At 37.2% G+C, this 71276-nt stretch overlaps 5 protein-coding genes across 8 annotated transcripts; 2 read left to right on the top strand and 3 right to left on the bottom strand.

The window, feature by feature from the left end:
* Positions 1-28067: 28067 nt before the first annotated feature.
* LOC121977669 (NDR1/HIN1-like protein 13) lies at positions 28068-29542 on the bottom strand. Its single transcript, XM_042530125.1, has one exon. The coding sequence runs from the start codon at positions 28942-28944 to the stop codon at positions 28222-28224; it is 723 nt and encodes a 240-aa protein (XP_042386059.1). The 5' UTR covers positions 28945-29542; the 3' UTR covers positions 28068-28221.
* A 5851-nt stretch (positions 29543-35393) lies between these two features.
* LOC121977668 (copper-transporting ATPase PAA1, chloroplastic-like) lies at positions 35394-36467 on the bottom strand. Its single transcript, XM_042530124.1, has 3 exons — positions 36033-36467; positions 35896-35949; positions 35394-35719 (listed from the first exon to the last, which is right to left on the bottom strand). Exons 1-3 carry the CDS (start codon positions 36444-36446, stop codon positions 35558-35560), a joined length of 630 nt encoding a protein of 209 aa, XP_042386058.1. The 5' UTR covers positions 36447-36467; the 3' UTR covers positions 35394-35557.
* A 442-nt stretch (positions 36468-36909) lies between these two features.
* On the bottom strand, positions 36910-40459 carry LOC121975376 (polyadenylate-binding protein 3-like). 2 transcript variants are annotated; one of them, XM_042526988.1, is made up of 6 exons: positions 40199-40459; positions 40028-40130; positions 39637-39707; positions 37471-37662; positions 37253-37380; positions 36910-37161 (listed from the first exon to the last, which is right to left on the bottom strand). In XM_042526988.1, exons 1-6 carry the CDS (start codon positions 40298-40300, stop codon positions 37116-37118), a joined length of 642 nt encoding a protein of 213 aa, XP_042382922.1. In that variant the 5' UTR covers positions 40301-40459; the 3' UTR covers positions 36910-37115. The 2 variants fall into 2 exon arrangements, with proteins under 2 accessions (XP_042382922.1, XP_042382924.1); XM_042526990.1 differs by lacking the exon at positions 40199-40459 and adding an exon at positions 38206-38730 and having other exon boundaries at positions 40028-40096.
* Positions 40460-40525: 66 nt separating this feature from the next.
* LOC121975375 (F-box protein At1g78280-like) lies at positions 40526-53925 on the top strand. Its single transcript, XM_042526987.1, has 16 exons — positions 40526-40811; positions 41237-41344; positions 41487-41539; positions 41639-41781; positions 42934-43131; positions 43211-43410; positions 45494-45593; positions 45673-46263; positions 46414-46536; positions 46755-46835; positions 46921-47225; positions 47319-47552; positions 48859-48943; positions 49038-49257; positions 50222-50402; positions 53589-53925. Exons 1-16 carry the CDS (start codon positions 40678-40680, stop codon positions 53725-53727), a joined length of 2895 nt encoding a protein of 964 aa, XP_042382921.1. The 5' UTR covers positions 40526-40677; the 3' UTR covers positions 53728-53925.
* Positions 53926-59354: 5429 nt separating this feature from the next.
* LOC121975374 (serine/threonine-protein kinase SAPK2-like) lies at positions 59355-62079 on the top strand. Of its 3 annotated transcripts, XM_042526984.1 has the most exons (10): positions 59357-59537; positions 59617-59741; positions 59955-60029; positions 60283-60384; positions 60477-60530; positions 60616-60708; positions 60792-60884; positions 60982-61086; positions 61397-61495; positions 61573-62079. In XM_042526984.1, the coding sequence occupies exons 2-10, from the start codon at positions 59622-59624 to the stop codon at positions 61861-61863; spliced, it is 1032 nt and encodes a 343-aa protein (XP_042382918.1). In that variant the 5' UTR covers positions 59357-59537; positions 59617-59621; the 3' UTR covers positions 61864-62079. The 3 variants fall into 3 exon arrangements, with proteins under 3 accessions (XP_042382919.1, XP_042382918.1, XP_042382920.1); XM_042526985.1 differs by lacking the exon at positions 59955-60029 and having other exon boundaries at positions 59355-59537; XM_042526986.1 differs by lacking the exons at positions 59357-59537; positions 59955-60029 and having other exon boundaries at positions 59544-59741.
* The last annotated feature ends 9197 nt before the right edge of the window (positions 62080-71276 follow it).

Below are 71276 nucleotides of genomic sequence, written 5' to 3'. Positions count from 1 at the left end.
TTCGTTCTGCTACACCATTCTGTTGGGGTATTCCAGGTGCAGACAATTGGGATTGAATCCCAGCCTCTAATAAGTAATTCCTAAACTCTCCTAAGAGGTATTCGCCACCACGATCATATCGTAGTGTCTTGATACTTTTACCTAATCGTTTCTCCACATCAGCCTTGTATTCTTTGAACTTATCAAAGCACTCGGACTTGTGGCGCATTAGGTAAATGTATCCGTATCTTGAATAATCGTCTATGAAAGAGACAAAATATTCAAAACCTCCTCTCGCTTGGACAGACATAGGACCACACAAATCAGAGTGAACCAATTCTAACACTTCTTTGGCTCTATACCCCTTGGCCTTGAACGGCCTTTTGGTCATTTTACCTTCTAAGCAGGATTCACAAGTTGGAAAATTTTCCAACTCTAATGAACTCAAAAGTCCATCGGCTATAAGCCTCTGAATCCTACTTAAGTTAATATGACCAAGCCTTAGATGCCAAAGATATGCTTGGTTCATTTCCGAAGGTTCTTTTCTCTTATTAGAATTAGAAGATGAGTTATAAATTTCCATATTTTGCTTTGTGGAAGAAATTGGATTTAAAGTATACAAATTGCCAACTAATGCACCAGAACAGATAATCACTTTATTTCTTTTAATAACTACATAGTGAAAGAAACTGAATATCCATCTAAAAACAGTTTAGAAACCGAAATTAAATTCTTTCTAAAACTGGGTACATAAAGACAATTTCTTAAAATCAAATTTTTATTTCTACTAAAAGATAAGTAGACGTCTCCCACTGCAACAGCTGCCACCTTAGTAGCATTGCCCATGTAGACGGTAATCTCCCCTTCAGATAGTCGTCGGGTTTCCTGGAACCCCTGCAAGGAATTGCAGACATGATCAGTGGCTCCCGTATCTACACACCAGGTGCTGGTAGATAACACCGCTAAACATGTTTCAACAACTAGAGCATGAGATGTACCTTTGTTTTGGTTCCTACGAGGACAGTCCGCCTTCCAATGTCCTGCCTGCTTGCAGCACTCCAGCTTTAAATCCCGTACTCTGAGATTTATTCACTTTCTTTGCTGAGCCAGCTTGTTTCTTCTTCTTCTTTCCTCTCGGTTTAGAAGTAGAACCATTTTCAGCAAAGTGAATTTGAGAATTATGGCGAAATAATCCTTCTGCTGCTTGAAGTTCTGTCAGTAGTTCCCTTAATGAATAAATCCTCTTATTCATATTATAGTTCAGGCGGAACTGCTCAAAACTTCTAGGTAGCGTTTGGAGGATCATATCGATCTGGGTTTCCCCATCAATTTCTCCTCCAAGGATCTGTATCTCGTTCAGATAAGCCATCATCTTTAGGATATGATCCCTTACAGGAGTACCCTCTTGCATGGTGGCTGTCATTATCTTTCTCATAGCTTCTTGTCTAGAAGCCCTATCCTGATGACCAAAGAGTTCCTTGAGATTGTTCATAATATCATAAGCTGTTGGTAAATCTTGAAGCTGATGTTGCAATACATTTGACATTGAAGCCAAAATGTAACACCGCGCCATCTCATATGCCTTTACCCATCTCTTATGATATTCAATCTCCTCTTGGGTAGATTCACCAGTGGGTGCATCAGGGCACTGCTCAGTCAGTACAAATTTATAGCTTTCAACAGTAAGAACAATGTCCAGGTTTCTTTTCCAATCTATGTAATTAGGTCCAGTAAGTCTATTCTGTTGAAGTATGATGGACAGTGGGTTGAAAGTCATCCTAAGAATCACAAATAATTTTTGGTCAGAACTCTAAATTTAGAATAATATTCATTCCTCAAACAATACTATTTTAAATTAACCAACACCTCATAACACCGTGAATTTTGTATGCCACGTTAGTGTGGACGTATACAAATTCAACATTTGTAAAAGGAGGGTTTTAACCCATTAATTTTATTATCTTGTCAACCTAACTTTTGACAAATAAAATTAATAGTTGGTATTATTTGGTCACACAAATAATAGCAGTGACTCCGTTGGGGAGGATACTATTGGATGTGTCTAAGTGTATATCATTACTTGACACTAAGTCCATTAATAAGATTATGCCCCTTCCGTTGGGGAAGATCACACGCTCTTAATTAACTTCCTATAGTCATCCATAAATGGAAGTCTGTTCTAGTGATCCGCAAACAAGCTCATCCGTTATAGAGGAAGGTACTCAGAGCCAACGCGCAAGCTTGTTTGCATCACTTACAAACCAGTAATGGAGATCATGGGATTTATTTAAAAATCCCTCTCCCACTTAGTTATTTATAAATGAGGAATTTTAACTATGCTAGCCTACTTTACTTGTAAACTAACATGCACACACAGCACAATATAAAAGCAATAAATAGAAAATCTAATTTCAACTATTATGGCTTTTATCTCTAGTTGTCCTCCGTGTGTTGTCATCCCAAGCTGCTGCCATATTTGGCCACCGCCACCGGGTCTAGCTGTCGCATCCATCTTGCTCCTAGTTCCGCTGCGCCTCTGGTCCTTAGAAGGTTCCACGCTTTGCAAGATTCGATCCGCGACATAAATAGAATTTTACATTTTTGATCCTATATTCCATAAAAGGAATGTACATGTATCTAGATCAAAAATAAAATCCTAATAAAACTAAATACAGCTCCTGCTGTATTTTAATACAATCATGCACACACATATAAATGCCCTTGACATGTCCAAGGGTCCAATCACACACATAATAACTAAAACCCATAATAGTTGGATCCTGCATCCACAAAGTTAGCACATTCTACTATTAACCTGCCTAAATTATGTATGACATGTGTATAATTAAACTAAATACCAAATACACAGAGGCAAAACCCTAGCTCTGATACCAATTGTTGGTTGTTACTCGGAAAACCTATAGGTTCCACTGTATAAAAATTTTGTACAAAGGTCTGAACCTTTTCCTAGCTACCATGTGTTCTTTTAAATTAAATTTTGGATCGCTTACGGAACTTAACACGTTTGATCCAAAACTTAATCTATTTGTTCTTTTAGGTTTTGACTTGGATCTCCTGCGGAACTTAACATGTTCGACCCAAGTCTCCTTAAGTTATTAATTCCATTAAATATTAATTTCCACAATTGGTTCCCAGTACTGACGTGGCGAGGCACATGACCTTCTTGGATATGGGAGCAACCACCACCGACTAGACAAAACCTTTTATAGAAAGCTAATATTTAATTTCCTAAAATAACTTTAGGTTAACCAAAGAGAACAATCAAATCACAAGGAAAAGGAAAAAAAACAAAAGAACACAACATCGGAAAACATATTCGAAATTCTAGAACGTAAGCCTCTTGTATTTGGTATTATTTCCATAAATAACTAGTATGATGCGGAAAAAAAAAATACTAGTTATACCTTGTAGAAAAACCTCTTGATCTTCTACCGTATTCCTCTTCTAACCTCGGACGTTGTGTGGGCAACGATCTTCCGAGATGAGAAACCACCAAGCACCTTCTTCTCCTCCTAGCTAGGTTCGGCCAAAACAAGAAAGCTTCACCAAGGAAGAAGAAAAACACCAACCAAGCTCTAAGAGATGCAAGCTTCCTCTCCTTCTTCTTCTTCTTCTCCAAGTAGTATCCGGCCTCCACAAGAGCTCCAAGCAATAGAGAGTTTTGGCCACCACAAAGAGGAAGAAGAAAAGAGATGATGGCCGGCCACAACACCAAGGAAAAGAGGGAGAGAAAATAATAGAGGTTGTGTCTCTTGAAGGCATCCTCACCCCTTCTTTTATATTCCTTGGCCTAGGCAAATTAGGAAATTTAATTACAATAAAATTTCCTTAATTTCCTTGACATGATTTAATTGAGAAAAATAAAATAAAATTTTCCAAATCAAAACCAATGGTCGGCCACAATCAAAAGAGCAATTTAGGAGAGTTTCAATCAACAAATTAAAACTTCCTAATTTGTTTCCGGAAATTTTAAAATAAAATTTCTCTTTAAAAAATCTCTTCATGGTTGATAAAAGGAAATTTCTATAATTTTAATTTTATAACATGTGAATAATTTTTAAAGAGAAAAATAAAATATCTCACCAATCTACAAATAAGGAAAGAGATTTAATATCTTTCTTTAATCTTTTGTAGATCTTTTATAAGAGAGATATTTTAATTTTAATTATCTTTAATAAATTATTTCTTCCACATAATAAAAATTAAAATTAAAATTCCTTTTTAATTTAATTTGGCCGACCCCCACTAGCTTGGGTTCAAGCTAGGGCCGGCCACCCAAATTCATACCTAGGCCGGCCCTAGCTTGTTCCCAAGCTAGCTTGGCCGGCCCCTATTGGGTGGGTATAGAAGGTGGGTATAGGTGGGTATAGAAATATACAAATAAGAGGCTACGATAGGGACCGAGAGGAGGAATTGGTTTTGGTCTCCCGATAAAATTAAGCATCCCGTGTTCGCCCCGAACACACAACTTAATTTTATCAATGATAATTCATTCCACTAGAGAACTATCATTGAACTACCGCACCAATCCCAAATTACATTTTGGGCTCCTTCTTATTATGAGTGTGTTAGTCTCCCTGTGTTTAAGATATCGAATGTCCACTAATTAAGTGAGTTACTGACAACTCATTTAATTAATATCTAAGTCCAAGAGTAGTACCACTCAACCTTATTATCATGTCGGACTAAGTCCACCTGCAGGGTTTAACATGACAATCTTTATGAGCTCCTCTTGAGGCCATTATCAACCTAGTATCTCTAGGACACGCTTCCTTCTATAATCAACAACACACACTATAAGTGATACCATTTCCCAACTTATCGGGTTTATTGATTCATCGAACTAAATCTCACCCATTGATAAATTAAAGAAATAAATATCAAACATATGTGCTTGTTATTATATTAGGATTAAGAGCACACACTTCCATAATAACTGAGGTCTTTGTTCCTTTATAAAGTCAGTATAAAAGAAACGACCTCTAATGGTCCTACTCAATACACTCTGAGTGTACTAGTGTAATTATATAGTCAAGATAAACTAATACCTAATTACACTACGGCCTTCTAATGGTTTGTTCCTTTCCATTTTAGTCGTGAGCTACTGTTTATAATTTATAAGGTACTGATAACATCATCTTCTGTATGTGACACCACATACTATGTTATCTATAATATAAATTAAATGAACAACTACAAACAAATGTAGACAATTTGACCAAATGTGATTCTTTATTCATAATGAATGTTTACAAAGCTTAGGCTTTCAGTATACACTCCAACATGGATGAGGCAGAACTACAACTGAAGGGTGATCCCGAGATCCTTCCAGGTCGACGACTTGGTGTGGAAGAGAACAAAGACAGTTGGAGACGTCGCCAAGCATGAGGCTCGCTGGGGAGGTCCCTTCAAGATAGTACAAAAGATCCACTCAGGATCATACTACCTGCAAGACGAAAATGGCAAACAGCTCAAGTGACTTTAGAGCGCGAACCACCTTTAACCTTATAGAGCCGGGTGAGGTGCGTGAAAGAATATAACTGCCTGTGTGTGTGCCTTGTGAATGCAGGAGAAATATGAATAAAAAAAATATAAGTATTCCAAACTCTTGTGTCAGTCGTCTAAGTCTTCATCAACGGTCGAGTGGCGGCCTTAAACTCTTGTTTTCATCAATGGTCGAGCGGTGACCTTAAACTCTAGTCTTCCTCAACGGTCGATCAGCGACCTTAAACTCTTGTCTTCATCAATGGTCGAACGGCAACCTTAAACTCTTGTCTTCAGCAACGGTCGAGCGACAACCTTAAATTCTAGTCTTCCTCAGTGATCGAGCGACGACCTTAAACTCTAGTCTTCCTCGATGCTCAAGTAGTGACCGTAAACTCTTTGTTGGTTGCTACTCGGAAAACCTATAGGTTCCACTGTACAAAAATTTTGTACAAAGGTCTGAACCTTTTCCTAGCTACCATGTGTTCTTTTAAATTAAATTTTGGATCGCCTGCGGAACTTAACACGTTTGATCCAAAACTTAATCTATTTGTTCTTTTAGATTTTGACTTGGATCTCCTGCGGAACTTAACACGTTCGACCCAAGTCACCTTAAGTTATTAATTCCATTAAATATTAATTTCCATAATTGGTTCCCAGTACTGACGTGGCGAGGCACATGGCTTTCTTGGATATGGGAGCAACCACCACCGACTAGACAAAACCTTTTATGGAAAGCTAATATTTAATTTCCTAAAATAACTTTAGGTTAACCGAAAAGAACAATCAAATTACAAGGAAAAGAAAAACAAAAAGAACACTATATCGAAAACAAATTCGAAACTCTAGAATCGTATGCCTCTTGTATTTAGTATTATTTCCAAAAATAACTAGTATAATGCGGAAAGAAAAAATACTAGTTATACCTTTTAGAAAAACCTCTTGATCTTCTACCGTATTCCTCTTCTAACCTCGGACGTTGTGTGGGCAACGATCTTCCGAGATGAGAACCACCTTTCCACCTTCCTTCTTTCTTCTAGATTTCGGCCACAATAAACTCCTCCAAGGATGAAGAATTTCGGCCACCACCAATGCTCCAAGGGATGCTAGAGACGAGGCTTGCTTTCTCTCCTTCTTCTCCTTCCTTGATCCGGCCACAAACAAAAGCTCCACCAAGAGATGAGTTTCGGCCAACAAGAGGAGAGGAGAGAAATAGGGCCGGCCACCAAAACCAAAGAGGAGAGGAAAGAAAAAGAATAGAAGTTCACCTCTTGAAGGCTCCTTTACCTCCTCTTTTATAATCCTTGGTTTTGGCAAATAAGGAAATTTTAATAAAAACTTCCTTAATTCTTTTGCCATGAAAAGGAAAAATTTATTTAATTAAAAATAAATTTTCTTCTCACAATTATAATGGCTGGCCACACCTATTCTCCAAGCAAATAAAAATTTTAAACACAAATTAAAACTTCCTTATTTGCTTCCGGAAATTTTATAAAAAATTTCTCCAATAATTTTAATCCCTTCATGATTGGTAAAAAGGAAATTTTATAAATTAAATCTTTCTTTAAACATGTGGATAATTTCCGGAAAGTTATCTCTAAAAATTAAAATCTCTTTTCAATCTACAAATAAGGAAAGATATCAAATCTTTTCTTAATCTTTTGTAGAAACTAATAAAAGAGAATTATTAATTTTTAAACTTTCTTTTAAATCATAAACATTGTTAAAAAGGAAAGTTTTTACCAAAATTAAAATCAACCTTTTAATCTACAAATAAGGAAAGAGATTTAGCTCTTCTCTTAATCTTTTGTAGAATCTTATAAAAGGAAAGATTTAAAATTTTAAACTCTCTTTTAAATCATGTTATCCACATAAGAAAATTTTAAAAAAATAAAAAACCTTTTATTTTAATTTGGGCCGGCCACACCAAGCTTGAACCCAAGCTAGGGCCGGCCACCTTGAAGCACCCATGAACCAAACTTTGGCCGACCCTAGCTTGGTCTCCAAGCTAGCTTGGCCGACCCCTATGGGATGGGTAAGAAGGTGGGTATAGGTGGGTATAATACTCTATAATTAAGAGGCTATGATAGGGACCGAGAGGAGAAATTGGTTTTGGTCTCCCGATGAAATTAAGTATCCCGTGTTCGCCCCGAACACACAACTTAATTTCATCAATAATAATTCATTCCACTAAAGAACTATTATTGAATTACCGCACCAATCCCAAATTACATTTTGGGCTCCTTATTATTATGAGTGTGTCAGTCTCCCTGTGTTTAAGATAACAAATGTCCACTAATTAAGTAAGTTACTGACAACTCACTTAATTAATATCTAGCTCCAAGAGTAGTACCACTCAACTTCATCGTCATGTCGGACTAAGTCCACCTGCAGGGTTTAACATGACAATCCTTCTGAGCTCCTCTTGGGGACATTCTCAACCTAGATTACTAGGACACAGTTTCCTTCTATAATCAACAACAACACTATAAGTGATATCATTTCCCAACTTATCGGGCTTATTGATTCATCGAACTAAATCTCACCCATTGATAAATTAAAGAAATAAATATCAAATATATGTGCTTGTTATTATATTAGGATTAAGGGCACACACTTCCATAACAACTGAGGTCTTTGTTCCTTTATAAAGTCAATATAAAAGAAACGACCTCTAATGGTCCTACTCAATACACTCTTAGTGTACTAGTGTAATTATATAGTTAAGATAAACTAACACCTAATTACACTACGACCTTCCAATGGTTTGTTCCTTTCCATCATGGCCGTGAGCTATTGTTTATAATTTATAAGGTACTGATTACATGATCCTCTGTGTGTGACACCACACACCATATTATCTACAATATAAATTAATTGAACAACTACATTTATCATAAATGTAGTCATTTGACCAATGTGATTCTTATTTCTAGATAAATGTTTATACCAAAAGCTAGGCTTTTAGTATACATCCTAACAATCTCCCACTTATACTAAAAGACTAAGCTGCTATATCTGCTGCCATACATCTGATTCCCAACCCTTCAACATGCCCATCAAAAGCTCTTGCTTTAAGGACCTCAGGTTATCATCTGATGCAATCTAGGCGGCAACAACTTCTCCTCGTTATACAATTTCTCGTATTGGGTAGTACTTGCGCTCTATTGTGTTTACTTGCCTTATAGACTCATGGTTTCTTCGAGTTTGTTACTGCACCATTATTATTACAATAAATTGTAATAATCTTTGGACAAACTAGAAATCATATCTAAGTCTATCTTGAGGTAATTAAGTCATTCATCTTTTATGGCTACCTCAGAGGCTTGCCATCTTCTATGGTGGAGTCCAGAAAAACACCTATGCTTATCACTCTTCCATAGTTATGACTTTTCCTCCTAAAGTAAACACAAAACCCTGAGGTCGACTTATTATTGTCCCTATTCGATTGGAAGTCAAAATCCGTGTAACCCATAGGGACCAAATTAACTGCCTTGTAAGCTAGCATATAATCTCTAGCGCCTCTAAGGTACTTTAATATATGCTTTACTGCAGTCCAATGTCCTTATCTAGGGTTACTTTGATATCTGCTAACTATGCCCTTGACAAAACAGATTTCTGATCTCGTGCATAGCATACATTAGGTTATCTAACTGCCGAAGCTTAAAGAACTGCTTACATGTCCTCAATCTCCTTTGATGTCATCGGAGACATCTCTTTAGATAAAGACACTCCATGCTTAAAAAGGTAAAAAACCTTTCGAGGAGTTTTGCATGCTTAAAACGAGCAAGGATTTTCCGACGTATCAAGCTTGGGATAAGTAAAATATATTTTTTCTTTCGATCCCTTATTACTTTGATCTCAAAAATATATACATTCTCCCAAGTCCTTTATATCGAATTATTTGGACAACCATACCCTTACTTCTGACAACATTTTGATATTGTTTCCAACTACCAAAAATGTTATCTACGTATAGTACAAGAAATACCACCACGTTTCCATCACACCTTTTGTATACACAAGACTTATTCGTTTACTCAATAAATCCATAGGTCTGGATTACTTTGATAAACCGGATGTTCCAAGACCTTGAAGCTTTGCCTCAGTCCATAGACTGATTGAGCTTGCACACAAGATGCTTTTAGCCCTTTCCAATGAACCCTTCTGGTTGCTTTATATGGATGCTTTCATCAAGACTTCCATTAAGGAATGATGTCTTGACATCCACTTGTCAAATAGATAAAAGAATCCGGATAGACTTAAGCATGGCTACAAGTGAAAAAGTTTCCTTTTTCATCAAGCCTTGCTTTGAAAGTTACTACCTTCCTTTCTATCCCTCTTTTCCTATTATAGACCTTTTTACACCCAAAGGCTTTTACACCATTTGGTGGTTCTACAAGCTTCCAGATTTTATTAGAATACATATATTCTAATTCTGTTATTCATTACTCTTTGCCAAGATATTGCATCTTTATCTTGGAGTGTTTCATCATATGTTCGAAGATCAGGTTCATGTCCTCCAGGGATCGAGTCCAAAAACTCTCCCAAAACATGAATCTTTTTAGGTTGCCTAACAACCCTCCCACTACGACAAGACACTTTCTGTAATTGTGTATCATTTGTGATACGTGTTGCAGTTTCCTTGTGGTATCTCATCTTATACAGTTGGTACTAGATTAGACATGCCTTTTATTATTTCCTTAAGAACAAATTTTATTATGGGCACATGGTTTATTACATAGTCCTTTTCTAAAAATCGGTCATTGATGCTAACAATGACCTTCTGATTTTTAAGACTATAAACCTACTTTTATTTTACTAGGATAACCCACAAACAAGTGAATTCCTGTCCAACTTATCATTGTCTCTCTTCTGCATATGTGCTGGACTACCCGAATCCGAATATGCTTCGAAATAGGCTTACGCCTATTCAGCAATTCTATATGAGTAGAGAGTTCTGACTTTAGAAAGTACTATATTCACTCCCGTTTCCAGAGTATATCCTTAAAATGATTTTGATAATATTCTTAATAACTCATCAATCTACTTATTTCCATAAGAGTCCTATACCTTCCTTTTCCTACACCATTCTGTTGGGGTGTACCAGGTGCAGTTAGTTGGGATTGAATCCCTACTACTGATAAATGACTCCTAAATTCTCCCAAGAGGTACTTGCCACCACGATCTTATCGTAGTGTCTTGATACTTTACTTTGTCGTTTCTCCACATCAGCCTCGTACTCTTTGAACTAATCAAAGCACTTAGACTTGCGGCACATCAAGTAAATATATCCGTATCTCAAATAGTTGTCTATAAAATAGATGAAATATTTGAAACAACCTCTTGCCTGGATGCTCATAGGATCACACAAATCAGAATGAACCAATTCCAATATATCTTTAACTCCATACCCCTTAGACTTAAAAGCTTCTTGGTTATTTTTCCTTCCAAGTAAGACTCGTAGGTTGGAAAGATTTCCACTACTAATGAACCCAAAAGTTCATCAGCTACCAATGAATCCTACTCAAGTTAATATAACCTAGCCTTAGAAGCCAAAGATATAATTGGTTCATTTTCGAAGGTTACTTTCTCTTAAAGTTAGAAGATGTGTTACTAATTTCCATTTGTTGCATCGTGAGAGTTATTGGATTTATAAATTGCCAACCAACGTACCAGAACAGATAACTTCCCTCTTTTTCTTAATAACAACTTTGTTATTAAAAGAGGCAGAATATCAAGTTCTTTGAATAGTTTAGAAACTGAAAACTAGTTCTTTCTAAACTTGGTACGTAAAGTCAATTACTCAAAAATCCATGTTTTATTCTTATCAAAAGATAAACATCTCCCACTGCAACAGCTACCATTTTTACAGTAGTGCCCATGTAGACAGTGTTTTAATTTTCATTTAGTTGCCGGGTTTCCTGGAACCCTGCAATGAATTGCGGACATGATTAATGGCATCTGTATCTACACTCCAGGTTCTGGTAGATAACACCACTAAACATGTTTCAACTAATGAATTAAATACACCTATATTGTTCTTAGTTCTAAGAAGACAGTTTACCTTAATGTCCAAGTCCTATTTCCAATCATTACTATTGGGATTACTAAGTCTTTCTTATAGTATGACTACTAGGGGATTGACAAACATTTTAAATCCAAAGAATCACAAAAATACTTGGTCAAGATCAACTCCTTAAAAATCCCCATGAATTTTGTATGCCACGATAGTGTGGATGTATACAAAATCGAAGAGGAGATTTTATTCATTAATTTTATTATCTCGTCAACTTTACTTTATGACGAATAAAATTAATAGTTGATCTGTCTTTGATCAAATATTTGGTCAAAAACTTTTGAATTTAAAAAATATTGATTCCTCAAACAATATTATTTAAATTCACCAACACCTCAAACACCGTGAATTTTGCATGCCACGTTAGTGTGGACGTATACAAATTCAACATTTATAAAAGGAGGGTTTTAACCCATTAATTTTATTATCTTGTCAACCTAACTTTTTGACAAATAAAATTACTAGTTGGTATCATTTGGTCACACAAATAATAGCAGTGACTCCGATGGGGAGGATACTATTAGATGTGTCTAAGTGTATACCATTACTTGACACTAAGTCCATTAATAAGATTATGCCCCTTCCGTTGGGGAAGAACACACACTCTTAATTAACTTCCTATAGTCATCCAAAAATGGAAGTCTGTTCTAGTGATCCACAAACAAGCTCATCCGTTATGGAGGAAGACACTCAGAGCCAACGCGCAAGCTTGTTTGTATCACTTACAAACCAGTAATGGAGACCATGGGATTTACTTAAAAATCTCTCTCCCACTTAGTTATTTATAAATGAGGAATTTTAACTATGCTAGCCTACTAAATATGTAAACTAACATGCACACACAGCACAATATAAAAGCAATAAATAGAAAATCTAATTTTCAACTATTATGACTTTTATCTCTTGTTGTCCTCCGTGTGTTGTCATCCCAAGCTGCTGCCATATTTGGCCACTGCCACCGGGTCTAGCTGTCGCATCCATCTTGCTCCTAGTTCCGCTGCGCCTCTGGTCCTTAGAAGGTTCCACGCTTTGCAAGATTCGATCCGCGACATAAATAGAATTTTACATTTTGATCCTATATTCCTCGAAGAAATGTACATGTAAACTAGATCGAACATAAAATAAAATTTACATCCATCGATCCTATATTCCATAAAAGGAATGTACATGTAACTAGATCAAAAATAAAATCCTAATAAAACTAAATACAGCTCCTGCTGTATTTTATAATACAATCATGCACACACAATAAAATGCCCTTGACATGTCCAAGGGTCCAATCACACACATAATAACTATAAGCCATAATAGTTGGATCCTGCATCTACAAAGTTAGCACATCCTACTATTAACCTGCCTAAATTATGTATGACATGTGCATAATTAAACTAATACCAAATACACAGAGGCAAAACCCTAGCTCTGATACCAATTATTGGTTGCTACTCGGAAAACCTAGAGGTTCCACTGTACAAAAATTTTGTACAAAGGTCTGAACCTTTTCCTAACTACCATGTGTTCTTTTAAATTAAATTTTGGATCGCCTGCGGAACTTAACACGTTTGATCCAAAACTTAATCTATTTGTTCTTTTAGGTTTTGACTTGGATCTCCTGCGGAACTTAACACGTTCGACCCAAGTCACCTTAAGTTATTAATTCCATTAAATATTAATTTCCATAATTGGTTCCCAGTACTGACGTGGCGAGGCACATGACCTTCTTGGATATGGGAGCAACCACCACCGACTAGACAAAACCTTTTATGGAAAGCTAATATTTAATTTCCTAAAATAACTTTAGGTTAACCGAAAAGAACAATCAAATCACAAGGAAAATAAAAACAAAAAGAACACTATATCGAAAACAAATTCGAAACTCTAGAATCGTATGCCTCTTGTATTTAGTATTATTTCCAAAAATAACTAGTATGATGCGGAAAGAAAAAATACTAGTTATACCTTTTAGAAAAACCTCTTGATCTTCTACCGTATTCCTCTTCTAACCTCGGACGTTGTGTTGGCAACGATCTTCCGAGATGAGAACCACCTTTCCACCTTCCTTCTTTCTTCTAGATTTCGTCCACAATAAACTCCTCCAAGGATGAAGAATTTCGGCCACCACCAATGCTCCAAGGGATGCTAGAGACGAGGCTTGCTTTCTCTCCTTCTTCTCCTTCCTTGATCCGACCACAAACAAAAGCTCCACCAAGAGATGAGTTTCGGCCAACGAGAGGAGAGGAGAGAAATAGGGTCGGCCACCAAAACCAAAGAGGAGAGGAAAGAAAAAGAATAGAAGTTCACCTCTTGAAGGTTCCTCTACCTCCTCTTTTATAATCCTTGGTTTTGGAAAATAAGGAAATTTTAATAAAAACTTCCTTAATTCTTTTGCCATGAAAAGGAAAAATTTATTTAATTAAAAATAATTTTTCTTCTCACAATTATAATGGCCGGCCACACCTATTCTCCAAGCAAATAAAAATTTTAAACACAAATTAAAACTTCCTTATTTGCTTCCGGAAATTTTATAAAAAATTTCTCCAATAATTTTAATCCCTTCATGATTGGTAAAAAGGGAATTTTATAAATTAAATCTTTCTTTAAACATGTGGATAATTTCCGGAAAGTTATCTCTAAAAATTAAAATCTCTTTTCAATCTACAAATAAGGAAAGATATCAAATCTTTTCTTAATCTTTTGTAGAAACTAATAAAAGAGAATTATTAATTTTTAAACTTTCTTTTAAATCATGAACATGGTTAAAAAGGAAAGTTTTTACCAAAATTAAAATCAACCTTTTAATCTACAAATAAGGAAAGAGATTTAGCTCTTCTCTTAATCTTTTGTAGAATCTTATAAAAGGAAAGATTTAAATTTTTAAACTCTCTTTTAAATCATGTTATCCACATAATAAAATTTAAAAAAAAATAAAAAACCTTTTATTTTAATTTGGGCCGGCCACACCAAGCTTGAACCCAAGCTAGGGCCGGCCACCTTGAAGCACCCATGAACCAAACTTTGGCCGACCCTAGCTTGGTCTACAAGCTAGCTTGGCCGACCCCTATGGGATGGGTAAGAAGGTGGGTATAGTACTCTATAATTAAGAGGCTATGATAGGGACCGAGAGGAGAAATTGGTTTTGGTCTCCCGATGAAATTAAGTATCCCGTGTTCGCCCCGAACACACAACTTAATTTCATCAATAATAATTCATTTCACTAAAGAACTATTATTGAACTACCGCACCAATCCCAAATTATATTTTGGGCTCCTTATTATTATGAGTGTGTCAGTCTCCCTGTGTTTAAGATAACAAATGTCCACTAATTAAGTAAGTTACTGACAACTCACTTAATTAATATCTAGCTCCAAGAGTAGTACCACTCAACTTCATCGTCATGTCGGACTAAGTCCACCTGCAGGGTTTAACATGACAATCCTTCTGAGCTCCTCTTGGGGACATTCTCAACCTAGATTACTAGGACACAGTTTCCTTCTATAATCAACAACACACACTATAAGTGATATCATTTCCCAACTTATCGGGCTTATTGATTCATCGAACTAAATCTCACCCATTGATAAATTAAAGAAATAAATATCAAATATATGTGCTTGTTATTATATTAGGATTAAGAGCACACACTTCCATAACAACTGAGGTCTTTGTTCCTTTATAAAGTCAGTATAAAAGAAACGACCTCTAATGGTCCTACTCAATACACTCTTAGTGTACTAGTGTAATTATATAGTTAAGATAAACTAACACCTAATTACACTACGACCTTCCAATGGTTTGTTCCTTTCCATCATGGTCGTGAGCTATTGTTTATAATTTATAAGGTACTGATAACATGATCCTCTGTGTGTGACACCACACACCATATTATCTACAATATAAATTAATTGAACAACTACATTTATCATAAATGTAGTCATTTGACCAATGTGATTCTTATTTCTAGATAAATGTTTATATCAAAAGCTAGGCTTTTAGTATACATCCTAACACTCTTGTCTTCATCAACGGTCGAGCGACGACCTTAAACTCTAGTCTTCCTCAACGGTCGAGCGATGACCTTAAACTCTTGTATTCATCAATGGTCAAGCGAAGACCTTAAACTCTAGTCTTCCTTAATGGTCGAGCGACGACCTTAAACTCTAGTCTTCCTCAACGGTCAAGCGGTGACCTTAAACTCTTATCTTCCTCAGCGATCGAGTGACGACCTTAAATAAAACTCTAGTCTTCCTCAGCAGTCGAGCAACGACCTTAAACTCTAGTCTTCCACAACGATCGAGCGAAGACCTTAAACTCTAGTCTTCCTCAACAGTCGAGCGGAGACCTTAAACTCTTGTCTTCCTTAGCGATCGAGCGGCGACCTTAAACTCTTATCTTCCTCAGCAGTCGAGCGATGACCTTAAACTCTAGTCTTCCTTAGCGGTCAAGCGGCGACCTTAAACCCCAATCTTTCTCAGTGGCTGAGCAACGACCATAAACATGGGACTTTATGAAAAATAGTATATAGACGAAAACGACCGACCAAGAAACGCGTCGCACAAAAGTTTTCATAATAGAGTGGTCGATCAACAAGATTGAATTGATCGATCGGATGTGAAAGTGGGTAGCCCGTGCCGATCGGAAAAGACACACTTGCAAGTAATAGGAGAGAAAATGCTGAGCGTTGACACGGGGCAACAAACAAGAAAAACTCACCGAACGAGTCATTAAGCATTAACATGAAAATTCTTACAAGAGCCTGGAGGGCAATACAAAAGCTGGCAACATGCACAAGCAGGCTCACTCAAGGTAATCCAAAGTATCATTGGGCAGCGACTCAGCCAACTTGTCCTGGATGATGACCTTGTTTGTCAAAGCGGTTGGAATATAGTCGTCGTCCTTCAGTTGATCAAGCATCCCGTCAATGGCGAGGTTAAAAAGACGGAGTGCCCGATTGGTGACCTTATCATTAAAGACGTCCAAGCGGATGTAGGCCCGCTTCATAAGCCTGAATCTGCTAGACTCGACCCCATGATACGTCTCTAAGGCCGCTCGGGAGGCCTCTGTTGGTGAAGCGGGGCTAGCAAGAGAGGGGTGAATTGCCTGAAAAATAACGTATACCCTCCTTAAGTCTTTCAACTTAAAAAATGCAACACTAATAAAATAAAAACTAGAAATAAAAGAGGAGACAAAATTTTGACTTGGTTACAACCAAGACGGTTGTTAATCCAAGGCGGTCGAATAACTCTACTAGAATATCTCCTTTACTATAGGTGGAGAAGCCTCCTTTACACACTTAGAATGCTCAGAGGTTGCTAGGAACTTAATACAGAGTTGAATACTTGATTTTCTTCATTTCCTAGCTCCAGGGGCCTTTATATAGCTCCTGGAAAGTCTATCTCGAAGGTCCAAGGTGCCTCCAACAGGGGTTCAAGGCTCCTCCAATACTTTGATCGGATAAAACTTTATCCGAATTCAAACGACAACTTTGGCTGGGTCTGAGGTGCCTCAAACCGCCTTGGAGGCGCCTCAGACTGGTCTGAGGCGCCTTCAAGGTGATGGAGGCGCCTCAGACTTGTCTGAGGCGCCTCGGACTGTATGGTATAAATACTGCATTGTATAAATAGTTTCCAACTTCTCTTTTTCCTCTTCTCCGAAGCTCCGATCGCTTGGGTGATTTCGGCCAACCGAAATAGGGCTCACCCGAACCCAATTTCTGGCCTTCTCCTCGAGCAGACTTCTGACCCAACTTCTCGTCCCTCGAACGCCTCGCACATTCTTCTCATCCACCGGTGTACTCTTCCGCAGCTCTTTCATCCTTCGGACGCATCGAGACCGTCGGCTTGCCGTCCGTCTTCTGCTCGACTTTCTGCGTTCCTAAGTTCCTGCACACTTAGACACAGGGATCAAATAACAAACGAGACCTAACCTAACTTGGTTGATCACATCAAAATAATCACGGGGTCTAACAATCTCCCCCTTTTTAATGTGCATCAACCCAAGTTCAAATTAGGGTAAAACAAACAAGTAATAATTTAAAGAAATGATAAAACTATTAGTTTAAACATAAATTTGCAATTAAAATAAATTGCAACATTAAATTTAGGTCTATCTAACACCAATTTTTGAAAAGAATATCATTTTACAAAAATTCAAATGGAATGTAAAAATATTTCTAACTCCCCCTTAACTTGTGCCTATCTCTCCTCGTTTGATCACAACAAAAACCGGGTATAAAACATATTCAAACTAAATTCTAAGTCTTTTGAAAGAATTTTTAAAAAAATTTAAGAATTTTTCTAAGTAAAACTTAGGTAAGACAATTTTCTGAAAAAAAAAATTCTAATTTCAGAAGAAATTTTAACTTAGGCAAAAAAGAAATATTATTCAAGAATTTTCGAAAAAGATTTTATGCAAGAAAATATTTTTGATGAATTAAAAAAAATGTTTTAAAAACTTTCTAAAGCATTAGTTAATTCCAATTTTAATGCTTTTCCAGAAAGTTAATTAAACATTTTATTTCAATATTTTGACTTCCAGGTCGTGGCGAGGCACTAGGTCTTCTTGGTTATTGGAGCAACAACCACTTCCTTAGATAAAGCCTCATAAAGAAACTCATTGTTTAATTTTCTCGTTGTAAGCTCTTAAAAATTTTTATTTGAAAAATTTAGTCTAGAAAAGATTTTGAAACTCAGTAAAGATTCCTTCCTACTGGATTAATTAAGAACTTAGGAGGTACATAGTTTCTAAGAACTTTTCTAAGTTATCCCTGATACTTTCTAATATACCAATTTAATTTTTCATAAACTCTAAGTTTTGATTTTGGAAATTTAAGTAAGCATGCATGATTATTTTTTAATTTCTTAATTTCAATTTTTAGTTTCTCATTTTCTAATTTTAAAATATCATACATTTCTAGTGGACATGCTTTTGTTAATTGTAATTTTAATTCAACATTTTCTTTTTCTAATTTTGCTAGATCTTTTGTAAGCACTTTGATAAATTCAAAAGACTGAGTAGAGGTGAGATCACGTACCTTACTTACTTCACTTGGTGATGTTCCCCCTTCGTCGTAGCTTTCTTCTTCTTCTGATGATCCTCCCCCTTCATTTATGCTCATCTCCGAGTTGGTTTCTTCGAAAATATGGTTGGCCATCAGTGCTACTCCCGAGAAGCCTTCGACTTCTGATTCAGAGGATGAAGAATCATTCCAAGTGTCCTTCAGACTCTTGCGTTTAGTAGATGTCGGTCTCTGATACTTGTCCTTTTTCTTTAATTTGGGGCAGACATCCTTGATGTGTCCTTCCTCGTTGCAGTTGTAGCATCGAAACGTCCTTTTACTTCGTTGATGCTTTTTCGGTTGCGATCTAAATTTGTTAGTTTTAATAAATTTATTTAATTTTATTACTAAAAGAGCCGCTTCAATTTCGTCGATCGACGCTTCAGAATCGGGATCGTCCTTTTCGTCTTGTAGGGCAACATTGAGGTTCGTCTTCTCTGTTTGTTTAGGCCCTGTGATTCGAGACTCATGAGGTTCAAATGTAGAGAATAAATTTTCTAAACTACTTACCTCAAAGTCCTTAGAGATGTAGTAAGCATCTACTAAGGACGCCCACTCTGGAGTTCTAGGGAAGGCGTTGAGTGCATACCAGATGGAGTCTCGGTTCGTTACCGATTTGTCGAGATTTGTCAGTTGCGTTATCAGCTCCTTGATTCTCGCTTGGAATTGCGCTACCTTCTCGCCGGTGTTCATCCGGAGATTCGTCAGCTGAGTCCGGAGGATGTCCCGCCTTGCTAACTTCGCTTCTGAGGTGCCTTCGTGGAGCTCCAGGAATTTATCCCAGAGGTCTTTAGCGGAGTCGTAGCTTCTGATCTGACTTACCTCCTGGGGTTGCAGAACACTGAGCAGGTGAAATTCCGCCTTTCTATTGGCCACGAAATCGGCCTGCTCTTTCTTCGTCCAGTTGTATTCTTCTTTGTCTTTTGGCGCTGTATATCCATATTTCATTATTAAAAGGATATCAAATTCGGTCTTGAAAAATACCTTCATTTTTCGCTTCCATGTATCTCCATCGAACTTCGGGGGATGAATGTTCGCTCCGGCCATCGTCTTGATCTTTGTGCTTCAGTTAGTGGTTAGTCCTTCTGAGGCGGTCGTGATCTGATATCACTTGTTGGTGCAGCGGGGCCGGCAAGAGGAGGTGAATTGCCTGAAAAATGACGTATACCCTCCTCAAATCTTTCAACTAAAAAAATGCAACACTAATAAAATAAAAAGTAGAAATAAAAGAGGAGACAGAATTTTGACTTGGTTATAATAAAGACGGTTGTTAATCCAAGGCGGTCGAATAATTCTACTAGAATATCTCCTTTACTGTAGGCGGAGAAGCCTTCTTTACACACTTAGAGTACTCAGAGGTTGCTAGGAACTTAATACAGAGTTGAATGCTTGATTTTCTTCATTTCCTAGCTCCAGGAGACTTTATATAGTTCCTGGAAAGTCTATCTCGAAGGTCCAAGGCACCTCCAACAGGGGTTCAAGGCGCCTCCAATAGTTTGATCGGATAAAACTTTATCCGAATCCAAATGGCAACTTTGGCTGAGTTTGAGGCGCCTCAAACAGCCTTGGAGGCGCCTCGGACTGGTCTGAGGCGCCTCGGATTGCATGGTATAAATACTGCATTGTATAAATAGTTTCCAACTTATCTTTTTCCTCTTCTTTCGAAGCTCTGATCGTTTGGGTGATTTCGGCCAACCGAAATAGGGCTCACCCGAACCCAATTTCCGGCCTTCTCCTCGAGCAGGCTTCCAACCCGGCTTCTCATCCCTCGAACGTCACGCACGTTCTTCTAGTCCATCGGTGTACTCTTTCGCAGCTCTTTCGTCCTTCGGACTCACCGAGGCCATCGACTCCCTTCCAGTGTCGTCCTTCTTGCTAGCTGCGTCTTCTGCTCGACTTCTTGCATTCCTAAGTTCCTGCACACTTAGACACAGAGATCAAATAACAAACAGCACCTAACCTAACTTGGTTGATCACTTCAAAACAATCACGGGGTCCAACAGCCTCCATCTCTACCTTCAACTTGGCTAGCTCGACATCTTTGGAGTCAAGCTAGGCCTTCGCGTCGGAGTGCTTGGCCGACCGATCCTCCCGCTCGGCGTTAAGAGCCGCCTCTGTATCCTTCAATTTCTGAGTCAACACCCTAAACTCCTTATTTTAAATCTCCAAGTCTTTGATCGCCTGAAGCTTCCTGGTGTTGGCTGAGTGGATCTTGGATTCAAAGGTGCTGACCTGTTTATTAAACCGAGCCAATTGTGTAGCCTGTTCGACACTCTTGCCCTTCTCCATCTCTAGCTGCTCGGAGCTTTTATTCAGATCGGCCCTCAATTGGGCCATTTCAGCGACTATTTGCTCCATCCACTCTTGCGAAGCCGCTTCCTTGCCAATTGGGGCGCGTAACTGCTTAACTTCTTGTTCTAAAAATATGAGCCTTTGGCGCATATCCAGACTCTCTACCCAATACTGCACGGAACTAGGAAATTATTAGGGATGGGCGGAAATAGATAGGAACATACAAAATCCTTACCCCAGTGGACATCTGGGTATGACTGTCAGTGAGCGCCCCTAGAAGCATGACCGTCCCGAGGGCCTGGGCGTCGGCTCATATCTGTGCAAGCGGCCCCTGGATAATTATTTGATGCTTAGGGGCTCAGGATTCGGCGCCGTCGGAGTCGTGCCAATCGTCCGTAAGCATATGGATGACTACCATTATGTGGCGCTGGCCGCTCGAGCCCGATGGGGCAGAGGTCGCTCAGCCAACCAACCGAGACGCATCTGCTAGCCGGATGCATGATTTCTAGCCGCTAGCAAGGGAGGCGGTACGAAAGCGACCGGTGGGGTGCAGATGGTTCCTTGGGACAACCCGGATAAAGACGACGTCCGGTCGAATGAAATCGAAGTATGGAGGATGGTCATCGCTTGTTCGAGAGGAGCGGGATTATATGTCTCGCCCCGCTCAGATGGAGGGCGTAAGCTAGCTCGGGTTGGGGTTTGCATAGTGGAGGTAGTAGATCAGGATGCAGCTTCCGCACGACGCCTCTTCCGACTTATCGGAGGTTCCCCAGAAAAGGCCAACTCTGAGGCTACATCAATGGGAAGTGCCGGAGGTTGCCCTAGTGGGAGATCCGCTGTACTCGCTTCCCCACTGCTAGCCGTCCGGCTACCTCCTCCTTCGCTCACCTGCAACGACGCTCCCTCGCTTCCGTCGAGTGGGTCCTCTTGGGAGTCGATCAGTTGTAAGCCTCGGCTCTCCAGCTCGGTCGCAGCCGCAACATTGATCTTTGTGTCCGCCAGTTTGCTCTTGTCGGCCAGACGCGCCCTTAGCATGATGTGAGCTGCAAAAAAGGAGAAAAAATCAATTAGATTCAACTAAGAAGAAGAAGAGGAGCATACCTAGGTTGGAAGGGAGCTTCGTGCAGATCAGGCTCAACCCGAACACGTAGAGGACTCCCTCATGCAGCAACTTATGAATGTGGTACTTCTGACTGGTCAAATGTGAAGCTACATGGAGGTAGTCTGGTCGGCTCTTGTACTTTTTGAGCATCGGGGAGTTCGCCACTTCAAGCTGCTAGCTGGTCGGGAATTCTAGCCGCTCGAGAAAGTGAACGAAAAAATAGTAGTCCTTCCAATGCTATTGGAGAACGATATCTTATTGAAGAAGACCAAGCCCACTGGGGCTTGGAATAGGAAGGTCCTCGTCTCAGACAATTTAGGATAATAGAAGTAGTGGAAGAGCCGAGGGATCAAAGGAATGTCGTGCGGGTGGAAAAGGATAACGACCCCGCACAACAGCCTAAAGAAGTTCGGGACTAATTGGTGGAGAGAAATATGAAAATATTTATAGACCGCGAAAAAGAAGGGGTGGACAGGAAACCGTAGACCGGCAGTGAATTGATCCCTAAAGAAGCATACAAAATCTAGAGGCGGTTCATTGGGACGGTCAAAAGTAGACGGGAGAGCGATTTGATAGAGGGAATTTTGTAAGCGGCTCTCAAGCTCTCAGCGTCACCTCCATCAAACCTGGACTCGATGGACGTGTACCAGAGCTCGGGGACGGAGATGAGAGGTTTTGAAGAGTTGGTCATCGAAAACAAAGAAGTCGGCGAAGAACAATGAAAAGATTCAGAAGGCTTACGGGAAAGACCGCCGAAGAATGAAAGGAAGCAAAGCATTGTCGGGAAGCTCGAAGACGAAGATGCGAAGTGAGGACAACGGCGAAACATGAGAGGTTTATAAACCTCGCGCATGATCGACTTCAGGCTTCCGATCCAGAGTTTCGAAAACCCAGAAGCAGATCCAACAGTTGAATTCGAAAAGTCACTTGTCACATCATCAGCGGATATCCGCCTGTCACGTCAAATGTGCGGCGGTAGAGAGGGGACGCATGGTACTCAGTCACCGGACGACATTAATGAGAACTAATTACAAGGTATGGTTGCGTGCTCAGCCATAATGAGCAGAGATTCGCACGACATCAGAGAGCGCTCGGCCGAGGGGCGCGAGGAACAAGGAGGAGAAAATGGCTGCCAAGTATAGTCGTCAGTCGTCCCTACCGGGCACGGATAAGCGATTATCACACAGCCGAGCGACTGAGGCGCATTTTTGCTTCGAAGGTTGAGGTTGAGCGACAGTAATAGACCCAGTATAGTAAAATAAGGTCGAACGACATGGACATGCACCCCGATTAGTACCTTGTGCATATGGGTTGATTGGGTCGTAGAGTCGTCATAGATACATATGGTCCAGTCAGTCAGACTCATAGCCTCCTTTGACTAGACTTAAAGAGGAGGCTTGTGATGCGACGATAGGGCGAGGCCCACCTAGCACGGGGTCAACCGCCAAGGGGGAGATCAAAGTCAAGATGGTCAATGCCCAAGCGTCAAAGAGCCGAACGGAAGATAAATGTAATGGTCGGTCGGGACTAGTAGGGCTCGATCAATGGGAGACATGTCCGAGCGAACAATCCTTCCGACTCGAGAGAATATCATGGGAAGATGCTCAATTCATATTATCAAGACGCTGAGGGAGACCGGATAGTTTATTCGAATGGAGGAAGGCAGGTTACTACAGACCGCACGGAAGAGAAACTGAAGTTGATAGAATGGAGGACTCCTAGCCGAACAGCTACCCGCTCGACCAAGCAATGGGACCTGACTGTGGAAAAAGCAGAGTCCTGACCGAGCGGCTGATCCAGTCGGCCAAGCAGCAGGACAGTGGTCCTCGTGGCATCCTTCCATATGATATAGTGGAGGATGTGACCTCGAACATGTTGGAGAACGTGGCCACGAACGTGTTGGAGGGTGTGGTCACGAACATATCGGAGAACGTGTCCACGAGAAACGTGTACGTCACCCACCAAGACTCTATATAAAGGGAGGTCCATTACCGGCAGAAGTACGCCTGATTTACTTTTTGCACATAATTCTACTGTTGCTTTGCTTCTACTCTACATTCCGGTGACTGACTTCAGCGTCGGAGGGCCAACGCCGGGGACCCCTTCCCTGGGTCGGCACTGATGTCATCTGTTTTGCAGAGCGAAGTAAGGTCGCCCGGTCAGCGAAGCCGCCAGCTCCTAGCTTTCCACACGCCCGCTTTCAAACAGGATTAGAGATTATGATTTTGTAACTACTATAACACATATTTAACTGTTTAAAAATATTCATATTGTAGTAATTATGATTTTATACATACTACAATACAAATTCAACTATGTTAACCTATCATTCACGTTGTAACAGTTACGATTTCATAACTGCTATAATGTAAATTTGATCAAATTTGAAACAGGTATGAGGGAGAGCATGATTGGACACGTCGAATTTCGACCTCAAGACCTCATATAGCAGTACCTCATACCTCAATCATTGCACCATCTCGAGGTGAGTAAAGCTAACTAGAAATCAAGAAACAGAGTGAAATAGATAAAAATAATGTCAAATCTAAAAAACAAATTTGACCAATTCTTATCAAGTTTAGACTTTCAGTTTAGTACCTTAATATTTTTAAATATCATCATGTATTTCAATTTACACATGAATTAAACAAAATCTAACAACCAATAAGACATTTTAATTAAAAAAATCAAGCAAATCCACTATATCAATCACCGTCATTATTTCAATTTTTTGGTAGATTATTGATACACCAAAGATGAGAGATTGCTTATCTTTATCAATTTAATTATATCATGAATATAGTAAAACTGTAAAAATAACTTTTATGTTTTTCACACACAAATATTTTTCAACCCATTCTCAAGACTTTAATAGATAGTCAGATAGAAACAGAAGAAAAAAAAAATGAATAGATGGTGAGTTTTTCTTCCTACTAGAAGCAATTTTAGTATTTCTAAAATTGATATCAAATATTTTCTCATATTTATAGAAAAATAAAGATTTAAAAATAATAAAAAATATATTCTCTCAGTAAATCAAAACCAAATTTTTATGAAAAAATAAAGAAAACGAAATCAAAACATCAAATGAAGAAACAAATAAATAAGATCATTTACTTTAATAAATCGTGGGTTGAGAATATGAGATTAGGAAGACTCAAAATTGGAAGAAAACACAATGGAGGCAGTCAGGCGGGGAAGACAATGCTCATTGGTAGTAGGACTTTCTTCATATTTTTTTATAATTTTATACTATTTTTATATTTTAATTTGTAAATTTTATTTTTAAAACATAACGTTTCAGTTTTAGTTTTAGGGTCGGAGCATATATATATATATATATATATAATATAAATACTAAAAAATAATATATAATATATATACTAAAAAAATTTAGGGCCCAAAACTCAAGGTGCCTCTGCCTAGTTTACCCTTTTCTATTATTATTATTATTATTATTATTATTAACTTCATCTAAATCTTCCCTCTAAATTCTAAATTGAACATACACATTATAATAGCTATGATTTAATAATTGTTATATATGTTTAACGGTTATAATTTTGTAGTTACTATAACGCATATTTAACCTATTTAAAAATATTTACATTGTATCTACTACAATACAGATTCAACTATGTTAACCTTGTTGGGATCTTAGATGGCTAGAGGGGGGGTGAATAGCCTCTTTAAAAACTTAAACACAATCTTTCTTAAAGAAAAACTTGTTAGCACAGCGGAAGTTGAAAACTAAAACGAAGGAAGAAAAACACACACAGCAGACACAAGGATATACGAGGTTCGGGGATAACTTGCCTCTACTCCTCGGCGTGTCCGTAAGGAGGACGACTCCTTGATCTTTCGGTAGATCACACCCCGGACAAAATCCGGCTAAAGATGTCTCCTTCTCGGTGGAGCAACCTCTCAACAGAGTCTCAGTTGATTATAGAATTAAGCACAAGACTTACAGTGGCTGAGAAGAATAATCAGATGAGCTTACAGCCACGCGGAGAAAAACAGAGCAGAGAGCGCACAACGACCTTCTTAGCAAGGAGCTCACAGCTTCACCAACTTGCTTTCTCAAAGGATTGATCGCAAAGAAACAGAGAATCGGTTCCTTTTCTGAACCTCTCTTCTTCCTTCTTATGTCTCTCTGCTTCACTGGCTCGAATCTCCGCTACCTGCAGAATCGCTGCTGCCAACAAGGCGTAGCCAATCACCTCTCCTCCTCATCTGGTTCTCTGAACCCATGCCAATGGAAATCTCTGGCATCTCTGGATACGAACCAATAAGTAGAGGTCAAACTGAGCGCAGCCCAATCGCAATCAGCATCTGTTGCAGCAAATCACAGTGTAAAGAGCACTTGTCTTCTTCTCTTAATGAAGCTTAATTTGAATTCAACCATGAGAGTGTGACCTGCAACCTGCAAGCTAAAAAGACTCACAGCAGATGGTTAAAAACAGATGGGTGAAAATAAATACGGCAATCAGAAAAAGTGCATGCAAAACAAACAATACCGTGGGTCGGTCAGCAGACCGATCCACGCTTTCTGGATCATCGCTGATCGATCTGGCAGACCGATCAGGAACTAATCTGATCGGTCTCCAGACCGATCAGATGTCGCGCGCACAGCTTCTGATCGGTCTGCGGACCGATCAGGCACTAATCTGATCGGTCCCGAGACCGATCAGATGTCGCTCTTCCCAAGCGCTTACAGCTTCCTGGTCGGTCTCCAGACCGATCAGTAAAATCACAGTAGACTACTGATCGATTTCTGATCGGTCTCCAGACCGATTAGTAATCGCTCAGTAGCCACTGATCGATTCCTGATCGGTCGGCAGACCGATCAGGTGTCCAAGGTTTCACTGGATCGGTCTGCCGACCGATCCAGTTTCTTGACTCAGTCTGGGTCGAGCCCTCTCTGACCTAGTCCGGAGAAACGAACTTCCTAGCCCTCTCCGACTTCATCTGGTCCTAGAGAACGAGCTACCGAGCCCTTTCTGACTTCGCATGCCAAGCTTCCTTCTTGGACTTTTCAACACCAGATGTCCGATCACCCTTGATCCATCTGGATTTTCCCTTGCCTGGCTTCACTCACCAGGACTTGCACCTAGCTTCACTCACTAGGGTTTTCACCTGGCTTCACTCATCAGGATTTCCAATCTACCTGGCTTCACTCACCAGGACTTTCCAACGGCCTAACATCCCAGTTAGGACTTTCTCAATCAGGTCAACCAGGTCAACCTAGATTAGTAATTAATCTGAGTTAAATATCTGATACAAACTTAAATCAGTGTCAACAGCAAAACAACATCCAGGTCAGACTGTATCAACAAACCTATCATTCATGGTGCAACAGTTACGATTTCATAACTGCTATAATACAGATTCGATCATATTCATCTACTATTCATATTATAGTAATTACGATTTTATAACTATTATGTTGTGTCTCACTAATTTAGAATTTAAATGAGAAATTTAGATGATACATACTAATACCGGAGGGTTAGAGGATAAATATACATTGAGAAGAGACACCCTTTTAGTTAAAAAGTAAAGTTGGCAAAAAAGACACCAATAGTAAGGATAAGAGGAAGTAAAATAAGTTAACAGCAGTCTCATAATTAAGAAAAGTAATTGATTCAAAACCGCATCGATTAATCTAAAATGATTAAAAAAAAAAAAAAAAATTCAAAGCGAACAAACTAAATTTTACAATCAAATTGAACAAATCAAACCAATATAAAATTTATTAATTTTTTTATTAGTCTATTCATATTGAACAGTTAAATCATTCTAATTTATCAGTCTAAGTTGTATAGGTGTTCTTCGATTCGAATATATAGATCAATTGCTTATAATATAATAAAAATAATGTTTCAATTTAATTAATTTGTGAAATTTAAAATTTAAACTGAATTGATATATCTATATTTTTAAATTAACCGAACCCGACTTTCTAATTTGAAAGTTTAATTTCATTTGATCATCTTTTAATTAATCATCGTAACATGTTCAAGGCGAAAAGACATAAAATTCATTCCAAAAGGCTAATAAAATTATTTAATTAATTAGGAAAATTTTGAGTTAATCGTAATATAGTCACCGCATGGAGCAACATTAACAAGTCAACCCATATAAAATATATCGGGTCCCACAAACGAAGCAATTCTTCTTCTTCTTTTAATTTCGATCTTAATTCCTTCCTCAGGAATGGAGCTTGCTGTTACAATCCTGCGAGGAGATACGTGCCTTCTTATCAATCCCTGTAACTTTCATGTCACAGCTCACGTCCAAGCTCATGCGCCACAACTGCAACACGCCGATCTTGGTGTTCACCGAAAATTTGGCCGTTAGCTTGATCCAAAGAGCTTTACTGGTCGCTTTCAGGATTTTGCCGGAGCGAAGGACCAATTTGAGGTCGGTCGTGTTCCCCTGAGGCTGGAAGAACCCCAGCGTCGACCCGGTGGCGAACTCTCCGCCGCCGTGGTGGGAGGCGACGGCATGGCCGCCGGCGGCGTAGGACAAGCCGACTCTGTTACTTGGATTGAGGACTCTCACTGAGAAGTCGTACTCTGTTGTTGATTTTGAGGTTTTCTTGACGGTGAGTGACTCGACGGAGAAGGTGGGGGCGGTGGGTCTGACGCAGGCGAAGAAGATAATGGCGGCGACGGTGAGGAGGAGGAGGGGGAGGAAGACGGGGAGGAGGAGGCGTTTGAGGACGTGGAAGCAGGGGCAGCGGTTCTGGCGGCGGAGCTTGATCTGGTTGCGGTAGTGCTCGGCGAGGGCGGCGTTCTCGGGCGGGGGGACGCGGTAGATTTGGTCCTTGGGCACTTGGACGACGTAGGTTTCGTGGCCGAGGGAGGGGTCGGCGCAGGGCGGGGGCGGAAGCGGCCTGCAGGGCTCGAGAGGCGCCGCCTGCTCCGCCATGGGAGGGGGGCGGAGGGATCCGGAGCGGCAAGGAGAAGGAAAAGGTGGCGGTGAATGGGCGAGAAAAGACGAGGGAGAGGGCAGTGCATTGCGCCATGGAGGGGAAAGAGACGCGGGGAGGAAATTACCGCAAACAGGTAAAAGGACAGCTCCAATGGAGTGGAGGAGTTGGCTATTTTTAGTAATTAATTTCAGCCAAGCTTTTTTCTTTTAGTTATGAAAAGAATTAAATTTGTGAAACTAATAAAAATTTATTACCGGTTTGATTTTATTTCTTGTTTTTATGAATATTTTGTTATATTTTTAGCCGCATCTCGTAAAATTATTATTATGACTTTGTGATTATGGGTTCAAAAAACAATTTTTGTAATATCAAATAAAATTATGTATAATAAAATATTTGACGTTCTCCTCCATTTTAATTATTTTATTTATATTTTAGATAAAGCATCTTTCTCAATTAAACTATTAAACAGATTACGGGTCGGCCATTTGATAAGGTTGGACAGGATAAATCAAGAGTAAAGTAGAGAAAAATCCCCAATCAAAACTTGAATTTTACATGCAATTCTCACTCATAAAAAACTTTATTTCCACTCCCTGCATGTAAAGTTTTATTTGCTTCAACTTCCTTATACAAATATTGTGACCTAATTGCTCCTCAGATTTTTAGGTCCAAAAATGAGTATAATTCCTCTTAAATTCAGCACTTTATATTAGAATCGAATATATTTTCTATTAAATTGAATATATTTTTTTCCTGTTTTAATATAATTCATCTTAAATTCAGCACCATGTAAAAAGAAAATCTAGTATATTTTCTATCCAATTAAGTATCATTTAAAGAAAATCTAGTATATTTTCTATCCAATTGAGTATCATTTAAAGAAAATATAGTATATTCGAGTATATTTTCTATTAAAATTACTCTTCATATTTTTTAGGTATATTTCATATTAGACTTTTTATACTCATTTTTAGACTTTTTATACTTAAAATATCATGGGCAATTAGGTAAGTATATTAGACTAGGGAGTGAAAACAAAGAATTTTTCCAACGGGGAGTGCATGCAAAGTTGTGCTTACCAATGGGGACTGCATGTAAATTTTCCCATAAATCAACCCGTTATATTGACGGATTAAAAAATTCTCAACCCAATCCAATTATATATATATATAATGTTTTTATTTTTGAGTTATTGAAACTCATACCAGTCATTGATTTTTGAAATCGAGTGTTATAGATTTTGAGTTTCTAAAATTATTACCTTTAGGAATCTTTTTTTCACAAATAGACAAATGTATCAATGAGACAATGAGTCATTGAAATATTTCCAAATGTTCCTTTGTTACTTAACTGATGGACAATTAGGTGGATCAAAATAGTATTTGTTCCGTTAGTTTTTATCAAAAAAAATAACCACACCTCCAATTTGTAACATGTCCATGCCTTGGCATAGTCAATAGATGCAAAGACACCACTATCTCCCGAAGGTTAGGGTTTGAATCAGGTTGAGTTGAGTTATGTGAGAAAAGAGAGTCGGGCAACCACAAGTAAAAAAAAAAAAAAAAAGGGTAGTATGCCTAAAAACACATTCCATTTTAATTTAAAGTTTAGGAGATTTTTTTCCTCAACTAGAGCCAACACAAACCTACTACGAGCCGACCCATGCGGGTCATGGGCCCAAGTGGGTCATCCATCTAGATTCACATTTAAATAAGTTAGATAAAATTTCAACCCAATTTACTTAAATTATTTGTCAATGTTGAAACCCCGTGATAATTTTGATGTGATCAACCAAAGTTAAAGTTAGGTCCTGTTATGTTTGAACCTTGTGTCTAAGTATGCAAAAGCTTAGGAACACAAAAATCGAGCAGAAGACGTAGTTAGCGAGAAGGATGACACGGGAAGGGAGTCGACGAGCTCGGTGCATCCGAGGGACGAGGTGCTGCGGAAGAGTACACCAGTGGACGAAAATGACGTGCGCGACGTTCCAAGGGACGAGAAGTCGAAGCGGAAGCCTACTTGAGAAGAAGACTGGGAAATGGATTCAGGTGAGCCTTATCTCGGATGACCGCAATCACCTAGGCGATCGGAGCAGTAGAAGAGCGAAAGGAGGCTGGAATTGTTGCTGGAGGCACCTTCAAAGTGAATCGAATGCGCCTTCGCACCTTCACTGTGGAAGGGGTCTTCGATGAATAGTACGAAGACGCCTTCCAACCCTATGGAAGGTGCCTCCGACCAAGTTGATTTTAGCCGTTGCCAAAGGATAAAGCTTTATTCTTTGACGTCTCGCTGGAAGCGCCTTCCAGCCCTATGGAAGGCACCTTCAAGCACGGATAAAATTTTCTCGAGGCTATAAAAAGACCCTTGGACGTAGGAAATAAATAACAAATCGTGTAATCATTCCCTAGCAACTGTCTGAGCTTTTCAACGAGTGTAAAAAGTTTCTCCGCCTTCAACGAAGGAGATTTTCTTTTAGTACTTTCATAGATCTTGGATTAACGACCACCTAGGTTGTAACCAAGTAAATCTAGTGTCTCGTCTTTAAGTTGTTATTTCCATTTATTATTATAGTTGTCTTTAATTAGAGTTGAAAGAACAGGAAAGATTTTTTATTTTTTTCAAGCAATTTACCCCCTCTTGCCGACCCTAACTGGTCCAACAAGTGGTATTAGAGTCAGGACGTCTCAGAAGTACTAACCGCCAATTAAAGCAACGAGATGATGGCCGATGCAAGTAAATTCGAGGGAGACTTAGCGCAATAGAAACGTCGAATGAAGGTATTCTTTAAAATAGATTTTGAGATTCTGTTAATTATGAAATATGATTTTATAGTTCCGAAAGACAAAGAAAAATATCAGTGGACGAAGAAAGAGCAAGCCGATTTCGTGACGAATGGTAAAGCAGAATTCCATCTGCTCAGCGTCCTTCCGCTCCAGAAAGTCAATCGAATCGGCAGCTACGACTCCGCCAAAGAGCTCTGGGAGAAGTTCCTAAAACTCCATAAATGCACTTCAGAAGCAAAGTTAGCAAGACGAGACATCCTCCGAACCCAGCTAATAAACTTACGGATGAACAATGGAGAAAAGGTAGCGCAACTCCAAGCACGAATCAAAGAACTCATCACTCAGCTCAACAATCTCGAAGAATCAATAACGAACCGAGATTCAATCCGGTATGCGCTCAACGTCTTCCCAAGAACTCCAGAATGGTCATCTTTAGTAGATGCATACTACATCTCTAAGAATTTAGAGGTAAGTATACTAGAGAATTTATTTTCCACGTTTGAACTTCACGAAACTCGATGTGCAAATTCTAAAGAAATTGAAAAGTCGAACAACAATCTTACCTTGAGAGCCAAGAAAGAAGATCCTGACTCCAAAGCGTTGATCGACGAAGATGAAGCAGCGCTACTAGTAAGAAAATTTAATAAATTTATTAAATCTAATAAATTTAAATCGCAGACGAGAAAGCATTATTGAAACAATAGGACGGTTCGATACTACAACTACAACGAAGAAGGGCACATCAAAGATAACTGCCCAAAACTGAAGAACAAAGAAAAGGAAAAGAATAAGAAACCAGCCCGACCCAAACATAATCTAAAAACCACATGAAATGAATCGTTGTCCTCCAACTCTGAAATCGAAGCCTACACCAGACTAGCCCTAATAGCATACTATCAAAAGGAAGACGAAACCAACTCAGAGATGAGCATCGACGAAGGGGGAGGATCATCAGAGGAAAGCTATGATGAAGGAGGAGCATCAGAACTTAAGGTAAGTGAGGTACGTGCTCTTTCACCCGAACAATCTTTTCAGTTCATTAAAGTTCTTTCTAACGATTTAGTAAAACTAGAAAAAGAAAACAATGATTTGAAAAGACAATTAGCAAAATCATGCCCATTAGATTTGTTTGATAATTTAAAAATAGAAAATGATAAACTGAAAATAGAAATAGAATACTTGAAAAATCATGCATGCTTAAAAAATCAAAATATTAAGAGATATAATAATTTGAACTGATATATTAGACATCACCATAAACAAATTAGGAATATTCCTAAAAATTATGTACATCCAAAATTTCTGATTAATCCAGTAGGTAGGAACTTATTTATATTGGGTTCCAATATCATACCTAGACTAAAATTCTTTTAATTATAAAAGAGTTAAATTGAATATTAATTTCTTTAAAAGGTTTTGTCTAAGAAAGTAGTTATTGTTCCAATATCCAAGAAATTCTAATGTCTCGCTACAGCTTGGAAGCCAATTATCGAAATAAATATTTTATTAACTAAGTGTTAAACAATTTACTATTATAATCTTTTAACAAATTAATTTTTTTTAAAACTTAGTCGTTTTTTTAAAAGTGTTTTTAACCCTTTTATTACTTGTCAAATACAAAGTATGTTATTTGTTACTGTTTACTATTTTCACGTAACCCTAACAATTAATTTCTAACTTCTTATATTTTTTCCTTTTTTTTTTATGTGAACAAAGGGAGAGTAATAGGTACAAATTTAGGGAGAGTAAGGAACACTATTTTTTCACATTTTATTGCCTAATTTAGCTTTGCAACTTGATGCATGTTAATGCTTAACTTAATTTTGTAATTTCTTTACAAAACTTATGTTATTGTAATTTATTTATTTGTTTTTTTTTCCTAACTTGAACTTAGTTTGATGCACATCAAAAAGGGAGAGATTGTTAGAACCCTGTGGTAGTTTTGATGTGATTAACCAAAGTTAAAGTTATGTCCTATTATGTTTGAACCTTGTGTCTAAGTGTGCAGGAGCTTAGGAACACAAGAAGTCGAGCAGAAGACGCAGCTAGCGAGAAGGATGACACAGGAAGGGAGTCGACGGGGGCTCGGTGCATCCAAGGGACAAGGTGCTACAGAAGAGTATACTGGTGGATGAGAAGGACGTGTGCGACGTTTCGAGGGACGAGAAGTCGGAGCGGAAGCATGCTCGAGAAGAAGACCGGGAAATGAGTTGGGGTGAGCCCTATCCCGGATGGTCGCGATCACCCAGGCGATCAGAGCAACAGAAAAGCGAAAGGAGGCTGGAATTACTGCTGGAGGGGCCTTCAAAGTGAATCAAAGGCGCCTCCGTACTTTCACTGTGGAATGCGCTTTCCATGGATAGAAAGCACATTCCATGAACAGTACGAAGACGTCTTCCATCCCTATGGAAGGCGCCTTTAACCAGGCTGATTTTAACCGTTGCCAAAGGATAAAACTTTATCCTTTGGCACCTCCCTGGAGGCGCCTTCAAGTCACGGATAAGATTTTGCCAAGACTATAAAAAGACCCCTGGACCTAGGAAATAGATAACAACTCTTGTAATCATTCCCTAGCAACTGTCTGAGCTTTCAACGAGTGTAAGAGGCTAATCTGCTTTCAACGAAGGAGATTTTCTTTTAGTACTTTCATTGATCTTGAATTAACAACCACCTAGGTTGTAACCAAGTAAATCTGATGACTCGTCTTTAAGTTGTTATTTTCATGTATTATTATAGTTGATTTTAATTAGAGTTGAAAGAACGAAATTTTTTTTTTCAAGCAATTCACCCCCTCTTGCCGGCCCTAACTGGTCCAATAGGCGAAACGAGACAACCCAACGGACCAAACTCAAATTGACGACTCTACTCTCAGTTTCTCCATCATTTTATAAAAATGATCCTAAATACTTAAAGTTCTCAGTTCCAAACAATTCGTTATCTTCTATCTTAATAGTTGTCTCATTATGTCTAAGATGACTAAACTGAAATTTCATATATTTTATCTTTACTCTACTAAATCTAAAATCTTTCACTTTTAATGTTTCCTGTCAAGATACTAATTTAGTATTTACTCTTTTATGTGTCTCATCTACCAAAATAAAATTATCTACAAATAACATACACCAAGATACTATGTTAGTGAGTCCATCCACAATTAGTATAAAAAAATAGAGGCTTAAAATTGATCCTTAATGTAATCCTATCTTTATTAGAAATATTTCAGTTAATTCGCATGATCATTACATTTTCATATATATCCTTAATTAATTCAATATATGATATGGTAACATCTCTCTTTTTTAAAAAAATTCATATAATTTTCTCTTAGGATTTTGTCATAAAATTTTTCTACGTCAATTAATATCATGTGTACATCTTGTTTTCGCTTCTGATATTTTTTAATTAGTTGTTTGAAAAAATGTATAATTTATATTATCAACCTTTTATGCATGAACCTAAATTGGTTTTCAGTTACTATGATTTCCTTCCTTAATCTTTTTTCTATTATTTTTTTTTAATTTCACGACACAACTCATTAGTTTAAATATAAATACTAGAGAAAGGAAAACAAGTTGGAAAATTGAACGAGCTTTGTTCTACAACAGCACGGCAACCTCCAAATGTCTATTACCTCCATTAGATATAAGTATCCTAATTGGTAAAACAAGAATGAGCTCTATATTAAACTATGTCCATTGTTCAGTCCATGTCTTGCCTTTTCATATGTTTTTATTATAGTCCGCTACAGAGTCCAAAGCCCAAGAAGTATGAACTCCAAATCCTTTTTCTTTTCTTATTTTTTCTATGGAGGAATACATGATTGTTAGTTACCTTGAATGTTGGATTCAAATCCACAAGTAGTCAAGTGCTTTGCAAGTTGCTGTCCAAGATCTTGCTGCCAATCCTCCGAAACCTTGACTTCAGGTACAGCCCAAACAAATGCCGTCTCTTTTTCAAGGTTAACTATGGCAGAATATACCTGAGGCTGCATTAGATATGAAATTTGATAAGAGGCCCCAATTTCTCACACAAGTCGTAGAATATTTTGGTTACATAGCAAGGAAATTAAAAGATCGAAGATTTTTTCTTCAAAAAGACGCAAATTTTGACGAAATTGAGCACATCTGATCATTTCAAGCGAAGAATTGTATGATGGCTTACTAGGCTCTCCAAGATGCGTTTAACGCTTGCAGCACAACCACCGCAGCTCATGCCCTGCCAGAAACCATCACAAACCCTAAAAATTCCCCCCTTTTTCAAAATACCGAGATAAAGCAAAGAGGAAGGAGGTGAATTACTCCGACATGCAGGACAATCGCATCGGAACCGAACGCAGTGGAGTCCTCCGAATCTCCGGCTACGGGTTTCGCCTCGGTTTCCCCCGAGCTCGACCCGCCGTCGCCTCCTCCTCCTCCTCCTCCGCCGCCGCCTCCATCAACGCCATCCACGCCACCGCCACCAGACAAGGACGCGAAAACCGAAGCAAGCCTGCACCGCGGAGTATCTGATGGATATGCCGATAGGTAGATTCCGTTGGCTGGAAGTAAACCCAGGGAGGTAGCTGTGAGGTAGCGGTCCCTGCCGTGAGAGCTTAGGAAGCAACGAGCTATGTGGGAGCTGGAACAGACGGGGAAACGAAGTAGGAAGCCGAAACTCTGGAAAGACGACGGGAGTTTGGGTAGAAGAGAAGATAACGCGGACGCCGTCGCCATTGGACGAGGAGGCCTCGAGGTTTGTTACGTCGGAAGGTTGGCGTGTATATTTGAACCAGGGAGACAAAAACGACACAATTGGTCAAATCCGCTACGATGAGTTTGGAGCGCCCGTTATACAAATACGACGCCTCGATGCTAATTATAACGTACCGTTATGGGTTTTGTCATGTAGAAATAAATGTAAACTCCCAAAACATCTACGAAGTTCAATTTCAAAAAACTTTTAAAAAATCTCGTACCATGTCCAATAAATTATCAAAACTTAATACTGAACTGCCCTTTTCATTATATATCATGAGTATCATTTCGTATCAACACCCTCAATACCTAGCATTTCAAATGAAAAACAAATATTGACCTAAATTATGTAGTTATCTTTTTTTTCTTCCTTCTTCAATTTACCACTAACACTACACAACCATTTCGGTTAAAAATTGAAACATCAACTTGATTCGAGTAGTACACAAACAATGGATGATGATTAACTTGAGGCATAATTATGGTCATTATGGATCCAATTAAGTCACAATTGCGAGGTTTAGGCAAACAGCAAATGGTACTTGAAACTTTAAATCGCCACAATAAAACTCAGTATGTGCCACTCAGTAAGAAAAGGATGAACCAACAGCAAATGCACGGCAGTGGCTTTTCGATGCACATCCACAATCAGAAGGGCCGGTACCGCATTGGCCTTCTGAACCTGGGCACCTTCCTGGAAGGAAGATCAAGGAGAAAAATTGAATATCATCTCGTCTACTTGCACAATAACAATGCAACACAGAGAGGAAGAAAAATGGACTTACCCATAAGCATAAGGTGGAGGGAAATAAGGTGGCATGTAAGGCCTCCTCGTGGGATATCCCATGTAGGGGTTGAACCGTCGTGGATGGAACTGCTTCAGGCCTGGGACGTTAGTCCGCTTGGCGGCTACCTGCACATCGTTTGAACAAAGGGAAAACAGCCATTACATTAAATTGCATTTGAGTGCAACATCGTCGACAAGTGTGATCATTGGCTTTACTTTAATTTGACGGCCATGCAGCTCCGATTCGTTCAACTGCAGAGCTTCTTGAACAGCCTCGGTCTCCAGAAATTCGACATAGGCAAAACCCTTTGGCTGGCCAAATTTGTCCGTCAGGATGGTAACCCTGTTGACTGTGCCGCATGACTGGAAATGCTGCTGCACTTCTTCAGGCGTGCAGCCATAGTCCACCTGCAAATTTAAATGGAGGCTTTCAGATGAGTGGATTAACAGGAATGAAATTCTGGAAAGTTTTGTTATCGCAATAATTCTTCCTAGATATTTCAAGAGAACCTCAAACTTAGAAGGGAACTTTTGCAGGACAATAGTTTTATTGTGTTCTTTTATCTTCATTTACCGCATCATTGATGGAACTTGTATACCAATCATCTTTGTGTTGATATCATCTTACTTAACTAATTTTCTCTTATATTTTAGCATCAAACACTTTTTTTTTTCTTTAATCTTTTTCTAGACATTCTAATCACTGCAGAACAAACTTTTCATATGCATGTGGAATTAAAGATCCATGTAGAGAATTTTAACCTATCCACAAAATGGAGGCGACCACGAGAAAGAAACAATTTATAGTACTTTTGTTTGCTAAGATATAACCGTACTCTGGAAATATGGCACATAATGAGATGTTTTCTTGCATACAGGTGTATATAGTTTGTAGACCAAAGCAACAAAGAAGTTTAAAAGGCCATGCGCAAGAGATCAAGGACCTCTCACCATATCGCGATGCAATAAGATGCTTTGAGAAACTCCAAGAATAAGTTGGCTCCAACATCTAAAGTTGCATATGCGCCATAATGGAATTAGGTAAGCTGACAAAATAGGTGTCTTCAAACTTCCACCTGCTTAGCTTTTATGTTAACATCAGGCTGTTAGCTATCTAGCCCATAGCCTATTGAATCAGCATTCATCTTGCCAAAATACCAAAAGGCCACTATGTCTTTCCTAGCTTCGAAATCGACATCAGTAGCTACTACTATCCTTTTTCTTTTCCAACCTTTCTTTTTTTCATTTTCAGTTCACTGTACTCTGCAAACCTATAATTTTCTTTTCTTTTACTCCTTCAATATTTTGCCTTCTTTTATTTCTTTTTTTTTTTTTTTTTCATTTTATACTCTTTTTTCAATCAATCATGATATACAATCTTTCTGTTTTTTTTCCCACTACAAGGCTATCTACATAAGAGGTTCAGGCACCACAAAAAATAGGATATCAGATAACTCATAAACAGAATATTGGTACCTGCAACCATTGTTAAATGTACAGTTAAAGTATTAACTGAATTTGCCAAAAGATCATCACAATAAATTTATTGATGATTAAAACGAAAAAACAAACGGTGTTAGTAATTCTAGCACATTTAAAGCAACCTTCTTACAAATTCAGAAGAAGAAATTGATACTGTAAGGTAAGATTACAAAAACATTTATAATAATAAAACTGTAGGAGTTAGAAAGCAGCTGCTTTTAAAATGTGTTAAAGATGTTTGAGCATCTAGCTCTATGGAGGATGGAGAAATATGAATACCCTATAAGAAAGTAGAGAGCTTTAATATCCCACGTGAATGAATGGCGACGTATAATTTTATAACTTTGGAAAAAGATTGTGTTAAATAACTCAGCTATGTGGGATGACTAGCACAGTTTGCTACAATCTAAACTGCTGGAACTTCCCAATGCTTTATATTGAAGGGATCATAATATGGATGAAGAACCAATCCCAGACAAATTTACCATTCTCAAGGATAGTTACTATTGTCATCACGAGTACATATTACCAACTTTCATCAAGGCATATCAAACAAATGAACTAGTAGTGCTGAGTCACAAATTCATCCACAATATAAGTTACTTTAACAAAAAAGATAAGTACATATATACAACTGATATACCAAAAGGCTAAAATCACAGCATTATCTAGGCTAGCACATAATAACCATTATGCGAGACTAAAAATTCTCTGGCCATAGCCATTATGTGAGGATTGTATTCAACTGATGTATCAAAAGGCTAAAAACACAAATTCTATTATCTAGGCTAGAGAATAATAACCATTATGTGAGAATTGTATTGTCTAGGCTAGCACATAATAACCATTATGTTTGAATTAGAAAGTCTTTGGACATGACAAAGGAACTTTGGAGCTTACATTGCCAACGTATATAGACCGAGCATCAACCTCCTCTTTACTTGCTTGACTTGTAGCTGCACCTTCAGAGTCTACAAATGAAAGAGATGGAGGAAAAGACTATTATGTTTATGCATCTGAATGAGATGAGGTTAGGAAAAATCAATAATCTACTCGAAAAAATGAGCATTTTCTAAGATCATGCAAATGCACGGCCATCCCATTGTGTATATTATAGTTCGGTATCAATTGCTTTGGTAGCAACAGAAATTTAGAAACTCTCCGGGAAATCAACAGATCTTTATCTACAAAAACTCCTCTAGCATTAAAATTTTTGGTAAGCAGGAAAATGAATCGAACGAGATCTCTAGATTTTCCAGATTGAAGTTGGAGAAGAAAATAGAAGAAAGACCTTGGGAGGCTCCCATCTCCTTCTCGACCTTGGTCTGCATCTCCCGCAGAGCAGCGGCCTCCTCCTCCATCTCCTTGAGCCGCTTCTTCATTTCGTCCAACTCCTGAAACGGGATCCGCAAAAGGGGATAAGAAATCGAGGAGACGATGACCAGAGAAGAGAAAGGAGTACCTTGATGTCAGTGTCCCCAGGATTAGACATATCTACGTCGGCGTCCATATCAGCCACGTCGGGGATCTCTCCTCCGTAGACCTCGTGCTCTTCCTCCTCCATCACCGCCGCGCCCCCCTTCCTCTCTTCTGTAGATCTATTCGGAATGAGATTCAAGTGTACGGTAGGCAGGAGGCTGCTGGTCCACGGAGTTTTACCCAATTCAATCTCTCAAATTACTGAACTACCCCCGGTGCGGATCGGCAGAAGCCATCCGAAAGGCCGCCCTCAGTAAATTTGTGACCTTTTAGTAGGAAACAAAAAATCCTGCTTCCTTCGCGTTGTGGGTTTTCTTCTTCTTGCTTTGTTTCCGCGTAGTGCGCGTAGCATTCGCGTCGAGCCAACGCGCCTATATATTATTCCATTCCCTCCGATCCACTACCATTGAACCGTCGTCGCTGCTTCCCCTCTCTCTTCCCTCAACCCCACGCGATCCGCCCATGGAGCCGCCGGCGATTAGGGATCGGCGCCCCGACGCCCTCGGCGACCTACGCGTCCTCCCAGATGAGATTATATGCGACGTCCTCGATCTCCTCACGCCTCGCGATCTCGCTCGCTTGTCTTGCGTCAGCAGGTCGTCGTTATTCCCCACATTCCATTCGGGTTGCTTTCTCTATTTGCCGATTCTGATTGATAGTCAAAATGGAAAATTTCCGACTCGTTTTTCTTCTTTTTGGATGCTTGATTACTCTAAATTTGTGAGATAGAATTGTTAGAATGACAAGGATTGTAGAAGGGTTTCAATCTCATGATAAGCTTGCTTCTTTCACTGTGTTATCGATGTATCTTTGTGTGCGTGTGTGTGGTTTCCCATGATTCAGCAATGTCAGTTTGTGACCTTACAAAATATACACCATTGAATCGGAGGATTGGCTGGGATTGCCTTGCTTAATCGTGTGTCTTAATGTGAATCTAAGTTATCGATTGAGTTCATTGTCTTCTCTTTGTTTTCCATTTTTAGCAACTTGCTGAAATGACTTGCCCTCGAACCTTATTTAGTGTAATGTACATACTCTGCAATGAGGAGCCACTGTGGATGAGTCAGTGTCTCAGAGACGGAGGTCAGCTTGAATTCAAAGACACTTGGAAGAAAACGACACTACACAGGTTAAGTCGTTTGGTTTTCTCAACTGTAACATTTCGTTCTTTCCTTAGTTTGAAAAATTCTGGGAATGAAGAAAGTCAGTATCTCTGTTTGCTGCCTAAGCACCACTGACCTGATTTGTTCTCATCATTGCTAATTCTTCAGAAAAAATCTGTGCACCAAAGTTGAAGTTTGTGAGAAACCTCTGCAGTTTGATGGTAATAGATATTTCTACTATATCTCTTATTGTATCTGAGCACTCTTATCAGAGAAATACTCATCCTGACTAAATATCGAGTTACATTTCTTTTTTTTAGGATTCAACTCTTGGTTTTTATACAAGAGGTGGTATAGGTGCTTTACGACTCTGGATGCATTTACATTGGACAGTGGAGATATGGAAAGACATAAGAGTGTTACTATGGAGGAGTTTCATTCTGAATATGATTGTAAAAAGCCGGTAAGTTTTGCACTAGGCTTTCTCTTCTTTGTTTTTTTTAGTTGGCACCAGCTATCTAGCTTATGCTGACTAATCCTAGGGTGGCCGGCCAGCCCCGCAGAGGTTTCCTACTAGCCACCATGGTAATTCGGGAAGCACTTGCAGCAGACAACCCATCAGCCAGCGTTCTTAGGTCAACCACCCATTAAGAGATAGTAATTCGCCAAAATTGAGACTCGATCCTTAGATGTCTGGGAAACTGAGAAGGTGCTCTGCTGCTGCACCATTGCCCGGGGGCAAAAATTTTGGACCATTTCTTGATTTATAAGTGTGATTCTTGCACATGGACCATGCTAATCTTCTTGCACTAGGCTTTCTCAATTTTAGAACTTGTGGCTCACATTGAAAATTTTCAGCTTAATTCTCATAATTATTGTCCTGTTTCTTTTAATCATGTTCTACTAGTAACATTTCTGTAGAATGTAGAAACAGCTATTCTATTTTTTTCAGTTACTAAAGTTGGTTGAATCATGTGCAAAAAAATTTAACATCATTTCGCTGCTGTCTAATTGGTATAAATTGTTAGTGGATAATGCTAAATCGTTGGTACATATTGTTAAGTGTTAATTGCTAAATCAAGTCCGAATTTTTGATGTAGTAATAAATCTAGCATGAACTTTCAATTTAATATATCTATGCATATACTTTCAATTTTGTGACAAATCTTGCATCTTGTTAGTTTGACACATAATGTAAATTTTTTTTACAACGCATTACATAATATTTTCATGAAATTTTAAACAATAAAAAAATACATTAATTAGTTGATTAAAAAATATTTTTTAACGCTAATGATCAAAATAATCATCCAGTAATAAGTTAATTGCTGGAAAAAATTCAAAAATATTATGTTGGATAATATTCTAAATTTATTATAAAATAAAAAATACAAGTAGATTAATTAAAATTGAAAGGTCATTCTAGATTCATTGAAATATCAAAAACTCATTCTAGATTTAACAATTATCCATATTATTAAAGCCTTGTGTCTAATATTAGGAGTACTTCTCGTCTCATGAAAGAGTGGACTAATCTTGAACAAGTTTGGATGTTTGAATACATTCTACATTAATAATGAACTTACCTATTCGGCTATTCATACTATCTTTTCAGGTTTTACTTACAGAATTAGCTAATACTTGGCCGGCAAGAACCAAATGGACTATTAAGCAGCTATCTTTAGATTATGGGGACATTACATTTAGGATATCTCAAAGGAGCTCTCAGAAGATCAAAATGAAGCTTAGGGATTATGTCTCTTACATGGAAGGCCAGCACGATGAGGATCCTCTCTACATTTTTGATGATAAGGTTATCTAATATTCCATTGGAAAGTTTGTAAATTATGTCGAGTCGAATTGCTAGTAACATTTGAATATTTCTTTGTCAGTTCGGAGAATCTGCTTCACCTCTCTTGGATGATTATAGTGTTCCATATTTGTTCCGTGAAGATTTTTTTGAAGTCTTAGACTTAGAAAAACGGCCTCCTTTTAGATGGCTAATTATTGGACCACAAAGGTCTGGTGCATCTTGGCATGTTGATCCAGCTTTGACCAGTGCTTGGAACACACTTCTTGTTGGGAGGAAGAGGTCACTTTATTCTTGGCTGTATTATAGTAATCTAGCTTAATGCCTGATTAACTGATCATTCAACTTTATGCTGCCTCAAGAATCAATTCATTATATCAAACAAATAGTCACATATGGAGATTTTCCTTTTCAGTTATACTTTTTAGGAGAGCATAGAAGGAAAAAATTGCATGCAGTTGCAAATTCAAATGAGTGTTAACTGAAACTTCTTTTGAATTGTTTTTAAGTATACCACTGCTCCACCTCCAGTAAAGAAAGCATATATCTATTTGGGGTTTGTTCTCTATGGTACCTCTCCCATGCTTATTTGTTTAGTTATTTGTTACATATTGCTGAAAGGTGTTTAACAAATATAGGCAATATCAAGAACTATAACATTTATATAAATCGATTACTAAAATTGTTGCACTTATAGCTAGGTACAAAAAGTGTATGCAAGCAGTATGTGATCGACCTACTGTATTGTGCATAGTGCTTATGCAGTGAGGGCAATATGCAATCAACATTAAAAAATATTTTAAAATATTTATATTGATAAAAAAACTAACATATATACAATAAAGGATATTAATCAACGCACTTAATTTATACTTCACTTGGGAATATATATATGTCAATCTTACCATGCAACACACGTGGAATATTAATCAACAATATTGAATATAGGATACACATTTAAGTAACATGCATATAACTATTTCTAAAGTATTCATCACTTACAAAAGAAGTGTTTGATTTAACACTCACAATTTACAAGTTTAGAAATAGGTAATTTAGGATTTTAAGTCATTTAATTAGTCTAAATCGATTCAAAGGTGGCTCGTATATAGTGCTTATGGCCTCTATGTGATTCCCCTCCAAATTTGCCTTGGCTGCTGCATACCTAGTATAGGCAAAAGCTTTTTAAAACTATAGTCATCAACTTCTTTATCCAAAATAGTAATCCGATAATGTATATTAATCAACACAATTTATATTTCACTTAGAAAAATATATATATGCCAAGCTTACCATGAAACACATGAAATATAACAAATAATATTGGTCAACAATATTAAATATAGGATATGCATTTAAGTAACTTGCATATAGTGAATTCCTAAAGTGTTGATCACTTGCAAATGTTTGAGTTAACACTAACAAGTTGTAAGTTTACAACTAGGGTAGGTAAGCCTTTTAAGTCATTTAATTAGTCTAAATCGATTCAAAAGTGGCCCACATATACAATATATCACCTCTATGTGATCCCCTTCCAAATTTGCCTAGGCGACGACATATATAGTCTAGACAGAAGCTTTCCAAATCCACGATCATCAATTTATTTATCCAAAATAGTTATCAGCTTGTAGACGTGGCATGTCCAAGTAGCTTTATTTCACAATCGGATGTCACAGGTCTTCCTATTTACTATTGAGAATACCTTATGGATTAGTTGCACAAATTTTAAGTCATTTTAATTGTTAATTTGTAGTCCTATGTGTTATTTGGGTCAAATTGAATCACGAGCATATAACTTATACGTATTATTGAGCATTTTGGATGACAAGTTAATAAATGACTATGAATATTATAATTGTTAAATATTGATGTACATAATTATCACAATTGTTGATTTTGATTGATATTTGTTATGCCTTGGAGCAATGGTAAAATTGTTGCTTTGTGACCCTTTTGCAAAAGTAGGTAAGGCTGCATACAGTAGACCCTTCCCCGGGACCCGCCTTAGCGGGAGCTTCGTACGTCGGGTTGCCCTTTTTATGTGTTATTTGGGTCAAATTGAATCACGAGCATATAACTTATACATATTATTGAGCATTTTGGATGACAAGTTAATAAATGACTATGAATATTATAATTGTTAAATATTGATGTACATACTTACACAATTGTTGATTTTGGTTGATATTTGTTATGAAACTCAACTATTGAGGCATTCTTGAAAATTAGCTGTTCTTTTTTATGAAGTAGATCAGGATAAGTGATAGCCATACTTAACATCACCATTTTTATGCCACTGCAGCTGTGAATTTCTTTTTTTGTCCTCCAGTTGAACTGATATTGGCTAATGCAACTTTCTCTTTAGATGGGCATTGTATCCACCTGGAAGAGTACCTGCAGGTGTGACTGTACATGTGAATGAAGAAGATGGTGATGTTAACATAGAGAGCCCATCATCCTTACAGGTAAGCATAATAATTGAAATATTAAACCAATATACAATAGGCATAATTTTTTTTATAAAGTACATTTCGCATTTTGTAGTGGTGGCTGGACATCTATCCTCAGCTTTCTGACCATGATAAGCCTATAGAGTGCACTCAATTGCCGGGCGAGACAATCTTTGTGCCAAGTGGTTGGTGGCATTGTGTGCTAAATTTAGAGACAACTATTGCTGTCACACAGAACTTTGTGAATAAATCAAATTTTGAGTTTGTATGTCTGGACATGACTCCTGGTCATTGTCATAAGGGTGTATGTCGTGCTGGATTGCTGGCTGTTGGAGAAAGTATTCCTGGAGATGCTAGAGATCATGAATTTTCTAAAATGAAGCTATTGGATGACTCAGACTTATTAAGAAAAGCGAAAAGGTTGAAAGGTTCTGATATTTTGACCAAACCATTTCAGCCTAATGCTCAATGGCATGCTGGAAATGTGCATGCACAGCCTCTTAGCATGATGCAGATGGAAAAATTTTCTTATGACATAAGCTTCTTATCTAAGTTTTTGGAGGAAAATAGGGATCACTACAATTCTGCTTGGAGTCCTGACAACTCTATTGGACAAAGGGAGATGCAGGAATGGTTGCGTAAGCTCTGGATCTCAAAACAAGATATAAGAGAATTGATATGGAAGGTACTAGTTGTTATGTAATTTTGGTACTGAAGTTTAACAATTTACACATTCAAGAAAATGACATTTTACTTTTTTGTAAATAAAGGAAGATGTTTTTATCAATTAGATTTGAGTTATAATTCTTGTGTTTTTAATTCTGGTTGCTTATAGGGAGCACAACTAGCTTTAAATATTGATAAGTGGTACGCATGTTTGGTTGAAGTTTGTGCATGCCATAATTTGCCTCCTCCTTTGGATGATGAGAAATTTCCTGTCGGCACGGGTAGCAATCCTGTAAGTGGCTTCTTCTGTATTCTCTTTAGAAGCATGTGCTAACTTAACAAACATTAAAGGAGTCGTTTGTTTTTATCTGTTGCTTGGAATTGGCTTTGTCTTGAAGATGTGTTATTATGTTACACTTTGGCCATAGCTAAGTCACTTTTTCATTTCTTTGTTAATTTATTGTTCTAGCAGGTTCTGCATTTAACAGACTGTTCCATCTGCTTCTGTAGGTTTTTCTTGTTTCAGACTTTGTAATAAAAATCTACGTAGAAGGGAACCTTGATTCTTCTATCCATGGTCTTGGCACTGAGGTATCACTTGCTATGATTGCCATCTGCATTTCTTTTTAACTATGTAGTAGGATTTCCTCACCTGATGTTTTATGTGTTTTTCCAGCTTGAGTTCTACCATTTTCTTCGAAGTACTACTTCACCATTGAAAGATCATATTCCTGATGTTTTAGCAAGTGGTATTCTTGCCAATGAAAATGGCTTCCTCAGAATATATCCATGGGATGGAAAAGAAATACCAAATGTGATTGCTAATTGCAAACTTATTGGAGATTGCATGACAAATTCTTTTCCATTTGGTATATGGAGCAAGATAAAAACTGAACTTACTGATCAAGTAACCAGTGAGCCCAGAAATATATGGCCTTACATAGTGACAAAACGATGCAAAGGGGACATTTTTGCTAATTTGTGAGTTGAATTTCTCAGTACTTATTTTCAATAGTTGATCACTCTATTTACTTGCCTGCACAATCACCTGAATATGATTTCTCTCTTTTGCAGACGGGAAGGACTCTCTATGAATGATGCTTTACATCTGGCTTCATTTTTGGGAAATCAACTACGAAACCTTCACAGCTTACCCTTACCTGAGTTCTGCGAAAACTACAGATTATCGATCAAAAATGATTCTTTACAGGCGGTTCATAGTGAGATTAATATTCCTGTAGCCTGGGAGCTAATTATCATGACTCTGAATAGAAGAAGAAGGGATGTTCGAAAACGTTTAAGTGTGTGGTGAGTGCTTGATGTTAAAACAGTGTGAATGGCAATGCCTATTAGGTTAGGTTTATCCTTGTGATTCATTTTACCATTTGAAAGTTTAGATGCATGTAGAATTATGTTATTTCGTACTGCTACATGAAGACCAAATCGCATGGATCAGTTAGCATAATTATCAAAATGCTTAGAAATGCTTTCCATTGAGATGCCAGCATGAACTCCTGCAGACATTGAGATTTCCCCATCTTAGTCATACATCTTAGATGGTGCTTATAAAGACAATTCATTCTTGATTGTACTACTACTGCAGATGTTGGGATTTCCCCATCTTAGCTGTGCATCTTAGCTAGTGCCTATAAAGATCATAGTTCATTCTTGATTGTACTACCAATTTCATGATAGTGGCTCCAATCGTTGTAAGGATGGTAACATATATAAACAATCCGGTAAATATTAATAAATACAATTCATAAGATGTTACTGAAAAAAGGAAAATGAAGAATGAAAATAAGGATATTTTTATTACATTTATATATTTTTGTGTCCGCATTAATTTTCCACATGGAATTATGGGATTGATGTGGCCAATTTGAAGTTGGAAGGGGCAAATGAAAATACTGACAAATACCAAGGGAGAAGATGTGGTTTATTAGGTTCAGATCCTCTGGTCCGCAATCTCTGGTCCGCTTCTGGTCCTTTTCGCAATTTGCACGTCGGATGACGATCAAAATCTTGCCAAAATTGGCTGCAATCTCCCTTGGGGGTTCACCTTCCCACCCAGATTGTAGTTTGGGTCAAGGCAAGCGACGGTGGGCGGGCCACCCCCTGCTCGATGCCATATAGTCCACCCACCATTAGCGGCCTCCGACCGCCTACCTCGACCCAAACTACAACCTAAGTGGGAAGGTGAACCCAGGGGAGGTTGCAACCAATTTTGGCTGGATTCTGGCCGCGATCCCACGTGCAAATTGCGGAAGCGACTAGGGATTGCAGGCCAGAGGATCTGAACAAGTGGTTTATCCAGTATAAAGTGTCTTAATTCCTTAGGGATGTTTTAGATATTTTAGAAGTCTTCTTTACCTAATAGAAATCATCTTCTTCCCTTTGCTCTAATGGAATGTTTAGTGAATTTTTCAGTTATTTTCACATTCCATATCCTAAAGTTGACTAGACATCCTTAATCCAGTCACTCAATTTGTTGTTCGTTTCCTCCACTAGACTATTCTAGCTATTACACCTTTTACATAATGTCCAAGTTAATAGACTAATATAGAAAATTAGTGTCAAGATCAATTTTGTGATTGTTATATAATTTTCACAGGGGTGATCCTATTCCAAGGCATCTGATAGAGAAGGCTGATGCATACCTTCCCACTGACCTCAGAATGTTGCTTGATTTCATAAAGGTGATACTTGGATTCTCATATTTTCCAATGTTTCTTTAGAATATCTGTTTACTAGTATTCATTTTTAACTAGAATATCTTGTTGGTTAAAGCAGGACGATAATGGCCTATATACAGTCAGTACTCCTACTTGGATACACTCAGATATAATGGATGATAACATTCTCATGGAATACTGTCAGCCTATTCCTAGTTTTGGGCATCCTTCATGTTCACCTTCAACGGCTAATGGGGAATTAATTGCTCTTGATGCAGAGCAAAATATATCGAAGTTGCAGGCCACTCACATTATTGATTTCAGTGATCTGTCAATAGGTAGGTAACTGCTCGTATCAGTTGCACCAAAAACAATGTTATTTTTCAAGTTTGTTACCAATCCTTTTGAGCATTAGAAAGTTGATATTTGACTCTTGGATTAACATTGAAAATAGAGGTATTGGGAAATATTTAAAAATTAGTATATTAAGGAAGTTATATCATAATAAATTAGAGACATTCATGTATAAGTGATTGTCAGTAGTGTTTAAAATCTGTGAAACTTTTTCACTCTGGTCAAGTGGAAGAAAATAAGTTTCAGTATCTTTATCATATTTGTTGGCGAGAAAGGATATCTGGGGTGTTATCTGCATGTGAAAGAGCATTCTCTGCTCGTAAACATAATTACACGTGGATGCAAATGTAGCAAATTTATGTGATGTATGACAATTTATGAAAACTTAAATAATAAACATGCCATTTTTTTAATACCACCATTGACCTCTTATGTGTTTCTTTTCAACTGGCTTGTTTTTTAGTTTTCTTTTTGCTGGAGCTCTATATCTATTTTTTTAACTTATATTTGATGCATTTTATAGTCCATATTTTCAGGATGCTTTCTGGTTCAGAATATCTTAGGTGTAAATATAATTATTCCTCTTATTGTAATCTATCCTGCTTTGTACTAACACTCTTCCTCAAAAGGCGTGGCAAGCTTCCTGTGACTTTAGCATTATCAATATATTATTTCATATTTTTCTTTAATGCAAACATTATGGAACACAATAAAATGCAGATATTTGACTTCGGCATAATCAATTGGTTGAACAGACAGCAGTATATACATACATGAGTGAGCATAAACGCAAGTAGTAAATTAAGATCATTGAAATTTAGGTTCATTTCTGACCATGAATTGTATAACTATTTACTAGTGTACATTTTATTCTTCCTATGAGAAACAGTTTTTTGGGTGTGTTTTTGAAATCAGTAGAAAACTGATATTGTGCTATTTGTTGTTCAGGTGATCCTTTATACGACTTGATTCCAATATACCTCGATGTTTTCAGAGGAGAACTAGTTTTGTTTAAACAATTTCTGGAAAGTTATGGACTTCCCCTATCAAAGGCGTCAATGAATGGTTGGCTCCCTTGCACGGTATCTGAGAATCTGGAGAGATATAAAAGAACATCGTATCGTACCATGTATGTAAGCATGAAACTTGTAGACTATGTTTCTCTACTCGTATTTTTTACATTTTGGTCTCATTGTCACAACTGTTTATATTGTTCATCAACAAGAGGGCAGCAATTAAATTCAGAAAATGCTTCAAATAGAATTGGGTCTAACTGAAACCACCAAGTTTCAATGAGTTGGTTTAGGATGGAAAATAGTCAGTTGCCATTGTCAGTCACTTAAATATAAGTCATCTAGATTCAATATCAGTATCACACTCAGGAATGTAAACTTAATCAGTCATCAAACTGCTTCACTACAGCCGGTTGAATAATTTTTCAGTATCTTACATCTTTTGTTTGATTTTTTTTTTTATGAAAAGGTAAATCTATATCATCAAAAACTACACAACCATACAATAACAACCAAGGATCGCCTCTCGTGTCATGTCTTACAAATGTCAGATCTGAAAAGGGAACTAAGGTATGACGTACATGTGCTCACAGGTGCCATCACTCTCTCTATGTATCATCCTTCGGTCAACTACTCATCTGTCATTTGGGACATGGGAGATCAAGTATCAACCCAAAGCTATCGTCACTATCAAAACATTCGCCTCCTGTAGGTGCCTCTATCTGCATGTAGCCCACCATCATCTCTGTCAATCTCCATCCTCTAGGGGCTCGGCTCCTCTAATCTCCAGTGCAGTGTAACTAAAAATATGTGGATATGCTAATAGCCCGTTGTCAGCCTCAATCCTAGTCTTCATCTGCTTACAACATCATCTAGAGCCTCATCATCCAACTTGTACGTGTCACCATCCCCTAGTCACTTTTAGCAAGTGATCAGCTATTAACGGATTTGGTGTGTCTTTACCGTGAGTCATTTGCTATGGACTAAATAGATCTTTGGTGGATATTCACCCTCTTAGGCTTTTTGGCAAAACTCCAACCATAAACAGATTTGGAATGTCTTTACCGTTAGCCGTTTGTTGCGGACTAGATAGATCGTCCAAGGTGGATCTATTCACCTATACATTCTCACCAATAGTGTATATGCTCTCACCCATAAGACAATCCCACAATGCACTCTCTCTCGAACACGGTGGAAGCTTCCACTTCTCACCGGCTCGAGATGTACATACTCACATATGCTCTCACTCACCAACCCAAGATGTACACAATCTCACTTCGATGTTTGCACAACTCCCAAAAATGTGCTCCACCTAAAGCTAATGAAGCTCCATCCATACTGACGAGATACCCCCGGAAGAACACTGCATCCAAATCAGTCCTCTCCTCAAGATGTCTGCATGTGTCTAAATCCATGTGTATAAAGAGTCTGCATGTATCTGGGGTATCTCTCACAGGTCGTATTGTTGTCCACCTCATCGAAGTGTTAGCTGGTGGTCTACTACTTTATATGAATCCATGTCTCATAATCCTCCAAATTAGGTACTAAACAAGGTTTTTTTTTTTACCATGGCAGTTACTTGGACTTGACACGACGCTAGCCCTCAATAATGTCCCTAGTTCCATACAATGTGTAACAAACAATATATGCCCTCCAGACCCCTATGTGAGGTAACAAAAATGTCTACTCCAACCTAGGGCAACTACTCATGCTTATCCACACGCCAGCCGAGTAGGTGACCGAGGTCTAGTAGACCACTTGAACACGACAAAGCTCCATGCGTATGCAGGATGCAATCTCCCAAAATCGTCTAGGGGTTGAAACTGAGGCCTAACTATATACATGTTCTCTATCAACTCTAAGATGCATGCTCGTTGTCTATATGACTGCTGCCAAAATGTACCTCTCATTCATGGCCCGACCAAAAATGTATGCCCTCACAATCCTAGTTAACTTATATGTGTAGTAGAGTTCAAGCTCCCAAGCGGAGGTATGAATGTGTAAAAGTATGATGAGTTTGTAATGGGGCAATAACAAAAAAACTGCATGTCCGCAAAATATGTCAACCTTGCCTAAGTGCCTGATCTGAGTATACGTCAAGCGTCCTGTTAATATGGATTTGTATCTTCTTGAAAACTTCCCATTGAAATGCATCCCCTCAAATAGACTGTTGTTCTTTTCCCTTCGAACATGATGCACCAGTGCTGACATGGCTAGGTGGCATGCCCTCATCAGTGTGGAAATCCCCCGACACTGGAGCCTGAATGTCTGCAGCATGCACCAGTATGTACCCATCTCAAGTCGCATTTGTAGCCATGCTCTGATCCTCCCCCAAAGTTGGTTGATCGTCCCACATCGAAAGGACATATGGTCAAGTATCTCCTCCTCCTTCTGGCAAAAAGTACATCACCTATCCTCCAAATACTCTTGTCTAGTTCGTGTAGGGAGCCTCCCATGCGCTAATAGTCATAGTGTGAAAGTGTGGCTTGGTTGAATGTATTTCTACCAAATTATCTTTACCCATGGTTTCCTAGGTCTAGCTTTTCTAAAATATAGGCCCTCGAAACACCCCCCTTTCTCTGACTAAACCAAACAACTAGGGTTTGTCCTGTAGTCTCTCTGGGCTGCTTGCAGCTATCAGAATACTATCTCTAATGTGTAGCACATTCTTAATGAGTGGGGGAGTCCGCACGCTTAATTTGCAACTCTCATGTCTCCACTTGCTCTGAATATGTGTGGTGTACCCATCGTAACCATAGTGGGTCTTGCTTGTCCATTATACGCCATAGAACCTTTGCCAACAATGCAAGGTTCCATGCCTTCAAGTCCCTCAAGCCAAGATCACTTTCTTTTCATCGGCCTACATAATTCTGACTGTCTTGTTTTATTTAACTTCACCTGATTAGCATAGATTGCAGATGAAACCCGCTTTCCATTCTCTGTGATAATTACTTGTGATCGATTCGAGTACATCTCACCATGTTGGTTAAACATAGTTGAACTAATACATAAAGTTCAAACTAGTTAATCCTTCTTTTTTTCTCTTTGAAAAAATGGAATCAGCTAGTTGCATAATCAGATTAGTGAATTAGATAATCTAAGTCAGTTCGTGATACCAAGCTATTCATACACTTCAATATTAGCTATTTAAATGATCAAGTTAACAATAATCAAACTCTATATGGTATTAATGATTTCTGATCCATGTTCTTGTTCCTTTCAAGTTTCAACCAAGAATCCATTAAGTTATTCGGTCTAATCATTGTGTCATCAGTTATTATGGTTTTGCCTTTTATTTTCAGGTGCTATTGCATTTTACATGATGAGAATGTTCTAGGAGCCATTTTCAGTATGTGGAAAGAATTGAGGACTGCGGAGACATGGGAGGAAGTGGAAGAGACCGTTTGGGGTGAACTAAACAACTACCAATGCCCTCGTTGAAACAAGAATTGCTGCCAATTATACCACTGAATTAACACTTATGATAGATTCTAACTAACCACAGGAATCGATACTTTGCCTGCGCTACCAGTATTAGATCATGGTTTGTATATTATTCTTTTTGTGAAATCTCTTATTTGATTGTTAGGCATTGTGAGGAGCATAATTTACCAAAAGAAAATTCACAATTATCTTTGATATGAACATTTATGTATTGTATTTATTTTGTTTCCAGATAGATATATTTCATATATGGATCATTTTTTTTTTAAAAAAATACATAGACAGCCATGACTAAAATTGTCTTACCACTAGTGAAACCAGAGCGCATAGTTAAGTCAATTCAAGTACGATAAGTCATTGGTCCTCTAGGGACGGTCTAGTGATTAATGTATGATGTGTTATTATCATAAAGTCTGGAGTTCGAATCTCGGTAAGGTCGAAGTAAATGCCTCCCTAATGTGCTAATCATTATTTCAAAAATTAGTAGTTGTCCGTGATTTACCACCTCTGTGTTGATCTTGGGATGAATTAATGGGGGTGATAGGAGTGAGCGTACTCACGTTTTTACCACCAAGTATGACGAGTCAAAATGGAACGTGATATCACTAATCTCAAAGAAAAATAAAAAATAGCATAAGGGCAATCATTATTTTAAAAGCTAGTAGTTGTTCATAATTTATCTCCTTTGTGTTGACTTTGGGATGAATTAATAGGGATGATAGGAGTGAGCATATTTATATTTTTACCACTATGACAAGTCAAAATGAAACGTGATATCGCTAATCTAAAAGAAAAATAAAAAACAGCGTAAGGGTGTCTTCTTCAAAAAAAATTTTCCTATAAAAACGACATTTCACTCCATCGCATTTAGTTAAAATAATAATAATAATAATAATAATAATAATAATAATAATAATAATAATAATAATAATAATGTACACTTTAAATTATGAATCGGCTGATATATTCCATTTAATAGTTATAATTTTATAACTACGGTAATATAGACTTATATTATTTAATAATATTTATTTTATAGAAATTATAAATTGTAATTATTATAACTACATACCAATTATGAAATATTGTTATTATAACTACGGTTGTAATTATTACATTATAACTATTATAATATATAGCAGCTATAAAATTATAATTATTATAACTATTAGTCCTTTGGAAGTCGATAAGAGGAAGTGAATTACCCTGTACAAAAAATAAACACCCGTCTCGATCTTTATAACTTGATTAAAACTAACACTTACATAAAAAGAATTAAAAAACTAATTAAAGAGAAAAAGAGGCACCGAGATTTACTTGGTTTACAATCAACGGATTGCTAATCCAAAATGTTGAAAGCTCACTAAAAATCTCCTTTGGGCGGAATAGCCTCTTATAGTAGTTAAAGCTCACAATTACAAAACTAAACTCAAATGGAATCGTTTATAAGTGTTATATTTAACTTTTGGGATCAAAGTTGTATTTATAGCCTTGATCGGGGTATCTGGAAGGGTTCTAGGCGCTTAGACGTGGATAAAATTTTATCCAAGTCACAACAGATCGTGACACATTAAGTTTCAATAAACTTTCTAGTCCGAGCACCTGAAGAGTTCCGGGCACCCAGACAGTGTCGATACTCCCTCGCTGGGCAAGGTGCCCGAGGGGCGCCCAAGTGATCCGAACACCTGGACCAAAGTCAACATCTAGTTGACTTTTCATCCGAGTTTTCCGCTCTGACTCCGCTCACTAGGGTTCACCCGAATTCATTTTCCGACCTTCTCGAGCAACCTTTCACTCCGGCTTCTTGTCCCTCGGAATCGCCACACACTTCCTTCTTGTTCACCAGCGTACTCTTCCGTAGCATCTCATCCCTCGGACGCACCAAGCCCTTCGACTCTCTCCTGTGTTGTCCTCGCTAGCTGTGTCTTTCACTCGATTTTCTGTGCTCCTAAGTTCCTGTACATTTAGACGCAAAATATTAAAACATAATAGAATCTAACTTTACTTAATTGATCATATCAAAAATTACCATAAGATTCTTACATTATATATCTACTGTAATAGTTATAAAATTATAACTATTATAATATAGACTTAATTCAGTATTTAATGTTTATAGCATGAGATAATAATGTAAAATACTATATTCGAATATAGTGATTTTTTTAAAATCGTCAAAAATGTAAAACTTTGATTTTGTTTATCAAAAGATTGCCCTATGCTCCTTGTAAAAAATATAATTACTTTTTAGTATACTGTTTTCATTATTGTCTTTCTCATATATTTCCTATCTAAATCTTGAGCTTGATGCACATTATAGCAACCGTGAAACGATAGCTATTATAGTTAAGATTTTATAGTTATTATAATTGAGTTGTCATATAATTATAATAACTATGATTTCGTAGTAATTATAACATAAAAAAAATAAAACTAAAATTGTTCAGAGGCCTTGAAAATGATTAAAATGATATTTTTTTAATTGAAATCGGATTGTTGTAGATTTTAACTAATAATTAGTTGTAGATCTATAAACAAGTTTCGATTTAATATATTATGCATTCCATGATTCAAATCAAGTCAAACATGTTATAATCTTTGAAAGTTTAGGATTTAATATTCACATTGTAACCGTTACAAAATAGTAGTTGTTACCATTGTGTAATAATTACGATTTCGTACTCGCATCTCGTAATTGTAACAAATATGATTTCATAGCTGTTATAATGTGAATGTTAAATTCTAATATTAGAGAGATCATAATTTTTATAATATATTAAATTGAAACACATTTAAAGATGTATAGTTAATTATAAGATAAGTGATTTTATACTTAAAAAAATATTATTTAAAATTTTTTAAAACTATTTTAATCTTATTTTTTTCATATTAAGCTATGATTCTATAAAGCTCTTTATATTGTGCATTCATATAAAATTAGAAGAGAGATAATAATATAAAATAGTGTAATGAAGAATAATTGAGTCATTTTATAAAGGAGTTAATAACTTTAAACCCCCTTTATTTTATAGTAGATTATATTTTGCCCCCCTCTATTTAAAAAATTATACTTAACCCCCCTTTGATATAAGTAAAAAAGAGAAGAAAAAAATAAATGACCAAAATAACCCTAACCTAAATCAGATTTATAGAAAAAATGGAAAATAAAAATAATCTTGTAAGATCGTTGAAAACTTAACCTTAACCCAACCTGATTTATATATAGGCCCAAAATCTCACTTGTTCCTAGAAAAAATATCCTCACAAAATTTACACATGCACTAACATAAATAATAGAAAAATAACAACTCTGAGAGGGTAATCAGTTAAAAACGCATTTCACCAACCAAATAAAAAAGAGCTAGAATTCTAAATTGATAAATCAAAATTAAATAAAGATAGAATAAAGTTCATCATTAAAAATCAAAATGAAGACCTTTTGATGATTTATAAAAAATCAAAGGGTCTTTATTTTGATTTTTAATGATAAACTTTATTCTATCATTATTTAATTTTGATTCATCAATTTAAAATTCTAGCTCTTTTTTATTTGGTGGAATGAGTTTTTGATTGATTACCCCTCTCAGAGTTTTTATTTTTCTGTTATTTATGCTGGTGTATTTGTGAATTTTGTGAGGATATTTTTTCTAGGAACAAGTGAAATTTTGGACCTATATATAAATCAGGTTCAGTTAATGTTAAACTTTCAACGATCTTACCAAATTACTTTTATTTTTATTTTTCATTTTCTTCTAAAAGTTTGATTTAGGTTAGGATTATTTTGATCATTTATTTTTTTTTTCCTTTTTTACTTAGATCAAAGGGAGTTAAATATAATTTTTTAAATAAAGAGGAGTAAAATACAATCTGCTATAAAATATAAGAGGTTTTAAAATTATTAACCCTTTTATAAAGTGATGAAGCTTTTTATAAAAAATAAAATAGAAAGTTGGAGGATATTTTAATGACGTCAACAATCAAGGTTGTCGTTTGTTTTTTATTTAGATTTTTTCAAAGATTGCGCCCTTTTGATTTTACCTTTTTTTTTATATAAAAAAAAGTTAGAGCCACCTACACGGAATGGGCGACCGTGAAGAATGGGTCAGGCGGAAAGAGCAGCATGGGGATAATTGATGAGCTTACACATTGCCTCGTGGCAGTGCCACATTGAAATGACTTATTTTGTACGAATTTTAAATAAAAACAATACACATATTGTACTATTTACAGCTGTGCGGTAGCCTCGGTATGTTTATGTTAAAAAGAAACAAAAAAAAAAAAAAAGAATAATAAAATAAAAGGTCATAAAATCGATAGTAAAGAGAGAATCAATTAAAATCAAAATTAATCATGATAATTTTTCAATCTTTATTGAAATTTGATTTTTATTTAATTCTATAAATTTATCATGTCGTAATCAAATTAGTTATGTCCTTAGAAATGATGGATGATATACAACGAATTGGTGTTAAATGGTCATCAAGATATTTATGATTTAATTTTTAATTATAATATATTTATAGAAATTCTTTTTAAATAAATGTATAATTATTGGATACTAAATCTCGATTTATCGGCCAGTCAACAATTTCAATAGGGCTAGATCGATCGTAATCGATCTTTTACGTAGCTGCGTGGACTACAGGGAAATTTTATAATTTATTTAATCAATTATTAATACTGCTTTAGGTGCCTTCCCACGGGTTCACATCCTCTGTCCCAATAATTTCGTAGCTCATATCCCTTTATTAGTGATAAAAGATGAATATATTTATCCTTAATATTTCTGTCAATTTATCTCAAGATCAATATGGAAGAGGTAAATTACGGATGATTATTAATATTTAAAATAATGACTAATACATAAAAGAAGTATTTATCTTAATTTTATTAAAATTTGAATCAGACTTTATGATGAAAATATGTGATGCGTTAATTCATCCGAAACGATAACTCATATTTTTTTATTGATGATACGGAATAGATTAAATTTTAAAGATGTAATATCATGACCGTTCGATGATACGGAGACTCATAATTGCTGAGTCGTACGTTGCAATATTGAGAACTGGGAAGCATCGACTACGGATGCGATCGAGCCAGACGTCATCCGTGACGTCAGAACCACTTTCCTGGAATGATCGCACGGGAATTTGAACATGGTCGACCCGCGAAAAAATAAGGATCGGCCCAATAAGAAGAAGGTACAATTTTGAGTAGCTTCGGTGTCGTAAAAGAAGTTGTTCCATCGGAGTTAGCAGTGCGCCACGTGTGATCGTATGCGTACTGCAAACGGAATATAATGGCTTCTGTGGGCCCGACGCCGCTTTGCCAAATCCGACAAAATGACGTCGACTCAACTCAAGGAATTACCGGGACTCAGGTTGGCTCGCAGCGCGGGACCCATTGCATACCGCGATAACAGCGAGTAGGCTCGCGGGTAGAAGTGGCGGGTGTGATGCAGGCGACTGGTCCTGCCGCGGACACGCGGCGGCCTTGCAGCCGCAATACGTAAGTCCATCGTGTGTGTTAGCTCGCGGAGAAGCTTCGTTATCCTACTCCACTGCCCTTGACGACACACAGCAGGACAGCGCAGGTTAGCAAACATCTATTCCAGTTCCTTAGCTTCTACGTATAATTTTTCCACGAGCTCCGCTTCGAGCGCCTCGGTCCGCTGCAACCCGAAAAGCGCACTTGCCGAGTTGACGTTTACTGAGCTGGATAGATCATCGCGACGTTCTCCGCTCTCTCTCTCGCTCCCACTCTTCGCCTCGAGCCTTCTCCTCTCCGTTCCTTTCTCTCCCAGCGTAAGAGAGGGGAGACCTGAGAAAACGCTGTTGTTTGGTGCTGCTCTGAGCATGTCTGATTCTTGATTTCTTCTCTCAGTCGGGATGGAAAAGTACGAGGTGCTGAGAGACATTGGCTCGGGTAATTTTGGCGTCGCCAAGCTGGTTCGGGATGTGCGGACCAAGGAGCTCTTCGCCATCAAGCTCATCGAGAGAGGGCAAAAGGTCACACCTTTCTTCCTTTGCTTAAAAATCCAATTTTGACATCCCTGTGCTGTTTATCTAGATTGGTCAAACATTCTCCTCCCTCTTTCGGGGATAAAGGTTTGTTCTTTGTCGCATTTGGATGACCTCGATCACTCGTGTTTGATGGTTTCTGCTTTCCATCTCCAGTTCCTTTTTAGAGTATCGTCTTTTTTTTTTTTTTTCATTTTGCAGATTGATGAGCATGTTCAGAGGGAAATCATGAACCACAGATCATTGAAGCACCCGAATATAGTTAGATTTAAGGAGGTAGCTTATGTTTCGTTTATTATCCTCAGTTCATCGACATACTCCTCTGTTTGTTTTTGTCATTTTTCTTTGTTTGCAAAAGGAGCAAAGTCTAGTTCAGTTCATAGTTGCCATTTGTGTTGCATACAAATTCAATATGCTTGTTAACTAGGCAGATCATTGAGACCATCGACTCCCCTAATGTTTATGATCACAGTATTTGTTTCAATGAAATATGATCTCTTTGTGATATTAAACCAGAATTTAACTTCAGGTCTTGTTAACTCCAACACATCTAGCCATAGTCATGGAATATGCTGCTGGGGGAGAGCTTTTTGAGAGGATATGCAATGCTGGAAGATTTAGTGAAGACGAGGTATAAATTAATGCCATCTTCATTTAAACCAAATGCTTTACTGATTCAGGCCAGGATCTAACTATTCTGTTCCTTCATCTCATCACAAACAGGCAAGATTCTTCTTTCAGCAATTAATATCAGGGGTCAGCTATTGCCACTGCATGGTATAATAACTTTGTAACTATCCTTTTTTTTAGTGTTTTTCCCTATAATTTAAAAATGTTCCTGCCTATTTCTTTCTCACTACAGCAAATTTGCCATAGAGATCTCAAGCTAGAAAACACTCTCCTGGATGGTAGCACTGCACCGCGGCTTAAAATATGTGATTTCGGTTATTCAAAGGTAATTGACATATTGGGATTGTTATCTAGTTGCATCTGCAGTGATGATAAGCAATTAATGTCTGCTCTATGTTCTATTATCAGTCTTCAGTCTTACATTCTCAACCAAAGTCCACAGTTGGAACACCAGCTTACATAGCACCTGAAGTGTTGTCTAGAAAGGAATATGATGGGAAAGTGAGTTCCATTTCCTCGTTTGATTGATTTTTTTTTTCTTTTTTTTCTTTTTGGCTTATCAATCTGTTACTGGGTTGTCTGGTTGTGTAACCATAAGATTGCTGATGTTTGGTCGTGCGGAGTAACATTGTATGTAATGCTGGTTGGAGCTTATCCCTTTGAGGACCCGGACGATCCAAAGAACTTTAGAAAGACACTTGCGGTGAGTTACTTATGTTTTGGTAACAAACTACATTGTTCATCTTGAACGTTCATGGATTGAACACTGATGTTGTTTTGACTTGTTTCTGTTGTTAGAGTTTGATAGAATCCAGTGATATAGTTTTAGCATATCGTGAAAGGACACTAAATTGTTGGAACTTTAACTAAGCTATGCACTAGCAGTTGAAAATTTACAAAGCTACTCAAGTTCCATTGTTGGATTTTGATATGAAAGCCTAACATTGTTTGTTTGTTGCTCAGTTGATGAATTCTGTAGTGTTTTAACGAAGAGAAAACGTTTATGTTGGCAGCGGATACTTAGTGTGCAATACTCGATACCAGATTATGTTCGAATCTCAATGGAATGCCGACATCTTTTATCTCAGATATTTGTAGCCAATCCTGAACAGGTACCATTACAAATTCCCCCCATCACTCTGAAAAATTGGAAAACAATACCTTCTGACCAATCAAATGTTGCCTGCAGAGGTTCACTGTTCCAGAGATCAAAACCCATCCCTGGTTTCTGAAGAACCTACCGATAGAGCTCTCAGACGGGTATCAAAACAGACCCGCGAGCATTGATGTACTCGCGGAGACAACCCAAAGCATTGAAGAAGTCATGGCTATAGTTCAAGAAGCAAGAAAGCCCGGAGAGGCTACTAAACCTGGCCACGGGCACTTCATCGGAGACGGCAGTTTGGATCTTGATGACATTGACGGAGACATGGACCTTGATGACATTGAAACGAGTGGTGATTTTGTATGTGCTCTATGAGAGGGAGGGAGTGTGATACAGAACAACAACTGGTTTGCCTTTAATTTTTCTTGTTTTTTTCCTCCCTTTTCGGAGTATCTACGGCTTGTGGTGAGTTAAGTAGCGCTTGGTGTTTGTTGCTATTGATGTTTTGCATGGATCATAAAATATGGCTACCCTTTCCCTGTATATGAACTCTTTTTAATATCTTACAGACTTCATGGATGAAGTTGCTGATATCGTTCTATTGATGGAACATAATTGCCAGCACTTTGATATCAGGCAGGAGATTCTAATTAAATTGATATTTGACAATCAAAATTCATGGTTTAGGCTATGTTTGGTAGGGTGTAATTTATCTTGTAATGTAATCTAGATTATATTACAAGGTTGATTATTTTGTTTGGTTTCATTTTTAACTTGTAATGTAATGTAATTTGGATTACAGAGAAGTTTTGTAATCTTGATTACAAAGCAAACATATTGTAATCTGATTATATTACGAGGTCACATTTTAATAAAATTTTGAATGTCAAATATATCCTTAGTCTGTCGTCGCCCATCTTCGCCCACCACCACTGCCATCGTCCTTTGGCGACCGGCGACGGTCGACGGTTGACGATCGGCGGGCAGCGGTCAACGGCCGACAGTCGACGATTGACGGCGGTCGTCGACGGTCGGCGGTCGTCGGTCGCCATCGGTCGGTCGCAAGCTCCGACAGAGATGTAGCGCCCGCCGGTAGAAGTCGTAGGATATTTTTGTCATTTTATAATAATACGAATTACAATTCTTATAAAAATAATAGACACCAAACATAAGAATGTAATCATCTTTGTAATCAAAGATTACATATATTTCATTATCAAATGTAGTAATGTAATCAAGATTATATTACATTACATTATAAATTTGATTATATTACATACTTAATTACATTACGCCTAACCAAACGTAGTCTTAGTGATCTACGGAAGAAAATGTCTAATGCATAGACAACCTTCACTCCTTGTTTGCCTGCTCAAGTATAATTTAGAGGTAAAATCAATGATTTTTTATTTAATCATCAAGGTGGCTTTTTTTTAATCAAAAACGTCTCACTCTATAAGTCTTTTTGTAAAATGACTCCCATGTTCGATGCTATTATTTTCACTGACATGGATTAAATCTTGAACCGATCAATATTCACACGGTGGTATTTATGATTTTATAATTATTATAATATGAATTACAAGAACATATTATAATACTTACGATTTCATACTTATTAGTTATTACAACGGGAACTATAATATATACTTCTTCAATAATATTTATATTATAACTGTTATAACATCATAATTGATATAATATTATAGTAGCTACTATTTTATAACTACTATAATATAGATTTATCTTATTCAACAATATTTATATAGTAGTAATTATTATTGATACAATTTCCCCTACATGAAGGTTGACCATGTTAACTAAATTTGAGTTGGCTCAAGCTTGAATTTGGATGTTTGAATTTTGATGTTTAACAATGTATAGAGATTGTAGGTACAATTGTCTATTTGGGAAGATTATTAGTGTAATTTATTTATGGTGAATATTTGATCAATTTGATGTGAAGAAGAGTAAATAGGTCAAGATTGACTAGATATTTGATTGAGAAGTCCTAACTGAAGGCTAGGCTAGAGCAAGTTAAACGACAAGGTTGGTAGAAAATGAAAATCTAAGTGGATTAGTCTTGACTTAACGCTTGATATGGAAAGTCTCAGTGAGTGAAGTCGGGCAATGTGAAAGATCTAGTCAGTGAAACTAGCCAGAAGGAAAATCTTGGTGAGTGAAGTCAGGTGAAAGCCCTAGTGAGTGAAGCTAGGTAGAAGGGAAATACTAGTAAGTGAAGCTAGGTGAAAAGTCTTAGTGAGTGAAATTAGGCAGAAGGGAAGTCCTGGTGAGTGCAGCTAGGCATGTGGAAATCCAGATAGGTTAAGGTTGAATAGATATCTAGTGTTTGGAAGTCCAAGTGGGTCATGGAGGACCAGACACTTGACATGAGACGGTAAGTCTAAGTGGGTTAAGGTTGACTGGATGCTAGAGACAAGGAAGTTCCAACAAGTTACGGTTGACCAGATATTGGGTAAGGGAACCCTAGACTTGAGTTTAGCAAGTTAGAGTTGGTCAATCGATCGGTCGATCGATTGAACTAGGTCACAATCGATCAGTTGATTGATTAGGGGAATATTACGAGCAAAGACAACCCAATCGATCAGTTGATCGATTGGGGGGAATTCACGAGAGCATAGTATGCTCCCCAATCGATTAGTTTATCGATTGGGCTACTCCAATCGATCAACCGATTGATTGAAGTTGGTTTTCTTGCGAAGACACAAGGGAGTCGGAATCGATTGATCAATTGATTACGGGCTTTCTGCGAGAGCACAAAGGCGCTCTGAATCGATTGTTCAATCGATCAAAGCCTCCTCAATTAATTGGTCAATTGATTGAGATGTGACCGTTGAGCATGTTGCGAGATTTGGATGGCTAGGATTGACTGAATCTGACGTGGCAATCGATTGGGAGCAGACCCAATCGATTGGAAGCCCCAAAAGCACAAATATAAAGGCGATGGTGAGTTCAAACGAAACCCGCTCTTCACACCATCTTCTTCGCCAGTTCTTGGAAGTTTAGGGTTGGGGTGTTGTTGCACTTCCAAGCTTATAAGAGGCATTCACAAGCAACAAAAGATCAAACAAGAAGGTTTTTCATTTTTATTTGTGTATTTTTTTTTTGAGTTGTATTATTTGTGTGAGTTGTAAGAGGTTTCTCCACCACCAGATTATTTTCGAGAATAAGTGTTTTTGATAGTGAAGAGTGTGCTCGGTGTGGATCCTTGAATTAGTCACCTTTCTTGAAGTAGATACCAAGTAAATTATAGTGTTAGCATTGCGGAGTTTGTCGCTTAAAGTTTATCTGCTGCAACAACATCTACGAAGCAAGCAAGCGAGCAAGAAGAGTTATTCGCCCCTCCCCTCTAACTCCGGAGTATCCCAACAAGTAGTATCAGAGCGAGGTCGCTCTTCACCGGACTCATCACCGGAAATGGCAAAGAGTTAGAGGAAGAAAAAGAAGTTGAAGTCCTAAAGTCAACAAAGTCAAAGACTTCATCAAAAGAGAACTCAACTTCAAGATGGATTCCCGAGATGGACTCGAATATGACACAAGGGTACCTCCACCATTTATATCGTCAAGCTTCAATTCTTGAAAGTCAAGGATCAAAATTTTCTTCATGATGGAGATAGAGCAATGGTTTGCTCTAATAGAAGGATTTGAGGCTCAAACAGATAGCAAAGGCAAAATTCTCAAGAAAGACAAATGGATCAAAGAACAAATCCAAAGATGTAAGGGAAATGATAAGGTAACTAAAGTTTTGGTTAATTTATTGCTAAGCACAATTATATGCAAAATTGGAGACTATAAATATGCTAAGAAGCTTTGGAGCAAATTGGTAAAACTCCATGAGTGTTAAGATATGCTTGATGCGGGTGCGTGCTAGAACACGTTTCGTAAACATACGCAGCGAAAAATAAAATAATAATAATTTTTAATTATTACATCACACACACCCCACATATACAAAGATACAATATGTCAAATATGTAGGACCGTTAGATTCGATAGAGGGGGGGGTGAATATCGATTCGAAAAAACAAGAGTTTTAAACGCAGCGGAAAAGTAAAATAGACACAGTGGTTTTACTTCGTTCGGAGCCTGTGACGACTCCTACTCGAAGGCCCGTGGTCCTTGACCACTTTCGTTGGGCAATCACTAGCAATTCGGAATAATAATTACAAAAGAACCGTACAGGGAATGCTAATGAAACTGAAAAACAAATACCGACAAAAGGGAAAAGACGAAGCGTAGTGTTGGAGCTTTGTTGGCGTCGCACTGAGCGTCGAGCCAAGCAATGAAGAGTTCTGAATTTATTTGAAGCTCTCCCCTGGGGCTTCTTTTATATCTGCTCCGGGCGCCCTGGTCCTGGAGTGTGACGTAATTGCTCAAACCAAGATGCTCCACGTGGCGGCGACTTGGTGGATAAAATAGCCTTCGGGCGCCCGGACTACCTTATTCCAGAAAACTCCCTTTTCTGCAAAACAAAGTTAGTCCGAGGCAAATGTATATCCTGTAAAACAGATTGTCCACAGTTAAAGTTCAACAGATAAATAAAAGAGTATGACTTAGATTCCGTCTCTCGAGGCCGGAATCTAATCACGATCTCGACTTAGACATATGAAATGGATCTAAGCGGATCGGCGCCTAATGTCCCCTTCCGGGCAGCGTCCTCACGGTCACTCCTTCCGGTGACTTACCTTTCTTACAGACGTCCGGTCGGCCCGTCGACTCGTGGACTTCTCGCCAGCGTCCGGTCGGCCCGTCGACCGCTTGGACTTCGCCGACTATCCGGTCAGCCCGTCGACGCTTGGACTTCTCCCTATCCGGTCAGCCCGTCGACCTTGGACTTCTCGCCAGCTATCCGGTCAGCCCGTCGACCCGCTTGGACTTCTCGCCAGCTATCCGGTCAGCCCGTCGACCTAGCTGGACTTTTCCTGCACACTCAATCAAAGTGTCAGACAACAACAAAACTAACTTAACCTATTTGTCATTCATCAAAACCTGGGTTAAATCGTTAGTACTAACCGCACCAACAATCTCCCCCTTTTTGATGGAATGACAACCTGGTTAAGTTAGTGAAAACATATGCAAGAAACAACATGCATTTATGTGGTTTTAAAGTTAGTTTGTATTTTCAAATTGGTTTAGCTAACTTAACCACCTAACCCTCCTCCCCCTTTGGCATTCATCAAAAAAAATGAACAAAGGTAAATAACCATAGTGAAGAGTTACTGTAACAGGTAATCAAATTTTGAAAGATAGCTAAGTTTGGTTCAAAATTTGAAAGATAAAAGTGCAATTTTTAACACCAAGTTAAAAATTAGTCAAGTTGACTTGGGGTAGACAAGTTGAGTTTTGAAAAGTTAAAGTTAATCAAGTTTAACTTTTCAAGCGTGTAGAAATTTTCAAGACATGTTTTTCAAATTTACTCTTTATGTTTAAGTAACATTTAATTTTCAAAAGGTAAAATTTTCAACTTCGATTTAAAACAAAGCAAAATTTAAACTTTTCAAGAAATAAAATTTTTGTCAAAATTAATTTTTAAGGCTAATTTTGGAAATAGTTAATTTTTCAAATCAGGTTTGAAAATTAGGTGGGATTAAACTTTCACATTTTTCAAATACTTAGTTAAATTTAATTTAATTTTTTTTTTTGTAAATCAATGTTCAAACATAGGTTAGGTTTTAAAAGGCATTTTTCAAACATACAAAATTTGAGTTTATTCTCCCCCTGAACTTGATACTTACTCTAACCAGCTGTCTAACCAATTAGCTACTAACTGACTCTCAGAAGATAGTAGCTTTCACTTGGTTAGTCAGATTAAGTTAATTATAACCAGTCAGTGTTTGACTTGACTGATTAACTTTAATCTGATTAATGTCTGAATTGTATTTAACGTCCAGACTTATGTTGATGCACTGAAATAAGCATCTTAAGTCCAGACAGTTGGCCTATGCATCTCACCCCTTTCTATGTTTGTCAAACACAAGCAAGGTAAACCTAAGGTGTTGGTGAGATGCTCAAAAACTAGTCTTATGGGTACATGCTTTCTAAGGATTCAAAACTAGTCTAAGGCCAAAACTGTTTTTAAAAATCTAAAAATGGAAAGTTTTGAAAACAACCAAATTTGACTTATAATTTGAAAGAGTGATCTTTGAAAGCAATTTTGAGATTTAAAATTCCTAGTCTATTGAGATATAACATAATCAATGTAGGTCTGAAATAGCACTAGATAAATCCAAAATATTTTACAAGTAGTGTAGCTACAGAAGTAGGTCATCACTAAAGCTACTGAGATGATGAAGGGGGTGGTCCAAATCCCAAGGATCGAAGAAGTGCCATCAGCTCAGTGTGTCGGGTGTCTCCGGCAGCTCGTAACTCGGCAACCTCTCGCCGTATGTCCCGATGAAAATCAGAGTTCTCCTGCTGAAGACTCGCCATAGCTCTCTCTAGTCCGGTCATACGGTCGGCTAGAGTGCGGGGAGCGTGTCGTGGTGCTCGAGCTAGGGGTGGTGGTGGAGCCGGTGCGGCTTCCTCTGGAAATAGTGCGAGCATGAACTCGTCCATCTGTGGGTCTGGATCGGGCTGGTGCTGTGCCCCCTTCCGCCAAGACATAGTCCCGTCATCTCTATCTATATGGATGCCGGCTAGGGAAAAGTTCCGAGCGGCTATAACATCGAACTCGGTCATATGGGCAACGCCTCCCCTAGTGACATCAATGTGCAACGAGGACATATAGGCTGTCAGAATGTGACCAAATGGCATATGGACTCTACTGTCAGTCACATATCCAGCTGAATAGATGATGGTGGAGAAGATATGTAGGCTGATGTCAATTTCTAACCTATGAATCAGGGCATAAAGTAAGAACGAATGGAAAGGGCGCATCACAGCGATGTCTCGAGTAGTCAGTGGTAAAATGCAAAGGACTACAACCCTATAAAGAGCGTAGTCCTGGACTCGAAGTTCTACTGACCTAAACTGTGTCACCGTGGGATCTCTCTCTCCCCCGAAAAAATACGAATAAATCGTATCGAGAGTAATATGTGAGTAGGGATCTTCGAACGGTAGATCCCTCGGAGGATAGCACAAAAAGGAGCAAGTAGATGGACGCAACTCTAAAAACTCTCGGATGGTCGTAGGGGAAAATACGATATCGGTGCCTGCTGCCCTAGTGGTATAGGTGAGATCGTCTACTTTTACTAGGTTATTGCAAAATTCGGCACACAGACTTATGTTTATCGGACTGGTACATTCGACAAGGTTCCTTAAATTATAGTGGCCTATAACCTCTAAAGCAGAGGGACATGACCTTAGAAAGAACGATCTATCTATGCAGGTAGTCCTAATGACCTTATAAATGGTGGACTCAAATTTAATCCTAAGTTAAATGCATGGGAAACCTAAGTGCATACTAGCATTGGAGGTCCGGCACCGATGTTTGTTCGTTTCCTCGTATATAAATAAAGAATATTCAAAAAATTGAAAAGACAAAAATAAAATTTTAGAGAGGGGAATTTTCTGAGGAGCCATCGAAAAATATAGATTTGACGACCTCGGTTGAATAGCATCTTCACCGCAAGAAAATTTTGATTTAAATACTCACTGAGGTTCAAAGTGAACCTTGGCAAAGTGAGAATTAGTGGGGATTGGGGGCGCCTGCTGCCCTTATTTATAGGGACTCGGGCCGGATCCTTTCCGGGGTTGCTAGGGCGGATCCCCTCAGGCGGGAGGAATGTCTGAGGCGCCTGGTTTTTTTTGGAGTGGGTTTGAAGTTAAGTTTTAAGTTTAAAATAATTCTTTTTAAGTTTAGAATTTTGAAATTAATTTTTAAAAATTAGAATTTTGAAATTAGTTTAAAATTTTGAAAATAATTTTTAAGTTTAAAATTAGAATTTTGAAAATAATTTTTAAGTTCTAGAATTTTGAAATTAAGTTTTAAAGTTTAAAATTAAAATTTTGAAATTAATTTTTAAGTTTAAAATTAAAATTTTGAAGTTAATTTTTAAGTTTGAAATTAAAATTTTGAAATTAATTTTTAAGTTTAAAATTGAAATTCTGAAAATAATTTTTTAACTTTAAAAATTAAAATTTTGAAATTAATTTTTAAGTTAAAATTAAAATTTTGAAATTAAAATTAAAATTTTGAAATTAATTTTTAAGTTAAAATTAAAATTTTGAAATTAATTTTTAAGTTAAAATTAAAATTTTGAAATTAATTTTAAAGTTAAATTTAAAAATTTTGAAATTAATTTTTAAAGTTAAAATTAAAAATTTTGAAATTAATTTTTAAGTTAAAATTTAAAATTTAAAATTTTGAAATTAATTTTTAAGTTAAAATTAGAATTTTGAAATTAATTTTTAAATTAAAATTTTGAAATTAATTTTTAAGTTAAAATTTTGAAATTAATTTTTAAGTTAGAATTAAAAATTTTGAAATTAATTTTTAAGTTAAAATTAAAATTTTGAAATTAATTTTTAAGTTAAAATTAAAATTTTGAAATTAATTTTTAAGTTAAAATTAAAATTTTGAAATTAATTTTTAAGTTAAAATTAAAATTTTGAAATTAATTTTTAAGTTAGAATTAAAAATTTTGAAATTAATTTTTAAGTTAAAATAAAAAATTTTGAAATTACTTTTTAAAGTTAAAATTAAAAATTTTGAAATTAATTTCTAAGTTAAAATTAAAATTTTGAAATTAATTTTTAAGTTAAAATTAAAATTTTGAAATTAATTTTTAAGTTAAAATTAAAATTTTGAAATTAATTTTTAAGTTAAAATTAAAATTTTGAAATTAATTTTTAAGTTAAAATTAAAATTTTGAAATTAAAATTAAAATTTTGAAATTAAAATTAAAATTTTGAAATTAAAATTAAAATTTTGAAATTAAAATTAAAATTTTGAAATTAAAATTAAAATTTTGAAATTAAAATTAAAATTTTGAAATTAATTTTTAAGTTAAAATTTAAAATTTTGAAAATAATTTTTAAGTTTGAAATTAAAATTTTGAAATTAATTTTTAAGTTTAAAATTAAAATTTTGAAATTAATTTTTAAGTTAAAATTGAAATTAATTTTTAAGTTTAAAATTAAAATTTTGAAAATAATTTTTAAGTTTAAAATTAAAATTTTGAAATTAATTTTTAAGCTTAAAATTAAAAATTTTGAAATTAATTTTTAAGTTTAAAATTAAAATTTTGAAATTAATTTTTAAGTTTAAAGTTAAAATTTTGAAATTAATTTTTAAAGTTAAAATTAAAATTTTGAAAATAATTTTTAAGTTTAAAATTAAAACCTTATTCATCTCACCCGATCTATATTTTCAATCAGGGAGTCTTATGATTTCGTGAGATGAAATTGGATTTTTAATTATAGAGTTTTGGTTTAACGTGTGTTAGATTCAGATTTAGTTTTGGTTTCCACAAATAGGCATTCTTCGGATAAACTTCTAAGCTTGGTGAGTCACATGGACATCATTAGAAGTAACCAACCTTTCGAGGTTTTCCGAATAGTCCTATCCACGGAACTTAGAACTAAATCTTGGTCTAACTGGTTAGGATTCATTTAAGGGTAGCTTCGGTCAGTTCCACTTGGCCAAATGCACCAGATCGAAGCCATATCTTTCTAGACATGCGATGCCCAAGCTTCCCTAACGTCTATCATCCAAAATTTCACCATACCATGATTCAAGTTAAACTTGGTCTCTTTTAACTAATCCTAATTACCCGGGTATTTTTTAGTTTACCCTGTCGGGTAGGTTAGTTTTGGAGGTGCCAGCT

This window comes from Zingiber officinale, chromosome 4B (genome assembly GCF_018446385.1).
Source record: "Zingiber officinale cultivar Zhangliang chromosome 4B, Zo_v1.1, whole genome shotgun sequence".
NCBI lineage: Eukaryota > Viridiplantae > Streptophyta > Magnoliopsida > Zingiberales > Zingiberaceae > Zingiber > Zingiber officinale.
The sequence above is the reverse complement of the archived record's forward strand: the minus strand, read 5'-3'. Positions and strand labels throughout refer to the sequence as shown.

Coding starts and splice junctions, on each gene's coding strand:
- LOC121975375 (XM_042526987.1), top strand. CDS start 40,678: ATGGAGCCGCCGGCGATTAGGGATCGGCGCCCCGACGCCCTCGGCGAC. Junction 41,540..41,638: donor GAAACCTCTGCAGTTTGATG/GTAATAGATATT, acceptor TCTTTTTTTTAG/GATTCAACTCTTGGTTTTTA. Junction 46,537..46,754: donor TCGGCACGGGTAGCAATCCT/GTAAGTGGCTTC, acceptor CTGCTTCTGTAG/GTTTTTCTTGTTTCAGACTT.
- LOC121975374 (XM_042526984.1), top strand. CDS start 59,622: ATGGAAAAGTACGAGGTGCTGAGAGACATTGGCTCGGGTAATTTTGGC. Junction 60,030..60,282: donor ATATAGTTAGATTTAAGGAG/GTAGCTTATGTT, acceptor ATTTAACTTCAG/GTCTTGTTAACTCCAACACA. Junction 61,496..61,572: donor TTGTAGCCAATCCTGAACAG/GTACCATTACAA, acceptor TGTTGCCTGCAG/AGGTTCACTGTTCCAGAGAT.
- LOC121977669 (XM_042530125.1), bottom strand. CDS start 28,944: ATGGCGGAGCAGGCGGCGCCTCTCGAGCCCTGCAGGCCGCTTCCGCCC.
- LOC121977668 (XM_042530124.1), bottom strand. CDS start 36,446: ATGGCGACGGCGTCCGCGTTATCTTCTCTTCTACCCAAACTCCCGTCG. Junction 35,950..36,032: donor CGATTGTCCTGCATGTCGGA/GTAATTCACCTC, acceptor GGTTTCTGGCAG/GGCATGAGCTGCGGTGGTTG. Junction 35,720..35,895: donor AACGCATCTTGGAGAGCCTA/GTAAGCCATCAT, acceptor TATCTAATGCAG/CCTCAGGTATATTCTGCCAT.
- LOC121975376 (XM_042526988.1), bottom strand. CDS start 40,300: ATGGAGGAGGAAGAGCACGAGGTCTACGGAGGAGAGATCCCCGACGTG. Junction 40,131..40,198: donor CTGGGGACACTGACATCAAG/GTACTCCTTTCT, acceptor ATCCCGTTTCAG/GAGTTGGACGAAATGAAGAA. Junction 37,381..37,470: donor TGCATGGCCGTCAAATTAAA/GTAAAGCCAATG, acceptor AACGATGTGCAG/GTAGCCGCCAAGCGGACTAA.